We start from the raw sequence: 72,089 nt of genomic DNA on the forward strand, positions 1-72,089 counted from the left end.
AACATAACAAAATGTGTAGAAAGTCAAGGGATGTGAATACTTTCTGAATGCACTGCATACCTGCATATATTTCAGAAGGGGATACAGGCCGGTAGGAGAAACAGTGGGAAGAGTGGATGCAGGGATTGAACCCTGGTCTCCGATGGGGAGATCTGTATATGTGATGTGTCATAAAGGTTCAAATCCACCACGGTTCTGCACGAATGGAGGCCCTCTTCACTGTTTCTGTGGCGTTTGTGATGTCATCCCATCCACTATTCTTTCTTTGACTCGTGTTTCCACAGGTTGGCTTCCAGAAGGGTGGCATCCAGCTTCTCAGTTCCCTGGGCAAGAGGATGGTGCTGGCTGGCGTGCTGCTTTCCTCTGCCCTCGCCCTGTTCGGATGTACCTTCACTCTAGGCATGCGCTACAACAAAGGTGAGAGGCCTGTGGTTACACGCATGCATGCATTCAGTTGACCATGAATTGTTCCTAGCTAGACTCAGTAACATTGGTCTCAGTGAAGGGGCAGTAAATTGGTTTAGGAACTATCTTTCTGACAGAACACAATGTGTATATAGTGACAATCACAAGTCTAGCTTTCTTGAGATTAATATAGGTGTGCATCAGGGTTCAATTTTAGCTCCTGTGTTGTTCTCAATTTTTATTAATGATTTGGGAAATGGGATGCAACCAGCAAAGTTACATCTATATGCAGATGATACAGTCATATATTCATGTGCTCCTTCTTTGGTTCAGGCTGTTGAAGAGATCCAGACTGCTTTTCAGTCACTGCAGGCCTCCCTTCATGGTCTCACACTGGCCTTGAATGTACATAAAACTAAATTCATGACCTTTTAAGAGAGCTAGAACTCTGCCATAGAACATTAGCATTGTCACATCTGGTGGCTTATCCATTGAAAAAGTGTCATCCTACAAATACCTAGGTATTTGGTTGGATGACAAGTTGTCCTTTAAAGTTCATGGGGATAATCTTGTGACAACTTAAATTGAGATTGGGTTTTTATTTTTGTAATAAGGCTTGCTTTCTGCTTATGGCTTGAAAAAAGCTTGTTCAGACACTTTTCTCTCTGTAATTGATTATGGTGACTTGTTGTATATCAATGAAACCTCCTCCGTCTTACAGAGACAGGACTCTGTTTATCATGCATCCTTGCGCTTTATTACAAATGTCAAGTCACTCACCCACAATTGCACATTGTACCAAATGGTAGGTTGGACCTCACTTTATATGTGCAGAAATATACATTTTGTATGTGTTCATTTACAAAGCCCTTTTGGGTAAACTCCCTCTTTACCTCTGTAGTCTGGTCTCCTTCACCACCAGCAGTTACCATACCAGGTCTGCTAGGTGGTTGCTACTTAAAGTCCCCAGGACATTCACAGTATTAGGCAAGACTGCCTTCTCTTCTTGTGCACCAGAGGCATGGAATAGTCTACAACCCATGCTTCATCTAGACGTTAGTGCCACTGAATGAATTTAAAATATTGATGGGAGACTCTGTTACAGACGAGTGTAAATGCTTTTTTTTAGGCTGGATCATGTTGTTGTATTGTTGTATGTTTTGATTATGTAATGTATTGATTGTTGTTGCCTTGGCCAGGTCTCCCTTGAAAAAGAGACTCTGGGTCTCAATGGGCTTTTTCCTGGTTAAACAAAATACAAATATAATGGGATCATACAAAAGTCTTGTGACAATCCATTATAACCACACCATTAAGCATTATATTCGCAGGCTTTAAGTAGAGCGTTACAGAATGCTGTTTTTCTACCTTCACACAAGACCAAGCACAGAGCCCGTGTCTGACCAAGGCCTGTTTCACGGTGGCCAGTAAGATCGTAGAGGGCCTGGACCGCAGCGCTGACCCCTGCCAGGACTTCTACCAGTACGCCTGCGGGGGTTGGGTCCGCAAGAACCCTCTCCCCGACGGACGCTCTGGTTGGAGCACCTTCAACAGCGTCTGGGACCAGAACCAGGCTGTCCTCAAACACCTGCTGGGTGAGTTGGAACCAAAGACATGTACACGCACACACGCAAGCATACACATTAAATGTTATTTGCAGAATGTGTAGGTAGACCTTACCCTGAAATGCTCACTTACAAGCCCTTAACCAACAATGCACTTTTAAGAAAATATTTACTAAATATACTAAAGTAAACAACTTATTTGTTTAACTATTTAGGTGGGGGTGTTAATTGAAATAGTCAGAGTGGCCATTTGATACATTTTTCAGTGTTAGCAGTTGATGTTAACACAGACCACAAAGCAAATCAGGGGGAGGAAATAGGTTTATTCATAGAGAACAAATCATGAGGGGAGGTAAATGTTCATGCTCCCCTGTCCTCAGTGATTCTCTCTCCACGGAACAAAGGGACAGGATCTAGTTTTATAACCCAACCCTAGCCTGTGGTTAACCAATTTAGAATTCCTTGAAATAAAACTGGGCCAATGGCCAAATAACAAGTATCCTATTTCAGGTTCAATGTATAAACAACGGACTGAAATTCTCTGACCCATTGATATGACAGAAAAACCACTATTTCCATTGATTGTTAGTTCTCTATTGACCTCTCATCCTCTGCACTGTGTATTTAATAAAGAAATATTCTTACAGCAGTTTCATGTCTTGAGGGTAGAAGCTGGAGCCTTTTGGACCTAGACTTGGCGTTCCGGTACCACTTGCTGTGCGGTAGCAGAGAAAACAGTCTGACTTGGGTGACTGGAGTCTCTGACAATTTTATGGGCTTTCCTCTGACACTGCCTATTATATATGTCCTGGATGGTAGGAAGCTTGGACCCAGTGATGTACTGAGCCGTTCGCACTACCCTCTGTAGCGCCTTACGGTCAGATGCCGAGCAGTTGCCACATCAGGTGCAGTGATGCAACTGGTCAGGATGCTCTCGATATTGCAGCTGTAGTACTGTTGAGGATCTGAGGACCCATGCCAAATCTTTTCACTTTCCTGAGGGGGAAAAGGCGTTGTCGTGCCCTCTTCACGACTTTCTTGGTGTGTTTGGACCATGATAGTTTGATGTGGACACCAAGGAACTTAACTCTCGAAACATGCACGCACACACACGCGTACACACAGGCATGCATACTGTCAACATTCTGTAAACATAGACACTTGTCATATACCATTTCTCCTGCTTTTCTTGCTACCCAGTCTCCAAATAAAACACCAACCCATGGCTTGACTGCAGTGACAGAATTACGCCATAGCTTGACGTTTTAATTACGCCATGAGGTGCCGTGTCTTAGCTGTCATTCAAACTCTGCAAAAGGGAATTTTAAAACGTAAGTTTAGCCATTACTCCCGAATGCTCAGGGTTTGAGAAAGGCGTAAAGCAGTTTTGATGCACCTGTACTGATCTCGCCTTCTGGATGATAGCGAGGTGAACAGGCAGTGGCTCGGGTGGTTGACGATATTTCTGACCTTCCTGTGAAATCGTGGGGTGTAGGTGTCCTGGAGGGCAGGTATTTTGCTCCCGGTGATGCGTTGGGCAGACCGCACCACCCTCTGGAGAGCCCTGCGGTTGTGGGCGGTGCAGTTGCCGTACCAGGCGGTGATACAGTCCGACAGGATGCTCTCAATTGTGCATCTGTAAAAGTTTGAGGGCGTTAGGGGCCAAGATGGATTTCTTCAGCCTCCTGCGGTTAAAGAGGTCGCTGTTGAGCCTTCACCACACTGTCTGTGTGGGTGGACCATTTCAGATTTTCAGATTTTCATTCAGCCACAATAGTATTAGTGTTTTGGTGCTGATGTTGGGCAATTAGGCCTGGTTCGCAGTTGATGTTCCAATTTCATCCCAAAGGTGTTCGATGGAGTTGAGGTCAGGGCTCTGTGCAGGCCAGTCAAGTTCTTCCACACCGATCTCGACAAACCATTTCTGTATGGACCTCGCTTTGTGCACAGGAAAAGGCCTTCCCCAAACTGTTACCACCAAGTTGGAAGCACAGAATCGTTTAGACTGTCATTGTACTGTATGCTGTTGTGTTAACCATGAAAAACGGCCCCAGACCCTTTATTCCTCCTCCGCCAAACTTTACAGTTGGCACTATGCATTGGGGAAGGTAGTGTTCTCCTGGCATCTGCCAAACCCAGATTAGTCTGTCGGACTGCCAGATGGTGAAGTGTGATTCATCACTTCCACTGCTCCAGAGTCCAATGACGGTGAGCTTTACACTTCTCCAGCCGACACTTGGCATTGTGCATGGTGATCTTAGGCTTGTGTGTGGCTGCTTGTGTGCAGCTGCCATGGAAACCCCTTTCATGAAGCTCCCGACGAGTGTTCTTGTGCTGACGTTGCTTGGCTGTGTGCTCGATTTTTAATACACCTGTCAGCAACAAGCAAGAATCCACTAAATTGAAGGGGTGTCCACATACTTTTGTATATAGTGTGTGTGTATATATGCATCAGCCTACTAATTATACAGATAGGCCGTATTAAAATCAAATTCTCTAGCCTATAGCTTACTTGTAACTTTATAGGCCACATGCTGCACCAGAATCACATGTTCTCTTAGCTTTAGCATGGTTTGAATGAGGTGTGTAATTTACCCATTTACTGTAGCTAGCTACATCTATGGGCTTTTGTATTTCTGTCGTGTGTAATGCGCAGTAGCCTACTGGCTCTATCTGATTCAGTGTGGTTAGGTTAAATGCGGAAGACACATTTCAGTTGCATACATTGTTGGACAACTGACTAGGTATCTCCCTTTCCTTTATATCATATATGTCTTGAATAAAGACACAATCATTTGGGCTTTGATTACAAAATGTATTTTTAATGTAGGGCTCAATGTATTTAATGTATGGCTCATCAGGCTCGGGTAGCATCAGTTTCGAATTTTCGGTCATCGCTCCTAATCAAAACCTACTCCTCTTTTCTCTCCTCCTTCAGAGAACGTCACTTTCAACTCCAGCAGCGCGGCGGAGAGGAAGACGCAGTTCTACTATCTGTCCTGTCTCAATGAGCAGCACATTGAGGAGCTGGGAGCCACGCCCCTTATTGACCTCATCACAAAGGTCAGTTTTGCTTCAGACCCCGCCCCCTTCACACGTGCACGCAAATACACTCGGTTACGTCCTAATGATCTCCGCTTTCTGCCAAAGTGTGTACCCTTCACGGATTTGAAAGGAAATGGTAAATAGAAACTCCCTCTTTTATGCCTACACCAATCCAGTGCACACTTCATGAGAAAGGAGATATTCTTGGGAGACAACCACGCACTCCATGACTCAATGTCATTAACACATTATGCTCGTGACCACATGGGTTTGAATCTAGGAGTCCCTCCTACTTTGTCACAAACCCTCTTATTGCATCCCTTCTATACCAGGGGTGGGCAATTCCAGTCCTCGAGGGCCTGATTGGTGTCACAGTTTTGACCCAGCGCCAGCTAACACACCTAACTCCAATATTCACCTGATCTTCACTTTAGAATGCCATTTGATTAATCAGCTGTGTTTGTTAGGGATGGAGAAAAAGTGGCCACCAATCAGGCCCTCGGACTGGAGTTGCCCACCCATGATGTTAGCTTAGCTGACACCCATCTCTTTTCGAAACAATATTTAATTTCTCCCTTATGCTCACCAGAGATGTCATACATTGTAAACAAGTCTAGCTGTTAGATCGGTAACTTTTATGTTTGCTTTGTCAGTGTAACCTGGTATTTAGACTGGTTTATGGAATGAGTAGCTGTGGATGTGTTCCGTGTTATGTTTGGATTAGAGGTCGACCGATTATGATTTTTCAACGCCGATACCGATTATTGGAGGACCAAAAAAAGCCGATACCAATTAATCGGCCGATTTTTGTAATTTTTTTTAAACATTTTATTTATTTGTAATAATGACAATTACAACAATACTGAATGAACACTTATTTTAACTTAATAAAATACATCAAAATCAATTTTAGCCTCAAATAAATAATGAAACATGTTTAATTTGGTTTATATAATGCAAAAACAAAGTAAAAGAAGAAAGTAAAAGTGCAATATGTGCCATGTAAGAAAGCTAACGTTTCAGTTCCTTGCTCAGAACATGAGAACATATGAAAGCTGGTGGTTCCTTTTAACGTGAGTCTTCAATATTCCCAGGTTTTAGGTTATAGTTATTATAGGACTATTTCTCTCTATACCATTAGTATTTCATATACCTTTGACTATTGGATGTTCTTATAGGCACTTTAGTATTGCCAGTGTAACAGTATAGCTTCCGTCCCTCTCCTCACTCCTACCTGGGCTCGAACCAGGAACACAATGACAACAGCCACCCTCGAAGCATTGTTACCCATGCAGAGCAAGGGGAACATCTACTCCAAGTCTCAGAGCGAGTGATGTTTGAAACGCTATTACCAAGCACCCCGCTAACTAGCTAGCCATTTCACATTGGTTACACCAGCCTAATCTCGGGAGTTGATAGGCTTGAAGTCATAAACGGCGCAATGCTAGAAGCATTGCGAAGAGCTGCTGGCAAAACGCACGAAAGTGCTGTTTGAATGAATGCTTACGAGCCTGCTAGTGCCTACCATCGCTCAGTCAGACTGCTCTATCAAATCTTAGACTTAATTCTAACATAATAACACACAGAAATACGAGCCTTAGGTCATTAATGGGCGGCAGGGTAGCCTAGTGGTTAGAGCGTTGGACTAGTAACCGGAAGGTTGCAAGTTCAAACCCCCAAGCTGACAAGGTACAAATCTGTCGTTCTGCCCCTGAACAGGCAGTTAACCCACTGTTCCTAGGCTGTCATTGAAAATAAGAATTTGTTCTTAACTGACTTGCCTGGTTAAATAAAGGTAAAATTAAAAAAATTTATATGGTCGAATCCGGAAACTATCATCTCAAACAAAACATTTAGTCTTTCAGTGAAATACGAAACCGTTCCGTGTTTTATCTAACGGTGGCATCCATAAGTCTAAATATTCCTGTTAGATTGCACAACCTTCAATGTTATGTCATAATAACTGGCAAATTAGTTCGCAACGAGCCAGGCGGCCCAAACTGTTGCATATACCCTGACTCTGGTTGCAATGAACGCAAGAGAAGTGACACAATTTCACCTGGCTAATATTGCCTGCTAACCTGAATTTCTTTTAACTAAATATACAGTTTTAAAATATACATACTTCTGTGTATTGATTTTAAGAAAGGCGTTGATGTTTATGGTTAGGTACAGTCGTGCAACAATTGTGCTTTTTTCGCAAATGCGCTTTTGTTAGATCATCCCCTGTTTGGCGAAGTTGGCTGTCTTTGTTCAGAAGAAATTCTAATATTGGACTGCACCCCAACATTTTAAAATCCAAATAAGGAGGATGAAGTTGGGCACAAGACATGGGAACATGATAGCTTTGAAGTTGTATTTAGAACATTGTGAATACAAGTCATATCAGAGATGATGCCTGCTTATTCATGTAACACACTAAAACATTGTTATACTAGCATACATAGCATAGCATATGAATGGGATTATGCTGTTGCTACAGTAATTACTACTGGTAGAACTAACAACTGAGGGAATAGGACTACCTATGTAAAATGCATGAAAAATGAGTAAAAAATGGATAAAATGCAAGACCTAAAACTATTGATGCAGATAATTAAGTACTTTGAACCTTTTGGCTTTCCGTAATGCAGTACCATTACCGAATTGCAGTGATCAGCACAATATCCTTGCTCTTGTCATCAAGAAACATTGACACTTTGTATCGACACAGTCAAAGAACATGGCGAAACCCGCAGCCGCCAAACATTGCAACATAAAGCACATGCACAACCCAGGCGAGTTTCAAACACCACTGTGGAACAGAAGCAAACAATTAGAACTAGCAGAACACAGACATGCATGCTACAGCATTAGCATATCACCAAGAACACCAGCTCCTAGCAGCTCCTAACGAGCACCCAACAGCAGTGGAGGCAGCAGAGAATAAGTGAGGAAGACTGATCAGCTAAATATAGACGACCATATTAAGGCAGGAGTGTTTGTAGAATATGATTGGTGCGACGTCAGCTGATGCATCGCTGAAGCCAGTACTCGGGATCCCTGTATGAACTAGCTCTGCACTTGATTTACAGGCAAAGCCATGTATTTAGAGTTGGGCCCGTGTGGTTTCTGCATTACAATATGATGCATTTTACAGTACATAACACTTCAATGTTCTATGGCAGCCACGTTAGCTCCCCATTAACATTACATGGGGAATAGTTAAACAGTGCAATGTAACCGAATGTCTAGAATTAGAACAATATTCAAAAAGTTACACTAAATATATGGCTCTGGTTACAGGTACTAATAGTTACTGGCTACCTGGTTTATTGGTGAAAGGAGTAGATTGTGTAGTTTATCCTTGATCATTCAATTCCGTTGCAGAAGAGGGAGGAGGAGAGTGGATGGTCCTCTCTTGTCGTAGCTAGCTGTGCTCTGTAGCGATTAGCGAAGCTACCATGACCCTGGCTTTTTTGTTTTGTTTACTCATGAAGTGTGGGCTGTGCCATAGACTGTATGGGCTGTGCACACAGAGGAAGGTGGAGATGTGCATGCCCGATTTTAATCAATATTTGTAAGTAGCCATATGTTGTTTGGAGGGTGGAACTAAACGAGCATTTCCACACTGGACAGGAATAGTGGCGGCAACTCCTTTATTGTGCGAATAATGGAAGCCATTAATCGGAAGACAATGCTCTGACTATACTGTAGAGAAATCAATGCTCCGAGGAGAATTTGTCCCTAGGTACAGCTCAGTGGAGGCTGGTGGGAGGGAGCTATAGGAGGACAGGATCATTGTAATAGCTGGAATGGAATAAATGGAACGGAGTCAAACGATGTTCCCATATGTTTGATGTATTTTGATCCCGTTCCATTTATTCTAGTCCAGACATTACAATGAGCCCATCCTCCTATAGCTCCTCCCACCAGCCTCCACTGGTACAGATCTAGGAATCGGTTCCCCTCGCCTTAGTGGGGGAAAATGCAAAACTGACCAAAGGTAATAGATTTATCTGTGCCTCTGAACTGGTTGTCCCTCTGTTTGGTCTGTGTGTGTTCAGACAGGGGGCTGGAGCATCACTGGGCCCTGGGAGAAGGACAACTTCATGGAGGTGCTGAAGACCGTGTCGGGCCCCTACCGCGCCCAGCCCTTCTTCACAGTCAGAGTCCGTGTGGACCCCAAGAATTCCAATAGCAACGTCATCCAGGTCAGTTGCTCTTGCTTTGGGTCTATTTTAAATGAAAAGACATGGGCTAGCACACACACACACACAAACACATAGGCATGCATGCGTAAGGCTGTTACAATGACCGTATTACTGCCACACCGGCAGTCACAAGTCATAACTATAGTCAAATTCCAAATAGGCTTCTCCAAGCTCTGATGCTGCTGGTGGTCATTAGTAGCTTACCAAACTTGCATTCTATTGTAGCTCTAATCAGTCTGACATCAATGAAAATCTCATCGAAAATCACTTCATGACCTCATGTTACGCTACATTTCTATTGGCTATGCAATTGCCTGAGAAAACAGAGTGATGGCCTTTTAAAAGGAGGATCCCATCAGCCTTCTATAGGCTAGGCCTACTATATTTATTTCTCATCTTTCCTAATATTAAGCACATTGTTTATTTTTACAACAGGAGTGTAGCCTATCTGGCTGGCATGAAAATGAACCATGGGGAAAGCATCCTCCATTTGTATTTTTTCCCCCTCTCCCTGTTTCGAGACAGGTGCATTCTAAATCAAAACAAATTTCAGACATATATGTTATTTAGTAAATGTAAAGACCAGATTAAATCAAGAATAGTCTGATGGGTGACAATATTATCCCATCTCCTATTTTATTTTACCTTTATTTAACAAGGCAAATCAGTTAAGAACAAATTCTTATTTTCAATGACGGCCTAGGAACAGTGGGTTAACTGCCTTGTTCAGGGGCAGAACGACAGATTTGTACCTTGTCAGCTTGGGGATTTGAACTTGCAACCTTTCGGTTACTAGTCCAACGTTCTAACCACTAGGCTACCCCGCCGCCCCTATGAATATATTATCTCTTGTGAATGATGCCCAGCTTTAAGGCAAGAAAATTACTTTTTTTTGTGACTTTTTCAGATCATAGTCGCACACCTCATGGAGCCAACCAATAGGCCTATATGTTTCTATATGGTTTGTATCACAACTGACGTGGCCAAATAACTTCTTAAAATGAAGCACATTAATCCACTTTACAACAGGTGTAGAGCCTACCTGGCCTACATATGCAGTGCGTGAGTTTCAAGTTTGAGGAAGATAATTTTCACCATAAAAATACACCTTTATAATAAAAGCATAACATGCATAATCGCATCTGTGGTCACTTTTGAGAATGGTGTTGTCCTGCTAATGGAACATTTGCGCTTATAGCATGTGTGCATTGCTGCGCTTCTAATTTGAAGAAATGGCCTAATCGTTTAGCTTAATGTCGATAAACTTTCTGATCTGTTGCGTCACTCATTACTTTAAAATGTTTTTTTTTTATATGCTAATGGTTGTATTAATTTGGGATCTATTGCATCCCACAACTGTCCCAGACTGTTTGGAATATTTATTTCACGCACAGAATAGGTCAACCTTTGTACTATGGGGGATAGTAGATTGACATATGCTTTTGCTGTTCGTTTGGCCTGCTCATCTTGTTGGCTGACATGAAGTAAATGTGTACAGTTCTTCCAATATCTTCAATATGCACCTTGAAATTGGTTTTAAGGGCACGCGCAGTTGCATCCCCGGTGTATTGGTCTTCACTTGTAGCCTGTTAGAAAGACCTGTCATATGATGGAGAGCAATATGAGTGAGAGGTGCTTCGGAGCGCCCAGCCGGGAGAAGGGAATTATCATTATTATATTCAGCCCAAGGGCACAATGGCCACTTTCCCGCAAAAGGCATGGATTTTTTTAGTGGGCATTGCAGCCACATAAAGGGGATGCCGCTGGGAAATGTGATTATTATCAAGTGCTTTTAAATTTGTGAATGAGAGTGATAAAGTGTGACAGCCTTTGAAAAAACAAAGCAGAGCTCATGCCTTTCATGCGACTTTCTTCAAATCATAATTAGTCGGATCATGCAGCCTTATAATGTATTAAAAATCAGAACATATACTCTGTTGGAATTGCAGCTAAAGTTACATTGTTATAGACCTACATCCATCCTGCCCTACCTTTCTAAAATCTTCAAAAGCCAAGTTAACAGATCACCGACCATTTTGAATCCCACCGTTACCTTTTCCACTATGCAATCTGGTTTCGGAGCTGGTCATGGGTGCACCTCAACCATTCTCAAGGTCCTAAATGATTTCATAACCGCCATCGATAAAAGAAAGTACTGTGCAGCCGTCTTCATCAACTTGGCCAAGGCTTTTGACTCCGTCAATCACTGCATTCTTATCGGCAGACTCAAATGACTGCCTCGCCTGGTTCACCAACTACTTCTCAGATAGAGTTCAGTGTGTCAAATCGGAGAGCCTGTTGTCCGGACCTCTGGCAGTCTCTATGGGGGTGCCGCAGGGTTCAATTCTCGGTCCGGCTCTTTTCTCTGTATAGATCAATGATGTTGATGTTGCTCTTGCTGCTGGTGATTCTCTGATCCACCTCTATGCAGACGACGCCATTCTATATACATCTGGCCGTTCTTTGGAGACTGTGTTAACAAACCTCCGAACGGGCTTTAATGCCATACAACACTTCTTCCTTGGCCTCCAAATGCTTTAAAAAGCTAGTAAAACTGAATGTATGCTTTTCAACCGCTCGATGCCCGCACCCGACTGCCCGAGTAGCATCACTACTCTGGACGGTTCTGACTTAGAATATGTGGACAACTACAAATACCTAGGTGTCTGGTTAGACTGTAAACTCTCCTTCGACTTACATTAAGCATCTCCAGTCCAAAATGAAATCTAGAATCAGCTTCCTATTTCGCAACAAAGCCTCCTTCACTCATGCTGCCAAACATACCCTCGTAAAACTGACTATCCTACCGATCATTGACTTCGGTGATGTCATTTACAAAATAGCCTCCAACACTCTACTCAGCAAATTGGATGCAGTCTATCACAGTGCCATCTGTTTTGTCACCAAAGCTCCATATACTACCTGCCACTGCGACCTGTACGCTCTCGTTGGCTGTGCCTCGCTGGCTCCGGGTCATCTATAAGTCTTTGCTAGGTAAAGCCCTGCCTTATCTCAGCTCACTGGTCACCATGGCAACACCCACCCGTAGCACGCGCTTCAGCAAGTATATCTCGCTGGTCATCCCCAAAGCCAACACTTCCATTGGTCGCCTTTCCTTCCAGTTCTCTGCTGCCTATGACTGGAACGAAATGCAAAAATCACTGAAGCTGGAGACTTATAACTAACTTTAAGCATCAGCTGTCTGAGCTGCTTACCGATCACTGTACCTGTACACAGCCAATCTGTAAATAGCACTACCCAACTACCTCATCCCCATATTGTTATTTATCTTCTTGCTCTTATGCACCCCAGTATCTTTACTTGCACATCATCATCTGCAAATCTATCACTCCAGTGTTAATGCTAAATTGTAATTATTTCACCTCTATGGCGTGTTTATTGACTTCCTAATCTTCTACATTTGCACACGCTATACATAGATTTTTCTATTGTGTTATTGACTCTACGTTTGTTTGTAACTCTGTTGTTTTTGTTGCACTGGTTTGCTTTATCTTGGCCAGGTCGCAGTCTAAATGAGAACTTGTTCTCAACTGGCTTACCTGGTTAAATAAAGGTGAAATTAAGTAAAAAAGTGATTTGTGTTGAACGATTTGTTAATCGCTCAACACAGAATAGCCACATGTGCGCACTCCCTCATAATTTTTGAGAAAATACCCTTTTTATGTTATTCAGCTATGTTCAATTATATTCTTCATACTATAAAATTCTAAGCAAATCTTGCCAGCTACATGAACTCGTGTAGCCCACAGCCAGATCAGGGCCTAACATAAGGACAACTCAGAGTATGCTGTTCTGTTCTTCTGAAATAGACTACATTTTGTTTATATCATGTTTCTTTAGACCTGTCTAAAATAAATATATAATGGATTTATTGTGATTGAGCAGGCTATATTATATAGATTTATGAGACTTTGAAATGTAGATGTTCCAAAGTCCTGCATTAGTGACTTGTAGGCTGTGTGTGGAAGCCAGAAGATGCTGAATGTGTTTGTTCATTAATGGTCAATTACCTTGAGACCGGAAGTTAATTGCTTGACGGTCACCGGCTGCAGACGCGGTTATCTGAGCTAGCCACCTGTAAGCCTATATGTATGTGTACTTGATTTACTCTCTGGGCCCGCGGGGTGTGGCACATGTTTCCAGGCTATACAGTGTGGGTCCATACTTGCAAACTTGTGCTTAGACTGGAGGTTTAGACCTTTGGTCTAAAGTGGCTAGCTCCTAGGTTTTCTCATAGGAAATCCTGGCACAAATAGCCACCCTGCTACCACGAGTCATTTTATGTCCAGTAACAAAATAACAAATCAACCTATCAGAGATGTTAAACGGTAGAGCCACCATTAAGTCACATTTAACAGGTCAACTTGGCCAACTTCAAGGTTGACTTTGTTACCCTTGGTCTGTAACAAGAGGGTAAGTGTGCCAATATACATGTAGCTGCCAAAATAAAGGAACTCTTTTTTTTATAAAGCCCTTCTTACATCAGCTGATGTTACAAAGTGCTGTACAGAAACCCAGCCTAAAACCCCAAACAGCAAGCAATGCAGGTGTAGAAGCACGGTGGCTAGGAAAAAGTTCCTAGAAAGCCCGGAACCTAGGAAGAATCCAAGAGAGGAACCAGGCTCTGAGGGGTGGCCAGTCTTCTTCTGTCTGTGCTGGGTGGAGATTAACAGATCATGGCCAAAATGTTCAAATGTTCATAGATGACCAGCAGGGTCAAATAATAATAATCACAGTGGTTGTAGAGGGTGCAACAGGTCAGCATCTCCAGAAGTAAATGTCAGTTGGCTTTTCATAGCTGATCATTCAGAGTATCTCTACAGATCCTGCTGTCTCTAGAGAGTTGAAAACAGCAGGTCTGGGACAGGTAGCACGTCCGGTGAACATGTCAGGGTTCCATAGTCGCAGGCAGAACAGTAGCACGACCAGGTGGACTGGGGACAGCAAGGAGTCATCAGGCCAGGAGAGCGAGAGAGATTCACACAGGAGAAATACTCCAGATATAACAGACTGATCCTAGCCCCCCGACACAAACTACTGCAGCATAAATACTGGAGGCTGAGAGGGGAGGGGTCGGGAGACACTGTGGCCCCGTCTGACGATACCCCCGGACTGGGCCAAACAGGCACAATGTAACCCCACCCACGTTGCCAAAGCACAGCCCCTAGACCACTAGAGGGATATCTTCAACCACCAACTTATCATCCTGAGACAAGGCCGAGTATAGCCCACAAACATCTCCCCCATGGCACAAACCCAAGGGGGGGGGGGGGGGGGGGCGCCAAACCGGACAGGAAGATCATGTCAGTGACTCAACCCACTCAAGTGATGCACCCCTCCTAGGGCCGGCATGGAATTTCATGAATTTATCACTGCTGAAGTGAAAGCCATCCTTTCTTGGGGAATGCTGCTTTTTAGTTAGCTTGTGACAGTATCAAAAATACATTTTGGATTGTTCTTATTTTCCTCAATTAAGTTGAAAAAATAGGATGATCGAGCAGCAGTGAGGGCACTTCGCTACTGCACGTTACTGTCTTTCCAAGCTAGTCAGGAGACTTCCGTTCCAATTTTCTGGAAGCTTGCTTCAAAGCTCGGGTATTTTCTATATACCAGGGAGCTAGTTTCTTATGACAAATGTTTTTTTGTTTTTAGGGTTGCGGCTGCATCTAGGATATTACGTAAGGTTAAATTGAGTTCCTCAGTTAGGTGGTTAACTGATTTTTGTACTCTGATGTCCTTGGGTAGGTGGAGGGGGTCTGGAAGGGCATCTAGGAATCTTTGGGTTGTCTGAGAATTTATAGCATGGCTTTTTGATGATCCAGATTATTTGTTGCGATTGCAAAAGTAATGAAATGGTGGTCTGATAGTCCACGATTATGAGGAAAAACATTAAGATCCACAACATTTATTCCACGGGACAAAACTAGGTCCAGAGTATGACTGTGGCAGTGAGTAGTTCCAGAGACATATTGGACAAAACTCACCGAGTCGATTATGACTCCGAAAGCCTTTTGGAGTGGGTTTGTGGACTTTTCCATGTGAATATTAAAGTCACCAAAAATATGAATATTATCTGCCATGACTACAATGTCCGATAGGAACGCTGTATATGGCCCAGGAGGCCTGTAAACAGTAACTATAAAAAGTGATTGAATAGGCTGCATAGATTTCATGACTAGAAGCTCAAAAGATGAAAACGCAGTCGTTTTTGTGTGTAAATATACATTTGCTATCGTAAATGTTAGCAACACCTCCGCCTTTGCGGGATGCGCGGGGGGATATGGTCACTAGTGTGACCAGGAGGTGAGGCCTCATTTAACACAGTAAATTCATCAGGCTTAAGCCATGTTTCAGTTAGGCCAATCGCATCATGATCAGTTCATTGACTATAACTGCCTTGGAAGTGAGGGCTCTAACATTAAGTAGCCCTATTTTGAGATGTGAGAGATCACAATCTCTTTCAATAATGACAGGAATGGAGGAATTCTTTATTCCAGTGAGATAGCTAAGGCGAACACCGCCATGTTTAGTTTTGCCCAACCTAGAACGAGGCACAGACACGGTCTCAATGGGGATAGCTGAGCTGACTACACTGACTGTGCTAGTGGCAGACCTCTAAGCTGGCAGGCTTGCTATCTCATTGTGGAGCTAGGGGAGTTAGAGCCCTGTCTATGTTCGTAGATAAGATGAGAGCACCCCTCCAGCTGGGATGGAGTCCGTCACTCCTCAGCAGGCCAGGCTTGATCCTGTTTGTGGGTGAGTCCCAGAAAGAGAGCCAATTATTCACAAATTCTATCTTTTGGAAGCGGTAGAAAACAATTTTCAACCAGCGATTGAGTTGTGAGACTGCTGTAGAGCTCATCACTGCCCCTAACTGGGAGGGGGCCAGACACAATTACTCGATGCCGACACATATTTCTAGCTGATTTACACGCTGAATCTATGTTGCACTTGGTGACCTATGACCGTTTCTTCCTAACATTGTTGGTGCCAACGTGGATAAAAATATCCCTATACTCTTGCCCGTTTTAGCCAGCACCATCTTCAGATTAGCCTTAACGTCGGTAGCCCTGCCCCCTGGTAAACAGTGTATGATTGCTGGATGATTCATTTTAAGTCTAATACTGAGGGTAATGGTGTCGCCAGTGACTAGAGTTTTTTGAATTTGTCAGAGAACACTTATGGGATATTCTTGAGCGGTGCCTGAGACGGCATTCTCCACCACCTACAAAACACCAAGTTATGGAATTTCTCTTGTAAGAATGGTGTCGCGTCCCCCAATAGAGTTCCAGACACATGTAGAATCTATACCACGGCGCATTGAAGCTGTTCTGGCAGCTCTTGGTGGCCAAACGCTAGTGCTGAGCGATTAACCAACATTTTTGTTATTGTTCGGTTTTTAAACAACTAATTGACCGACATTTGTTTAAATTATTTAAATTTCATTTAATTCCTTTTTCTTCTGTGAGCTCAATGCACATTTTCTTGCTGTAGTTTCTCCATAGATAAATCAGGTCAAGCCTGAACTGTGCGATGTAGTAGGAATTTGTAGTTTCCAACAGGCCAATATTCTACATAGTTTAAATGTGGTAATTAACAACAATGACCATAATCTATTGCGTGTCTAATTGTCTGGAGACGGAGAGAAGAGAATGCACGATCAAGAAGGATAAAGAAGAGTTGCTTTGCAAGGTCTCTCTACCTGAAAACCCATGATCTACAGTGCCTTCAGAAAGTACTCACACCCCTGGACTTCTTCCACATTTTGTTGTTACAGCCTGAATTGAAAATATATAAAATGTAGATTTTATTTTTGTCAGTGGCCTACACACAATACCCTAGAATGTCAAAGTGGAATTATGTTTTTTAAAATGTTGACAAATGAATAGAACATGTCAAGCTGAACTGTCTTGAGTCAATAAGTGTTAATCCCTTCGTTATGGCAAGCCTAAATACGTTTCCTTAACTTCTTGAGAATACTTGACACGCAGACGTCCCAAGTATGCCCCTGGAAATGCAAATGCGCTACGCTAAATGCTAAATGTACTCGTTACAACTCAATCTTTGATCAAAATTCACAAGCAGGGTATTGAATTAAAGCTACACTCGTTGTGAACCTAGCCAGCAAGTCAGATTTATAAAATGCTTTTCGGCGAAAGCATCAGAAGCTATTATCTGATAGCATGCACCCCCCAAAATGCCAGCTCGACACGTAAACAACAGATTTTGCGATAGCCGGCGCTACCCAAAACGCAGAAATAAAATATAAAACATTCATTACCTTAGACGAGCTTCTTTCTTGGCACTCCTATATGCCCCATAAACATCACTATTGGGTCTTTTTTTCGTTTAAATCGGTCCATATATACCCAAAATAGCTTTGTATGGAAGTTGTGTCATTCAGAAAAAATCATCGTTTTTAAACGCTGCGTAATTTTTTAAAATTAAAAAAGTCGACGATAAACTTTCACAAAACACTTCGAAATCCTTTTGTAATCCAACTTTAGGTATTAGTAAACGTTTATAATCTATCAAAATGATTACAGGGCGATGTCTCTTCAATAGGTCTTCACTTCAAAAACAATGCCATCTGATCTCTCCCTCAACTGCATCCGGGTGAAGACTGGGAAAATGGAGGTCAGACAGAAGGATTTTCCAACAATTAATTCAATTGAAAATTAGGACAATGGCGCCATCGTGCGGAATTTGTATGAATTGCAGGCAGATTCCCATTAAATTCTGTTCTCTTTTAACAACTGGTGGAAGTGACTTATGGAAATTATTTTTTGCTTTCAGAGAGCAGTTTTTCTTGCGTTTTTCAATGAAACACACGATCTGTTATAGTCACAGCCGTGATTTAACCAGTTTTATAAACTTCAGAGTGTTTTCTATCCACACATACTAATCATATGCATATACTATATTCCTGGCATGAGTAGCAGGACGCTGAAAAGTTGCGCGATTTTTAACAGAATTTTCAAAAAAGGAGGGGGTAGAAGTAAGAGGTTTTAACTTAAATTTACTTAACCAGTCGCATAAGTTGCATGGACTCATCTCTCATCTCTGTACCCCACACATAGAATTATCTTTAAGGTCCCTCAGCCGATCAGTACATTTTAAACAGATTCAACCACAAAGACCTGGGAGGTTTTCCAATGCCTTGCAAAGAAGGGCACCTATTAGTAGATGGGTAAAAAGCAGACATTGAATATCCATTTGAGCATGGTGAAGTTATAAATTACACTTTTGGGATGGTGTATCAATACACTCAGTCACTACAAAGATACAGGCATTATTCCTTACTCAGTTGCCGGTGAGGAAGGAAACGGCTCAGGGATTTCACCACGAGGCCAATGGTGACTTTAAAACAGAGAACTCTAGATGGTTCAACATTGTATTTTACTCCACAATACTAACCTAATTGAGAGTGAAAAGAAGGAAGCCTGTACAAAACATGCGTCCTGTTTGCAACAAGGCACTAAAGTAATACTTTAAAAATGTCCTGAAAACAAAGTGTTATGTTTGGGGCAAATACAACACATTACTGAATACCACTCCATATTCTCAAATATAGTGGTGGCTACATCCATGTTATGGGTTTTCTTGTAATCGTTAAGGATTGGGGAGTTTTTCCTGATAAAAAATAAACGGGATGGAGCTAAGCACAGACAAAACCCTAGAGGAATACTAATCTAATCAAGATAAACTTTGCAAAAAAGAAACTTCCTCTCACTGTCAACTGTGTTTATTTTCAGCAAACTTAACATGTGTAAATATTTGTATGAACATAAGATTCAACAACTGAGACATACACTGAACAAGTTCCACAGATATGTGATTAACAGAAATTGAATAATTTGTCCCTGAACAAAGGGGGGGTCAAAATCAAAAGTAACAGTCAGTATCTGGTGTGGCCACCAGTTGCATTAAGTACTGCAGTACATCTCCTCCTCATGGACTGCACCAGATTTGCCAGTTCTTGCTGTGAGATGTTACCCCACTCTTCCACCAAGGCACCTGCAAGTTCCCGGACATTTCTCGGGGGAATGGCCCTAGCCCTCACCCTCTGATCCAACAGCTCCCAAACGTGTTCAATGGGATTGAGATCCGGGCTCTTCGCTGGCCATGGCAGAACAATGACATTCCTGTCTTGCAGGAAATCACGAACAGAACGAGCAGTATGGCTGGTGGCATTGTCATGCTGGAGGGTCATGTCAGGATGAGCCTGCAGGAAGGGTACCGCGTGAGGTAGGAGGATGTTTCAACCCGTTGCCTGCAATGACAACAAGCTCAGACCGATGATGCTGTGACACACCGCCGCAGACCATGATGGACCCTCCACCTCCAAATCGATCCCCCTCCAGAGCACAGGCCTCGGTGTAACGGTCATTCCTTCGATGATAAATGCAAATCCGACCATCACCCCTGGTGGGAAAAAACTGCGACTTGTCAGAGAAGGGCACTTTTTGCCAGTCCTGTCTGGTCCAGTGACGGTGGGTTTGTGCCTTTAGGCGACGTTGTTGCCAGTGATGTCTAGTGAGGACCTGCCTTACAACAGGCCTACCTACAATCCCTCAGTCCGGCCTCTCTCATTCTATTGCAGACAGTCTGAGCACTGATGGAGGGATTGTGCGTTCTTGGTGGAACTCGGACCGTTGTTGTTGCCATCCTGTACCTGTCCCGCAGTTGTGATGTTCAGATGTACCGATCCTGTGCAGGTGTTACACGTGATCTGCCACTGCGAGGACGATCAGCTGTCCGTCCTGTCTCCCTGTAGCGCTGTCTTAGGCGTCTCACAGTACGGACATTGCAATTTATTGCCCTGGCCACATCCTCAGTCCTCATGCCTCCTTGCAGCATGCCTAAGGCACGTTCAAGCAGATGAGCAGGGACCCTGGGCCCTCATTTTGTGTTTTACCGAGTCAGTAGAATGCCCTCTTTAGTGTCCTAAGTTTTCATAACTGTGACCTTAATTGCCTACCATCTGTAAGCTGTTAGGGTCTTAACGACGGTTACACAGGTGCATGTTTATTAATTGTTTATGGTTCAGTGAACAAGCATGGGAAATCGTTCTTAAACCCTTTCCAAAGAAGTTCTCTGAAGTTATTTGGATTTTTACAAATGATCTTTGAAAGACAGGGTCCTGAAAAAGGGATGTTTCTATTTGTTTTATTTTTCATGAATGTTAGAATTTTTCTTCCACTTTGACAGAATATTTTATGTAGAACATTGACCAAAATTGACAAATAATTTTTAATCCTACTTTGTAACACAACAAAATGTGGAATAAGTCCAGGGGTATGAACACTTTCTGAAGGCGCTAAGTGATTGATAGTTGGCATTCAGCTTTCATAAAAGTATGCCTTATTCTCTGAAGAACTATTAAAATAGTGATTTTGTCAGTCAGCATAGGCAGCAGCTCTATAGTGATGAGATGATGACTTGGAATGAAATAATGTAGTGCCTTCAGAAAGTATTCACACCCCTTGACATTTTTTCACATTTTGTTGTAGGCCTACATTTAGGTATAATGTAGCCTATGCAGTAGTGCACAGAGATAGACGCACGTATGCTCGCCCTCACGCGCAACACAGTGTCATTTTGTGGTGCTGGGAACCCAAATAATGCATAGTACCTTTTTAATGTCTAAAACAATTCTCAAAAACAGACCTCTAAAAGTTCTAGAACCCAACGCCCTATTTAAGACGACACTTTGTTGGTGTTTCCTCTATTTTGGACCTTACTTGTATATTGCATCATGCATCCTTGAGTTGCCTAGCCTACTAGCGTTACACACATTTCAAAAGATGCATTTTCTCATGTGACCAAAATCATGGCTTTTGCCTATCCGTTCCCGACACATCCATGTGCTTTCACAGGAATAAAGATGTAGGAGGATTATACAACGAGAAGTTTATATTTTAACATTTTAAATGGCTGTAATTTCCCCCTTACTGCTATAACTGACTGGTGTGATCCACTAAGGTGGTAAGCCTGGAGATGACGAGGTACAAGAACTGTGAGTTTGAATCCCACTTGGGGCAAAGCTTTTCTTTGTGAACAAAATGCCCCACTGCTGGTCCTCGAGTCAAATAACGCATATGTAACGAAGAAGATGATTATAAAAATGCATATAAAATGCTGTAGGCCTACATTTAGGTATAATGTAGCCTGTGCATGTGCACAGAGACACATGCACGCTCGCACAACACACTGTCACTTTGTGGTGCTGGGAATAACAGTCTGGTAACACTTTAATGAAGCCAGTTCCTTATGTAAGAACAAAACCATATATTGACCATAACGTCAACCAAATCAGCAGTTCAGAGGTATGTGCAGGAGTATTTTTTTTTAATAAGGTGTTATGTTTCCCCTGAGGTCGGGATTCATTTGTTTGAGAATAAATATCCAATGGCTTTTAACAGGTGCCAAATGTGAAAGTGAATGGACTCTGCACACTTCAATTCATTCTCCCTTATGATTAGTGTGTTGGCTCACCTGTTGATGTATTTCGGCCAGGTGGGCCAATCAGGGTTGTTCCTCCCCCCGTGGGACTATGACGGCAACACAGCCAATGAAAAGGTGAGTAAAGTTTGGGTGCCTAGAGAGGTGGGTGGTGGCCAGTAAGGGTTGGGTCTTTGCCTATCCATGGCTGTCAAAATTAGGTACTGTAACAAATTAGATTGCAAACGTGATCAATCATATCGCGTGACACAATGCACACAAACGCTGTCAGGGTGGAATAGTCCATTATTATGAACCAGTCTGTGGGTGGTTAATGACACTTGTTTCTACTTGTATGAGGAAAAACGTGGATTATATCCCCTCCCATGCGCTGAAGGCATATCTGGATTACATGGTGGAGCTGGGCCTGCTGTTGGGAGGGGATAAGAACTCCACGCAGAGCCAGATGCAGCAGATCCTGGACTTTGAGACAACGCTCGCCAACATCACCATATCGCAGGACAAATGCTGCGACAAGGAGAAGATCTACCACAAGATCACCATCGCCGAGCTGCAGGTGTGTGTGCATCTGTCAGGTGGGGGTTACAGAGAGAGAGAGGGAGAGAACATGTGAGCTTCCATGTGTGTGGGAGAGCGAGAAGGAGGTACATAAAGTGAGGTGGATTTGAGAGGACACATGCCATCGGATCAGACTGGAAAACCTTTACTCTTTAATCAATTATAGTCTGTTCTCACTTTTCCTCTTGTCTCCATTTGTCAAAACATGCATGGGTTTTTCACACATCCCATCCCCGACCAAATCACCACCACCATCTGAAACCTGTGGCCTCTTCACAACCTTTGTCTGTTTTTTTCCTCCTCTGAGGACTATTCTTCTCTGCTTCTCCTGCGGTCCTCTTCTTTGTTTATGAACACTGTCTAGGTCGCCAAGGTGCCTCTTGCCAAGAGCTGTTGCTAGACCTGTTGGGGAGGTTTATGACCCTCATAAATACCTTTCCCCTATTTTCTCTCTCAACTCTACATTTGACTCTTGGAAAGCCCTTTGTTAACATAGAGAGAGTCTGGTAACATCAAAAGGTTGGGAACGGAACCATATTTTGGTAATCCAACCAGTTGAAAATATCTGTTGGTACTTAAAGAATATGTCAGATCAGTTGTCGCCTGAGACATTATTACTGATGATAGGATGACATAAACTGTATCTTGGAAAGGCTACACATTCTAGTTATCAGATTCACATGGACATTGTTGTGCAATTTAAATGTTTAAATATGAAACTATTTGTGAAAAGATTAAATGTAATTTTAGCTTCTAAATGAGAGAATTGTTTTCATAAAGTAAACTCTGCTCACTCAGTGTCCCCGCCCAAGTGAACAGACATTGGTTGTGAACTATGAAACACGCCCTTCTCTCCACTACAAAAGCCCATTGACGAAAGTCAACCTGGTGTTTCCGATGACGTGAGGACTTTTGACCATATGTTTAAAAGGGCTAATATCAACTACAGAACTAAGCCAACCTCGGCGTGAGCTCTGGTTGCGACTGGTTGAATGACTACAACCTAATTAGCATTGTGTTCCCGGTGACGTGAGGACTGATGTCCATACGTTTAGAAGGGCGAATTTCAATGTGGAGGTGACGATCGACACGCTGGAAGGATGAATTTCAACTATACCAGCCAGAATATAGCATGAGCTTATAGTAATGGCAACTTGGTATGAACTTTGAACTCTTATTCACTAAAGAAGTGATACATCCTAGATGTCGAGCTAGCAGCAGCAAACACAGAAGCAGCTGTAAACGTGGGCTAGGAAAGGACGGACAATCTCTTCAGAAAGACAGGGTACTACAACATATCCGTTCTACCGCACGACGACGGTACTACAACATATACTTTCTACCACAAGACATATTCTTCAAAGGACAAGAGAGATCTCTGCTGGGCAACCCTGCCTACGACCAATTTATCGAAGCGCAGCTCAGAGTAAATATTTATTGCATTTTCCTTTTCCAAATGGGCGGTTATTTAGAATTCATACGATTCTGTATTTATGATAGCATAGCTTCATAAGGTCCGATGGATTTGGCCTCTCTTTGTTCCTCAGTCTTCCCGCGCTTTCATTCAAACCCAACCCCCTTTCTTTGTGTAACCAGCCGTCATATCGGTTCCGTCCGCCAGGGACATTTTCTTGTATGACATAATTAGTAATCAATGTATGATCCATCCTGTGTATATTTAGTAAATAAATAATTAAACCACATTTTCTATTGCTGATTCAACTTGTTAGCCAGGGTTCGTGAAGATAAGACTGAATAAGGTGACGATAAATAATTGACTGCTATTGATATAAAAGATATTACCAGGTCTTTTAAGAGTTTATTCGGAAGACAACAGATCTATACACATTCTTCCGTGCTGACTTTCTAGTTAATTACATTTACATGATTAGTTAATCAGGTAATATTAATGACAGAGAAATTATTTTATAAAATAGCATGTCATATCACTTAATCCGGCATAGCAAAGACACAACAACAGAGATGGCGAAGGGTAGGAGGAAAAGGAGGATCCTTTGTCAACAGAAAGAACGAATGGACAGGCCGTTTGAGAGTCAGGAATTGAAATTCAGCATTTGTAGGATGGGTTGAATCATTAAAATGGGTGGTAATGGGTAGATTGTGTATACCACTGACATTTTTATGTGTTGTTCCACCTCAAAAAGCACTAGGTGGGTGTGTCAATCCTCTTCCATCTCAGATTGTTCTGAAAATCGTTTATGTTAGAAACCGATAAGATTAGCACTCCTGCAACAATACTTTGTTGAAATATACACTGAACAAAAGTATAAACGCAACATGCAACAATTTCAAATACAGTTCGTATAAGGAAATCAGTCAATTAATTTGGTACTAATCTATGCATTTCACATACACCTTTAGAAAAAGGTAGGGGCATGGATCAGAACACTAGTCAGTATCTGATGTGACCACAATTTTCCCCATGCAGCGCGACACATCTCGAGCATTCCAAACCTGCTCAATGGGTGACATGTCTGGTGAGTATGCAGGCCATGGAAGAACTGCGACATTTTCGTCTTCCAGGAATTGTGTACAGATCCTTGCGACATGGAGCTGTGCATTATCATGCTGAAACATGAGATGATGGTGGTGGATGAATGGCATGATAATGGGCCTCAGGATCTCGTCCCGGTATCTCTGTGCATTCAAATTGCCATCTATAAAATGCAATTGTGTTTGTTGTCTGTAGCTTATGTCTGCCCATACCATAACCCCACCACCACCATAGGGCACTCTGTTCACAACGTTGACATCCGCAAACCGCTCGCCCACACGATGCTATCTGCCTGGTACAGTTGAAACCGGGATTCATCTGTGAAGAGTACACTTCTCCACTGTGCCAGTGGCCATAGAAGGTGAGCATTCGCCCACTGAAGTCTGTTATGATGCCGAACTACAATCGGGTCAAGAGGACGAGCACATAGATGAGCTTCCCTGAGAATGTTTCTGACAGTTTTTGCAGAAATTCTTCATCTGTGCAAACCCACAATGTCATCAGCTGTCCGGGTGGCTGGTCTCTAACGATCCCACAGGTGATTTAAGCCTGATGTGGAGGTCCTGGGCTGGTGTGGTTACACGTGGTCTGTGGTCACGTGGACGTACTAGAAAATTCTCTAAAATTACATTGGACTCGGCTTATGGTAGAGAAATGAACATTACATTCTCTGGCAACAGCTTTGTTGGACATACCAATACATCCATACTCTATACATCCTTAACATTTTACATAAAACAGAAATGCAGTTTTTTAAACCGATTTCATTAACTTCTTATTCTTACAGAGCATAGTATTCAATTTCGCAAACTGGTTATTTAAATCTACCTTTACAAATATTGAATAGGGTGGTTTTTTTCTTATAAAAATAGTTAGGTCGATGTGATATTTAGCAATAATTTAATGAAATTCATCACATACTTTTTGTTAATGGAGAATCTTGGACTATCAAAAACAAAAAGAACACCACAAGCTTGCAGATGGATGTCCTTACCAAGTCCTTTACCCAAGTCAAGCCTAAGATCCACCCAGAACATAGTCACATACACACATTGGAAAGACAAATGCTCAAGTGATTGTGTCCCAAATCGACAAAATTGATATTTCTCAATTTGAGGCATGAAACCTTTAACCCTGGCAATTTGACTGGTACACTCCCCAATGGCTGCCTGGTATCGTGATGCAATCATTTCCATGGTAATGTAGAATGCTCATTCAAAAGATGTCAACTGATGTAGCTCATGCAATGGAATGTCTTTTTTAAAGTCAGTTGTGTTGAATCAACAAATCACAGCACATATTTTAGCACATACTTTACTTCCTGCTTTGCTCTGTGGGAACACTTGCAATGGCAGCTAGTCCATCCATTATGCCATCATTGACTTGGGGGGTTGCCTGTTCTATTCATTCTATTTCTATGGCAGCACTTAGTCAAGAGCGGAGTAGAAGATTATGGTAAACTTTTTTGTTTTGCTATTCGACAGTTATTACAGTGACCCTGGTCATTTGGCTGGCCATTTACTGTCATCCAACCATGGCTGAAGGCAGTTTCCACCATATTCCTCACACCAGTCCATTCCTTTTACACTCCCCCTCATGGATTTAAGCGTGCACGTTAAGGGAAGAGGGTAGGGATTCGGAATTGTTGCCAAAACCACCAAAAAAATCTACGTTCAGACTGTTTCACACTGCTTAAAAAAACTATGTTGAGCTGTCTAATCATATAAAATTACTAGAGAGGCTATATCATGAAACCCACAAAGTTAGAAAATGGTAGCTATTGTGTCCGGGAGAAATCCAAACCATTTTAATTGGAATTGAATGGCAGAGGATTAGGGGACGCATTTCCTGCTTTTACTTATGCAGGAAAATAAAAGTAAGGCATGTGATATGTTTAATAAAATTAATATCAACCTAAAACATTGTCATATACAGTGCCGATTTTAGAATGTAATTCTTGGTGGGCCAAAAAAATGAATAAATGTGGGATGCAAGCCAGCAAAGCCACTACACAACACTTAACAATACATTAATTGCACTATAACGGTGACAAACAGTGCCCACAAACAGTTAGTGTCTACATAAAGCTGTCCCAACAGCTGAGTCCCAACACCCCCTACACCTGGCTATCAGCGGAGCCTTGTGTGGCAGTCAAACATTTAATTCAGACTCATTTACCTCCTTTAAAAAAACATGGCTGATATGGCTGACTTGCTTAAACAAATGTTGTTTCTACTGACAATTGAGATGTACAAACTACGGCATAAGGGGACAGCAAGCGGATAAGAGGCAATCTGTAATTTCAATTAAGACAATGAGCGAGCTAGGACGGACGTAGTCAATAAAACTATTTGTTCAGCACTTTTGAAATGTACAGCGACAGAATTCAGAACATGGGCTGTTCTTACAGGATTCTCCCTGTACACCAAGTCAGAACGGTAGGATGAATAAAGGGGTCAAATAAGCAGACAATGAAAGCTCTTTACAAAATTAGATGATTACATTTCTCAAAACTGGTTATAGGCTACATGTGCACCACCAAGTCAGAACAGTAGGTGAAATTCAGAGGTGTAAATAAACCATTTTAGGGTGAGGCACATGGGCTACTAACAGCTTACAGTACAACATACACTTAGTATTACATCATGTATGCAGCGGCATACAGTACATTTTTGAACTCACCTTGTTATGCTGTGCTCACTTGAACAGGAAGGTGGCACGGCAATCCTTTGTGGGCAGATTTTGTCATGAAACTGTCATCAAAGTCTGCCATTCTCTGGATTGATAGTGCTTACAAGAAACCCGAGTTCCAGATTTACAATTTCGAGTTGGATGAAGGTTCAAACGTATTTTTCGTACCTCGTTTGCCCCTTCGTGTTCTCAGTAGTTTTGAACTCACTAAAGTCAGTTTTCACAGTTGCGAGTTAAGTTGTTATGAGCGTGGCACGGATCATGCTTCATTGACAGCATGGCCAATGTTGAATGTTTATAATTTTAAACTAGGAAAAGAGACCCTTAGACTTGGGACCACACAGCGACTCCACTGAATAGCAGTCTGATTGCTTTTCAATGCTTGCAGTTAGCCACTGATTCCTTCCAAACCACTCGTTTTTGAATTTGCGATTTCCAACTTGTTGTGTAATGTTTATGTCCAATGGCCGTTGAACACTGATACGTTTGTGTAATTTCTCTTAATTATTTCTCTTCATATGACAAGGATTAAAAAGGATTTGCCAGTAGATTGTCGATGATGACTGCTAGCTAAGATTTTGACAGTATCAGTCCAATCAAAGCTACTGTAGATATAACATGATTTGACGTAATTGTATTTGTGGCCAATGACCTTGAGCCTTCTTGGATGGGCACTTCTAATGTAACTCAATGGCAGCACCCAAGTGGCTTGAATTTTCGAGCTCTACCTTTAGCCTTGGTGGTGACGTACTGTCCCAATGAGTGACAGAACACTGAGCCAATCACGGCGCAATGCTCTGGATTTTCTGCTGGCTTGCCCCACCACAGAAAGCACTGAGCTAGGCTGAACCACCTGCATTCTGGAGCTGGCTTACTCACGGAAACAAAGAGAGGCTGTGTTTGTATGCAGCTTTATTAACTCCCTTATTCTTTATTTTTTTTTTACATCGTTTGCAAACTGATATGTGACACGTATTAATGCAAATCAGACAAGCCCTCCCAAGTTTTTTTATTTTTATTAAATTCAATGCAAAAATGTGGGGCAGCCCAACCTTCCCTGAATGACAGGTCTCCACTGGTCATATAATTATAAATAGTTTATGCATCTTGTATACCAATTTGCTGTATAAATAGCCTCTAAAATAATATGTAAACATGCCATAAATGTATGGATTGACTGCATCGTTTGACTGGAATATTGGTCTATTGGTAGTTAATTTGATAAATTAATGGAATAATTTCTCTAAAACTGCCTGGCTTGCTAGCTAAAAAACATACAATGCAGATAGTTTAAAACAATGAATTTGAATATTATCTTAACACAGCACTGGCAAACCATGATTGACAAACTGCCTTACCAAAATGGCTGACCTTAAGGTTAATGTCCATTCTAGTATTCTAATTCCTAATTCTGTCTGCCACCTGTTGTGCTTATCCAACAATATGCCTCATGAATTGGATCGATTGACACAATTTTGTGTGTGAAATCATGAAGCTATGTGGGACACAGACTCGACGTGAGGACACTTTTGGATTCTGAACATGTCTGAAAATGTAGTTTTTGTGGTCAACTTTCCTTTTCACAAAAGTGACCTCTGACCTTTAACCTCTCTCGCCATCAGCTGCTGGCTCCGGCGGTGGACTGGCTGGACTACCTGTCCTTGGTCCTGTTCCCTCTGGACCTGAATGACACGGAGCCCGTGGTGCTCTATGCCAAGGAGTTCCTGCAGCAGGTGTCTGACCTGATCAACAAGACTGATCGCAGGTAAGGACCTGGACGGGAGCCAACCTAGTCGTCCTTATCCCCCTGCAGCCAAAGATGCCGTAACAGGTCACGTGGTTATGAAGTACTACAGGGCCTTCCATAGATGCAGGAAATAGGGATGCTGAAGGTGCTGCAGCACCCCCTGATAAGTAAAAATATATTTTTTTAAAACATAAAGATATATTTCAAAAATGATTTAACTCTTGTCTGAACAGACATAGAAATAAAATAATTCAAAATTCTACACCAGCGAGCATACTTTAGCCGCAGAGGATCAATAGCTGTGGAAGGCCACAATCTGGGCAGCATGCAGGCCAAACAGCTTGTTGCCTTGTGGCCATAGACATATAATCCATAGAAGGATTTTGGAACCTCGAACCCTGGCAATTTGACCAATGAACTGATGGGTACACTATCAATGGCTGCCGGTCACACATATACAGTGCCTTGCGAAAGTATTCGGCCCCCTTGAACTTTGCGACCTTTTGCCACATTTCAGGCTTCAATTATTGGATATTTCAAACTTTTTTAACAAATCAAAAACTGAAAAATTGGGCGTGCAAAATTATTCGGCAATCGGGGGACAAGGGCCTTGGTCAAGGAGGTGACCAATAAGCCGATGGTCACTTTGACAGAGCTCCAGTGTTCATCTAAATTGGAGTTGCTTACCAAGGAGACATTGGATGTTTGCTGAGTTACAGTTTTGACTTAAATCTATTTGAAAATCTCTGCCAAGACTTGAAAATGGCTTTCTAGCAATTATCAACAAACAACTTGACTGAGCTTGAAAAATGTTAATAAGAATAATGGGCAAATATTGTACAGTCCAGGTGTGGAAAGAGAGACTAACCCAAAAAGACTCACAGCTGTAATCACTGCCAAAGGTGTTTCTACATGTTCTTTCTCAGGGGGGGGGGGGGTGAATCTAACAAGATATTGTTTTATTTTTAATACATTTTTATTAAATGTTAGATCTTTTCTTCCACTTCAACAGACGATTTTGTGTAGATTGTTGACCAAAAATGACAAATCTATTTTAATCCCATTTTTTAAAAACCACATTTTTAAGGTTGTGATACTTTCTGAAAGCACAGTACAACCAATACACAATCTGACCATAATGTAATGGAAAAATGTCATAATAACATCCTTGCAACCAGTTTTGCACTGTGGGAAAACAGTCATTGGATTGTCCTCCTGTTTCCTCTTCCTCCTCATCTCTCCCCGTCTCTTCTGTCTCTCAGCCTGCTCAACAACTACATGATCTGGAACCTGGTGCAGAAGGGAGCGTCCAGTCTGGACCAGCGCTTTGAGAACGCCCAGGACAAGCTGCTAGAGAGCCTGTATGGAACCAAGAAGGTGTGTTTTTTTATTTTTTAGATGAATCCTAAATGGCACCCTAATCCCTATGTAGTGCACTACCCTAGACTAGGGCCCTTAGAGCCTGGTTAAAAGTAGTGCACTACCCTAGACTAGGGCCCTTAGAGCCTGGTTAAAAGTAGTGCACTACCCTAGACTAGGGCCCTTAGAGCCTGGTTAAAAGTAGTGCACTACCCTAGACTAGGGCCCTTAGAGCCTGGTTAAAAGTAGTGCACTACCCTAGACTAGGGCCCTTAGAGCCTGGTTAAAAGTAGTGCACTACCCTAGACTAGGGCCCTTAGAGCCTGGTTAAAAGTAGTGCACTACCCTAGACTAGGGCCCTTAGAGCCTGGTTAAAAGTAGTGCACTACCCTAGACTAGGGCCCTTAGAGCCTGGTTAAAAGTAGTGCACTACCCTAGGGCCCTTAGAGCCTGGTTAAAAGTAGTGCACTACCCTAGACTAGGGCCCTTAGAGCCTGGTTAAAAGTAGTGCACTACCCTAGACTAGGGCCCTTAGAGCCTGGTTAAAAGTAGTGCACTACCCTAGGGCCCTTAGAGCCTGGTTAAAAGTAGTGCACTACCCTAGGGCCCTTAGAGCCTGGTTAAAAGTAGTGCACTACCCTAGACTAGGGCCCTTAGAGCCTGGTTAAAAGTAGTGCACTACCCTAGACTAGGGCCCTTAGAGCCTGGTTAAAAGTAGTGCACTACCCTAGACTAGGGCCCTTAGAGCCTGGTTAAAAGTAGTGCACTACCCTAGACTAGGGCCCTTAGAGCCTGGTTAAAAGTAGTGCACTACCCTAGACTAGGGCCCTTAGAGCCTGGTTAAAAGTAGTGCACTACCCTAGACTAGGGCCCTTAGAGCCTGGTTAAAAGTAGTGCACTACCCTAGACTAGGGCCCTTAGAGCCTGGTTAAAAGTAGTGCACTACCCTAGACTAGGGCCCTTAGAGCCTGGTTAAAAGTAGTGCACTACCCTAGACTAGGGCCCTTAGAGCCTGGTTAAAAGTAGTGCACTACCCTAGACTAGGGCCCTTAGAGCCTGGTTAAAAGTAGTGCACTACCCTAGACTAGGGCCCTTAGAGCCTGGTTAAAAGTAGTGCACTACCCTAGACTAGGGCCCTTAGAGCCTGGTTAAAAGTAGTGCACTACCCTAGACTAGGGCCCTTAGAGCCTGGTTAAAAGTAGTGCACTACCCTAGACTAGGGCCCTTAGAGCCTGGTTAAAAGTAGTGCACTACCCTAGACTAGGGCCCTTAGAGCCTGGTTAAAAGTAGTGCACTACCCTAGACTAGGGCCCTTAGAGCCTGGTTAAAAGTAGTGCACTACCCTAGACTAGGGCCCTTAGAGCCTGGTTAAAAGTAGTGCACTACCCTAGACTAGGGCCCTTAGAGCCTGGTTAAAAGTAGTGCACTACCCTAGACTAGGGCCCTTAGAGCCTGGTTAAAAGTAGTGCACTACCCTAGACTAGGGCCCTTAGAGCCTGGTTAAAAGTAGTGCACTACCCTAGACTAGGGCCCTTAGAGCCTGGTTAAAAGTAGTGCACTACCCTAGACTAGGGCCCTTAGAGCCTGGTTAAAAGTAGTGCACTACCCTAGACTAGGGCCCTTAGAGCCTGGTTAAAAGTAGTGCACTACCCTAGACTAGGGCCCTTAGAGCCTGGTTAAAAGTAGTGCACTACCCTAGACTAGGGCCCTTAGAGCCTGGTTAAAAGTAGTGCACTACCCTAGACTAGGGCCCTTAGAGCCTGGTTAAAAGTAGTGCACTACCCTAGACTAGGGCCCTTAGAGCCTGGTTAAAAGTAGTGCACTACCCTAGACTAGGGCCCTTAGAGCCTGGTTAAAAGTAGTGCACTACCCTAGACTAGGGCCCTTAGAGCCTGGTTAAAAGTAGTGCACTACCCTAGACTAGGGCCCTTAGAGCCTGGTTAAAAGTAGTGCACTACCCTAGACTAGGGCCCTTAGAGCCTGGTTAAAAGTAGTGCACTACCCTAGACTAGGGCCCTTAGAGCCTGGTTAAAAGTAGTGCACTACCCTAGACTAGGGCCCTTAGAGCCTGGTTAAAAGTAGTGCACTACCCTAGACTAGGGCCCTTAGAGCCTGGTTAAAAGTAGTGCACTACCCTAGACTAGGGCCCTTAGAGCCTGGTTAAAAGTAGTGCACTACCCTAGACTAGGGCCCTTAGAGCCTGGTTAAAAGTAGTGCACTACCCTAGACTAGGGCCCTTAGAGCCTGGTTAAAAGTAGTGCACTACCCTAGACTAGGGCCCTTAGAGCCTGGTTAAAAGTAGTGCACTACCCTAGACTAGGGCCCTTAGAGCCTGGTTAAAAGTAGTGCACTACCCTAGACTAGGGCCCTTAGAGCCTGGTTAAAAGTAGTGCACTACCCTAGACTAGGGCCCTTAGAGCCTGGTTAAAAGTAGTGCACTACCCTAGACTAGGGCCCTTAGAGCCTGGTTAAAAGTAGTGCACTACCCTAGGGCCCTTAGAGCCTGGTTAAAAGTAGTGCACTACCCTAGACTAGGGCCCTTAGAGCCTGGTTAAAAGTAGTGCACTACCCTAGACTAGGGCCCTTAGAGCCTGGTTAAAAGTAGTGCACTACCCTAGACTAGGGCCCTTAGAGCCTGGTTAAAAGTAGTGCACTACCCTAGGGCCCTTAGAGCCTGGTTAAAAGTAGTGCACTACCCTAGGGCCCTTAGAGCCTGGTTAAAAGTAGTGCACTACCCTAGTGCACTACCCTAGGGCCCTTAGAGCCTGGTTAAAAGTAGTGCACTACTAGGGCCCTTAGAGCCTGGTTAAAAGTAGTGCACTACTAGGGCCCTTAGAGCCTGGTTAAAAGTAGTGCACTACCCTAGACTAGGGCCCTTAGAGCCTGGTTAAAAGTAGTGCACTACCCTAGACTAGGGCCCTTAGAGCCTGGTTAAAAGTAGTGCACTACCCTAGACTAGGGCCCTTAGAGCCTGGTTAAAAGTAGTGCACTACCCTAGACTAGGGCCCTTAGAGCCTGGTTAAAAGTAGTGCACTACCCTAGACTAGGGCCCTTAGAGCCTGGTTAAAAGTAGTGCACTACCCTAGACTAGGGCCCTTAGAGCCTGGTTAAAAGTAGTGCACTACCCTAGACTAGGGCCCTTAGAGCCTGGTTAAAAGTAGTGCACTACCCTAGACTAGGGCCCTTAGAGCCTGGTTAAAAGTAGTGCACTACCCTAGACTAGGGCCCTTAGAGCCTGGTTAAAAGTAGTGCACTACCCTAGACTAGGGCCCTTAGAGCCTGGTTAAAAGTAGTGCACTACCCTAGACTAGGGCCCTTAGAGCCTGGTTAAAAGTAGTGCACTACCCTAGACTAGGGCCCTTAGAGCCTGGTTAAAAGTAGTGCACTACCCTAGACTAGGGCCCTTAGAGCCTGGTTAAAAGTAGTGCACTACCCTAGACTAGGGCCCTTAGAGCCTGGTTAAAAGTAGTGCACTACCCTAGACTAGGGCCCTTAGAGCCTGGTTAAAAGTAGTGCACTACCCTAGACTAGGGCCCTTAGAGCCTGGTTAAAAGTAGTGCACTACCCTAGACTAGGGCCCTTAGAGCCTGGTTAAAAGTAGTGCACTACCCACTAGGGCCCCCTGGTTAAAAGTAGTGCACTACCCTAGACTAGGGCCCTTAGAGCCTGGTTAAAAGTAGTGCACTACCCTAGACTAGGGCCCTTAGAGCCTGGTTAAAAGTAGTGCACTACCCTAGACTAGGGCCCTTAGAGCCTGGTTAAAAGTAGTGCACTACCCTAGACTAGGGCCCTTAGAGCCTGGTTAAAAGTAGTGCACTACCCTAGACTAGGGCCCTTAGAGCCTGGTTAAAAGTAGTGCACTACCCTAGACTAGGGCCCTTAGAGCCTGGTTAAAAGTAGTGCACTACCCTAGACTAGGGCCCTTAGAGCCTGGTTAAAAGTAGTGCACTACCCTAGACTAGGGCCCTTAGAGCCTGGTTAAAAGTAGTGCACTACCCTAGACTAGGGCCCTTAGAGCCTGGTTAAAAGTAGTGCACTACCCTAGACTAGGGCCCTTAGAGCCTGGTTAAAAGTAGTGCACTACCCTAGACTAGGGCCCTTAGAGCCTGGTTAAAAGTAGTGCACTACCCTAGACTAGGGCCCTTAGAGCCTGGTTAAAAGTAGTGCACTACCCTAGACTAGGGCCCTTAGAGCCTGGTTAAAAGTAGTGCACTACCCTAGACTAGGGCCCTTAGAGCCTGGTTAAAAGTAGTGCACTACCCTAGACTAGGGCCCTTAGAGCCTGGTTAAAAGTAGTGCACTACCCTAGACTAGGGCCCTTAGAGCCTGGTTAAAAGTAGTGCACTACCCTAGACTAGGGCCCTTAGAGCCTGGTTAAAAGTAGTGCACTACCCTAGACTAGGGCCCTTAGAGCCTGGTTAAAAGTAGTGCACTACCCTAGACTAGGGCCCTTAGAGCCTGGTTAAAAGTAGTGCACTACCCTAGACTAGGGCCCTTAGAGCCTGGTTAAAAGTAGTGCACTACCCTAGACTAGGGCCCTTAGAGCCTGGTTAAAAGTAGTGCACTACCCTAGACTAGGGCCCTTAGAGCCTGGTTAAAAGTAGTGCACTACCCTAGACTAGGGCCCTTAGAGCCTGGTTAAAAGTAGTGCACTACCCTAGACTAGGGCCCTTAGAGCCTGGTTAAAAGTAGTGCACTACCCTAGACTAGGGCCCTTAGAGCCTGGTTAAAAGTAGTGCACTACCCTAGACTAGGGCCCTTAGAGCCTGGTTAAAAGTAGTGCACTACCCTAGACTAGGGCCCTTAGAGCCTGGTTAAAAGTAGTGCACTACCCTAGACTAGGGCCCTTAGAGCCTGGTTAAAAGCAGTGCACTACCCTAGACTAGGGCCCTTAGAGCCTGGTTAAAAGTAGTGCACTAGGGAATAGGGTGTCATTTGGGACGCAGCCATAGTCTTACTTATGCCATTGATTAACCCTGCTTTGTGAAATACCTGGTTAGGTCTGGTTTCCCGGACACATATTAAGCCTAGTCGAGGACTAAAGAGCTATTTCAATGGAGATCCTCTGTTGAGCTGCTTTTTTGTACTGGACAAGGCTTGATCTGTGTCCGGGAGACCAGCACTTGCAATTTGTATGTGAGACTTTTTGGGCTCCTAGCAAGCAATGTGTGCTACCTCCACAAACTTGCAGTACACACACTTTTCACAACCAAAATGATAGAGTAAACAGCTGGTGTGAGACTTGTCTGTGTGTCTCTGCGTGTGTTCGCTCAGTCCCGCACACCTCGATGGCAGACCTGCATTGGGAACACAGATGACACGCTCGGCTTCGCCCTGGGAGCGCTCTTTGTAAAAGCGACGTTTGATAAACACAGCAAAAAGATTGTGAGTTTGATAGGCGTACAACTGCATTTATGTCTATTCAAGCCTGTGGTGTTTTTTAAAAACCAGATGAACGATGTATGACTGCCTCCTAGTGGTTACCATGTGTAGTGAAATGTCATGGGGTCTCACTGTAAACACAGCCATCATAAAATAACCCTATTTGCTAGCACTTTATTATAATAAGCTATTTTAAATTCTTATCAATGTTTATGAATGCCTATAAATGCTTTGTATGATTTTATAAATGCTTATGAATTGTAACATTAATAATGCTGATCGCTTATGCTAATTTCTTATAAATGTTTACAATTAATGAAATACTAATTTAGTAATAGTTCCCTGTCCTGTAGAGGGGAGGGAGATGTATAGAGTGATAAAGAAGAGAAAGAGTGGACTATTAAAAGGAGAGATTGTTATTGGGTAGAGAAAAGAGGGGCAAGTAGAAGAGGGAGACATGGAAGCGGAGAGGCACAGTGTGAGGACTGGCAAGGGGGTTATAGACTGTCACTCACAATTGTTCATATTTATAGTGGTTACATATTTCTATCAAAATGTCCTTATGTTTGAGGGATGGGCTGGTTCGGATTGCCGTGGGTATTTCCTTACATATCAGAGTCTTATTTGTAGAAGAATGATCTATTCCATCTTTCTTCCTTCTTACATTTAATGTATGTCTCTCACCCCACTATCAGGTAGAGGGGATGATCAATGAGATCCGTACTGCGTTCAAAGATGCTCTGGATCACATCAAGTGGATGGACAAACAGACGCGGAAGGCAGCCAAAGACAAGGTCAGGGAGGGATGGATACTGGATAGGCTATGCATGGTTGCCACAGGGTATCATGTGTGTCTGCGTTTCTGCGTGTGTGTAAGAGGACAGGGAGGGATGGATACTGGATAGGCTATGCATGGTTGCCACAGGGTATCATGTGTGTCTGCGTTTCTGCGTGTGTGTAAGAGGACAGGGAGGGAGTATTATAGGGTTACAGGTTATAATACAGTAGTTTGAATAGATAGCCCTCTTTGTTTAGATCTCCAGATAATGGAACTAGGAGGTTTTCCGGCCCCATTCCTCCATCTTGCCCTCTCTCTTATCCACTTTGTCCCCCTGATCTTTAGGCGGACACCATCTACAACATGATTGGATTCCCTGACTTTATCCTGGACCCCAAAGAACTGGATGATGTTTACGACGGGGTGAGTGGGAGCCTTTTTGTTCAGTTGTCATGATTGACGAGTTGAAGGTCAAATAACAAGGGCCCCGTAGATCAGTGAGTAATTATTTCTCTCTCTCTCTGTCTGTCTTTGTTTGTATATCCATCTCTGTCCACAGTATGACGTCTCAGAAGACAACTTTTTCCAGAACACGCTCAACTTCTACAACTTCTCCGCCAGGGTGATGGCCGATCATCTCCGCAAGCCACCCAGCAGTGACCAGTGAGTCTTCATCAGCTACACACATCATCACCACCACCATCACTATACCTCAGTGCATATTTGTACTGTAAATGAACTTGATTCTTGACCTTAACCACGATTGGGTAGGTTACTTTCTAAATGTAATCCGTTAGTTACTAGTTACCTGTCAAGTTGTAATCAGTATTGTTACTTTCAGTTACTTTTGGATTACTTTCCCCTTAAGCTTCATTAGAAGAAGACAAATAGGATCCATCAAACGCATTTGGTGTGTCATCATAATGGTCTCTGACTTTTTGTCAGACCTGCTAAGGTGTAACGAATTTAAATTTGCGCCTTTTTTCAATACTGAATTGAATGTCAGTAGCTAGGTTTCCATCCAATTAGACAGATTTTCATGTGAATATTCTAAAAACCACATGAAAACAATATGCACATTTTCCCACCAGAGATGTTTCCATCAAATTGACTTGTTGCAGGTAAAAGGCGAGATGACGTAGGGCACATGAAAAACTTTTGCAGTTAAATTCCCATATACAATACACACTCACATTTTTAACTCTACTGAAGGGTTTTCTAACAAACATTTTTGCGTTATATAGCGAGTGTGCACACTCTGGGATTGGCACGTGCACTGTAGCCAATAGCTCTGATTACTATTATGGAAAAAAGGCAGGCAAGCATAGATTATCATGTCACCAGAATAAGACCATTGATATTTATTGGAAAGGTGCATCAAGCTCATCTTGAACATTCACCACCCTGTGAAGTTCATCATTTAAAGGTGCGCTATGCAGGAATCGCTCTGCCATTTCCTGGTTTCTAAAACTCTTAATTGTTCGCCTAGTTTCAGTTTGTGACTAGATAAGCTAGTATAGTGTAGAGAATCATTGTACCATCTAAACCACGTTGAAATATATTTTCTATGACCAATTATATTGTTGTTTCAGCTGTTTTGACGCTGGTGTACAAAACATCAAGTAAAAGACACAAAAACAAAATGTAAGAATCGGAAGCATAGAAATGGCCCCCCAAGAACAGATCTACCTCATTTTAGACTTGCTTTCAAGTAGAATGATAGATCTAAAACTCCCATTTCTATGTGAATTTGGTCAAATCGCCCAAAAAGGTACATATTGCTACTTTAATCCTAATAAGTTGTAGTGGGAGGAGTTTACTTCAATATGATGGTTATTATATCAATATTTGCGCATAAAAGCTTTTCCACTGAAATTTGAGTAATTCATTTTACCAACACATAAAGATCCCACCTTGTCTGGTGTATTTGTTCCCCCATCAGGCCTGTCATTTTTTATCCGACATGTACTTTACTACCATAAAAAACTAAACCTTCCTCGAGAGATCTGAAAGGTGTCCTAATGTATTTTTCTCTCTCGCTAACATCCTTTCTAAATGCAAAAGTCATTAAAAAAAGTAATCATCCAGTTTATCAAAAGTATTTGTAATCTGATTACATTTAAAAATATATATATATTGTTTGATATTCTCATGGAGCATATCCAAATAGCACTCTATTCGCTATAAAAAACAAACACATACTATACCACTCCATACATTCCATTCCAGAAATGACTATGAGCTGTCCTCTCAAGAGCCTCAACTGGTCTGCTCTCTTACACTAGTCTCCGCCACCTCCCCCTAGATGGAGTATGACCCCTCCCACAGTCAACGCCTACTACATGCCCAACAAGAATGGAATTGTCTTCCCAGCTGGAATCCTTCAGGCACCCTTTTACGCCCAGCATCACCCCAAGTGAGTGTGTGCATATGAGTGTGTGCATATGAGTGTGTGCATATGAGTGTGTGCACATGAGTGTGTGCACGTGTGCTTGCACTTCTGACCCCATGTGAATTCTCTGCAGAGCACTGAACTTCGGGGGGATCGGAGTGGTGATGGGACACGAACTCACTCATGCCTTTGGTGTCCAGGGTTAGTGTCCACCTTTAACTTACACTTCACAGAACTCATAAACACACCCACTGACCAACACACACCGGCATGTATACATATACTGTACATGATCACCATGTGTGCTTTTTAAAAATATATATATTTGTATTCCTTAATCAGGCAGGGAATACGACAGAGATGGGAACCTTCGGCCATGGTGGCAAAATTCCTCTGTGGACGCATTTAAGAATCGCACGGAATGCATGGTTGAGCAGTACAATGGGTTTACCATCAATGGGACGCATATAAATGGCAAGCAGACTCTGGAAGAGAACATTGCTGACAACGGCGGCCTAAAGGCAGCCTATAATGTGAGCGGGTCTCCCTACTTGATAACACATTACATTTAGTTGCTCACATGTCTGTCTAGTAACTCCGTAATCACTGTAGTGAATCTGAACTGTAGTAATGGACAGTGATGGGCTTGAGTGGTTATTGCCCAAATCCATTGCTATGTAATTCTAAAGCAATTACATAGTTACTGCTATGTAACATGTTACTTATATGTTACCACACAGGACTCTTATTATATTATTACTATACTTCACCTCAGGGCCGGCAGAGTGGTAGTTAATGTTTCTATAGTATCACAATTATTTATATAGCCCTTCTTACATCAGCTGATATCTAAAAGTGCTGTACAGAAACCCAGCCTAAAACCCCAAACAGCAAGCAATGCAGGTGTAGAAGCACGGTGGCTAGGAAGAACTCCCTAGAAAGGCCGAAACCTACATAGGAACCAGGCTATGAGGGGTGGAGATTATAACAGAACATGACCAAGTTCATAGATGACCAGCATGGTCAAATAATAATAATCACAGTAGTTGTCGAGGGTGATAACACATTACAGCACCTCAGGAGTAAATGTCAGTTGGCTTTTCATAGCCGATCATTGAGAGTATATCTACTGCTCCTGCTGTCTCTAGAGAGTTGAAAACAGCAGGTCTGGGACAGGTCCATAGCCGCAGGCAAAACAGTTGAAACTGGAGCAGCAGCACAACCAGGTGGACTGGGGACAGCAAGGAGTCATCATGCCAGGTAGTCCTGAGGCATGGTCCTAGGGCTCATGTCCTCAGAGAGAGAGAAAGAAAGAGAGAGAGAATTAGAGAGAGAGCATACTTAAATTCACACAGGACACCGGATAAGACAGGAGAAGTACTCCAGATATAACAGACTGACCCTAGCCCCCCGGCACATAAGCTGCTGCAGCATAAATACTGGAGGCTGAGACAGGAGGGGTCAGGAGACACTGTGGCCCCATCCGATGATGCCCCCGGACAGGGCCAAACGGGCAGGATATAACCCCACCCACTTTGCCAACGCACAGCCCCCACACCACTAGAGGGATATCTTCAACCACCAACTTACCATCCTGAGACAAGGACAAGTAAGCCCACAAAGATCTCCGCCACGGCACAACCCATGGGGGGGCGCCAAACCCAGACAGGAAGATCACGTCCTTGACTCAACCCACTCAAGTGACGCACCCCTCCTAGGGACGGCATGGAAGAGCATCAGTAAGCCAGTGACTCAGCCCCTGTAATGGGGTTTGAGGCAGAGAATCCCAGTGGAGAGAGGGGAACTGGCCAGGCAGAGACAGCAAGGGCAGTTCGTTGCTCCAGAGCCTTTCTGTTCACCTTCACACTCCTGGGCCAGACTACACTGAATCATATGACCTACTGAAGAGATGAGTCTTCAGTAAAGACTTAAAGATTCTCTCACATGGGTAGGCAGACCATTCCATAAAAATGGAGCTCTATAGGAGAAAGCCCTGCCTCCAGCTGTTTGCTTAGAAATTCTAGGGACAATTAGGAGGCCTGCGTCTTGTGACCGTAGCGTACGTATGTACGGCAGGACCAAATCAGAGAGATAGGTAGGAGCAAGCCCATGTAATGCTTTGTGGGTTAGCAGTAAAACCTTGAAATCAGCCCTTGCCTTAACAAGAAGCCAGTGTAGGGAGGCTAGCACTGGAGTAATATGATCACATTTCTTGGTTCTAGTCAGGATTCTAGCAGCCTAATATAGCACTAACTAAAGTTTATTTAGTGCTTTATCCGGGTAGCCGGAAAGTAGAGCATTGCAGTAGTCTAACCTAGATGTGGATACATTTTTCTGCATCATCTTTGGACAGAAAGTTTCTGATTTTTGCAATGTTAGGTAGATGGAAAAAAGCTGTCCTTGAAACAGTCTTGATATGTTCTTCAAAAGAGAGATCAGGGTCCAGAGTAACGCCGAGGTCCTTCAGTTTTATTTGAGACGACTGTACAACCATCAAGATGAATTGTCAGATTCAACAGAAGATCTCTTTGTTTCTTGGGACCTAGAACAAGCATCTCTGTTTTGTCCGAGTTTAAAAGTAGAAAGTTTGCAGCCATATACTCCGTTATGTCTGAAACACAGGCTTCTAGCGATAGCAATTTTGGGGCATCACCATGTTTCATTGAAATGTACAGCTGTGTGTCATCCGCATAGCAGTGAAAGTTAACATTATGTTTTCAAATGACATCCCCAAGAGGTAAAATATATAGTGAAAACAATAGTGGTCCTAAAACGGAACCTTGAGGAACACCGAAATTAGCAGTTGATTTGTCAGAGGACAAACCATTCACAGAGACAAACTGATATCTTTCTGACAGATAAGATCTAAACCAGGCCAGAACTTGTCCGTGTAGACCAATTTGGGTTTCCAATCTCTCCAAAAGAATGTGGTGATCGATGGTATCAAAAGCAGCACTAAGGTCTAGGAGCACAAGGACAGATGCAGAGCCTTGGTCTGACGCCATTTAAAGGTCATTTACCATCTTCACAAGTGCAGTCTCAGTGCTATGATGGGGTCTAAAACCAGACTGAAGCATTTCGTATACATCGTTTGTCTTCAGGAAGGCAGTGAGTTGCTGCACAACAGCTTTTTCTAAAATTTTTGAGAGGAATGGAAGATTCGATATAGGCCGATTTTTTTTTTTTTTTTGTTTTCTATATTTTCTGGGTCAATGTTTGGCTATTTCAAGAGAGGCTTTATTACTGCCACTTTTAGTGAGTTTGGTACACATCCGGTGGATAGAGAGCCATTTATTATGTTCAACAAAGGAGGGCCAAGCACAGGAAGCAGCTCTTTCAGTAGTTTAGTTGGAATAGGGTCCAGTATGCAGCTTGACGGTTTAGAGGCCATGATTATTTTCATCATTGTATCAAGAGATATAGTACTAAAACACTGGAGTGTCTCTCTTGATCCTAGGTCCTGGCAGAGTTGTGCAGACTCAGGACATCTGAAATTTGGAGGAATACGCAGATTTAAAGAGGAGTCCGTAATTGGCATTTCTAATGATCATGATCCTTTCCTCAAAGAAGTTCATGAATTTATTACTGCTGAAGTGAAAGCCATCCTCTCTTGGGGAATGCTGCTTTTTAGTTAGCTTTGTGACAGTATCAAACATTTAATTTGGATTGTTCTTATTTTCCTCAATTAAGTTGGAAAAATAGAATGATCGAGCAGCAGTGAGTTAATGGTGTTTTCTGTTCTGTTCAGGCGTACCAGTCATGGGTGCAGGAGAACGGTGAGGAGAAGAGGCTGCCGGCGGTCAACCTGACCAATGACCAACTGTTCTTTGTGGGATTCGCCCAGGTGGGTCATGGGACTGTCAACAGAATGCATTACACGCATCCTGTTAGAGTTCAAGTCACATACACTACATGACCAAAAATATGTGGACACCTGTTCGTCGAACATCTCATTCCAAAATCACGGGCATTAATATGGCGTTGGACCCTCCTTTGCTGCTATAACAGCCTCCACTCTTCTGGGACGGCTTTTCACTAGATGTTGGAACACTGCTGCGGGGACTTGCTTCCATTCAGCCACAAGCATTAGTGAGGTCGGCCACTGATGTTGGGCGATTAGGCTTTGCTTGCAGTAGGTGCTCCAATTCATATCAATGGTGTTTGAAGGGGTTGAGCAGGTCAGTCAAGTTCTTCCACACTGATCTCGACAAACCATTTCTGTATGGACCTCGCTTTGCATGGGAGCGTTGTCATGCTGAAACAGGATCTTCCCCAAACTGTTGCCACAAAGTTGGAAGCACAGAATTGTCTAGAATGTCATTGTCTGCTGTATCATTAAGATTTCCCTTCACTGGAACTAAGGGGCATAGCCAGAACCATGAAAAACAGTCCCAGACCATTATTATTCCTCCACCAAACTTTACAGTTGGCACTATGCATTCAGGTATGTAGAGTTCTCTTGGCATCTACCAAACCCAGATTAGTCCGTCAAATTGCCAGATGGTGCTCCATAGTCCAATGGCAGCGAGCTTTATACCACTCCAGCCAACGCTTGGCATTGCGCATGGTGATCTTAAACTTGTGTGTGGCTGCTCGTCCACTGAAACCCATTTTCATGAAGCGCCAGACGAACAATTCTTGTGCTGACATTGATCCAGAGACGGTTTGGAACTCTGTGGTAAAGACAGACTATTTGTACCCACTTCAGCACTCGGCGGTCACGTTCTGTGAGCTTGTGTGGCCTACCTATTCGCGGCTCAGCCGTTGTTCCTCCTAGACGTTTCCACTTCACAATAACAGCACCTTCAGTTGACTGGGGCAGCTCTAGCAGGGTAGAAATTTCACAAACTGACTTGTTGGAAAGGTGGCATCCTATGACAGTCACTGAGCTCTTCAGCAAGGCCATTCTACTGCCAATGTTTGTCTATTGAGATTGCATAGCTGTGTGCTCGAGTTTATACACCTGTCAGCAATAGGTGTGGCTGAAATAGTCTAATCCGTTCATTAGAAGGCGTGTCCACATACGTGTATGCATGCATATACATGTATATAATGTACTTGCAAGGATTTTGCCTGACCACATCATAGGTTGTAAAAGTTTTTCCTAGTCAGGTCCTGCTCAGGATGAATTTCTGGCCCTGCTTCATGGAATAAGACACGGGGGTGAATGTGTTCTGGGGTGGTAGTAAGAGTGGACTATTACAACTACTGTTTGAGAGAAGTGTCAACCAAACTGAGTCCAAGTGAATGAATTACACACAACAGTTGGAAGTCCAGAGAGGAGAACACTAGCTACGGTCTGACTTATTGGGGGACCCTCTCTTCTCTCAGGTGTGGTGTTCCGTGCGAACCCCAGAGCGTGCCCACCAGGGACTCATGACAGACCGCCACAGCCCCCCAAAGTACCGCGTCATCGGCACCCTCTCCAACTCGCCAGCCTTTGCAGAGCACTTCCAGTGCCCCACTGGCTCCCCGATGAACCCTGGTCACCGCTGCACAGTGTGGTAGGGCCTGGCAAAACCACAGGGGGGCGCTGTCTGTGGAGTCTGCATGGAGAACCAAGAGGAGGAGTTGATCTCTGCATTGGACCTTTTTTTCTATTTTTATTCTTTGTACATAATGGACTACTAGTGGTGAGTAGAGCAGCACAGACTCCAGGTTAGCTAGAGGGAGGCGTGTTGAGAGAAAAGTTGTCGTCTGCTGATGCATGTGTAATTCCAGTGTTAGGGGATGGTATTTTTCCTCCTTTTCCACGCCCCAGTCTCCCACACCGGTGGTGCACAAAGACACGTTTTATTTAGTGTTTGCTGGACTTAGTAGGGGGCCGGGGAGGAGGAGCCATTAGGGGATGTCTGTCCACACCCCTTTCTCTATGCTTCCGGGTCATAGCTGTCCTCACTGTGTGCCCTGTTTACAGTTGAAACCGGAGCCCTCTTTTGACTGAGGGATCTCCCTGAAACCACTATAACCTCACAGGAAGTGGTCATCACCCTCTGACCTCGCAGGAAGTGCAGGAACTTCACTCTGACATCGCATGATGGAGGTTCAGGTGCCTTTGTGACCTCACAGGAAAGTATCGTCCCGGCCCTATGCAGTATATGTGTGGCTCTGGTAAATAGTAGTTCCCTGTGTGGGGTGTCATTTAAATAGGGTGTAATTTGAGATGGAGCCATATAGACTCGCTTCTCCTTTTTCTGTTGCATCACAAAGTGCACTGGCTTCAGTGACATCACAATGAATCCCCCAGCAGTGGTGGGGGATCCTAATACTTTAAAATGGCCTCCCCTCCTATTTACCATGTTCTACTACTGGACAGATGAAAGCGCTATGAAGCCTACTGATAACCCTTGCCAACATATTGCTTTTAGTTATCCCATTTCTTAAAGATTGTTGGCGAGCATTTTGAGTACATAGGAAAGGGTACTTAGAAAAGCCACTTAACAGTGTTGACCCAACCATGAGCAGGGTGCCAATGCCCCTAGACGCCGATCTTGGTTCAGTTTTGTATTTTCAGCACTAATGGTTAAGGTTACGATTGGGGGAGGGTTTGCTGATCGTATATTTGTACTTAAGGGAAACTTCATCCAGGAGCATCCAACCACAAGATCGGCAGAACTCCCTCTGGGACCTATAGTGTGCTGGACAATCTGGGACTCTGGTTGTAGGGACCATCACCACTTGCTTATCTGTGTGTTATAGTTGTTATTGGCATTTTCTGAAGTTGACAAAGTTGAAATGAGATGCACATCTTTAAATCTGCCTTTTGTCAAATATTTTTTTGTTTGTCCCTTGTGTCCAGTTGATTCTTTGTTTCTCTGTATGCTAAGGGAGTGTATTTCAATGTGTGTGTGTGTGTGTGTGTGTGTGCATGAGCATCCTTTAGAAGCTTGTTTGATATTTACTGTGTTTAATCTGTCAGCTTCATTACGAAAGGATAGTTTGTGTATGAGTGTGTGCGCGTGAGCGAGTATGTATGTATGCATGTATGTTTGTGTCTGTGTGTGCAGATTGCTTTGATACACTATCCCTACTTACTTTGAGCTATCAACAATGTCGAGTCTGCTGCAGTGATTTTACCTCGCATTCCCCCCCAAAATACTCATTTGAAATGAATGGATATGTTGAAGGGATATGTTCTTAAATAACTTCTTGTTTGTACACACTCCACTCCGAAGTACTGCAGACTGTCTTTTCACGAGGCTGGGTGTGTACAGGATTCCTAATCGGGTTACTGCTGGACTCTCGTTCAATTCAACATTGTTACTGTTTTATCTCCCGTTAGGATCTTTATGTACTAGTCCCACATAGTGCTTTCCACTCCTGTCTGCACCTTGCACATTTGTTTCACTACAAGACATGGAGATGTGTCATGACTCATGACCATAGGAGTCCTGCACCTCACCACACTGTACCCCATACAGGACCATCCCATTGTCTTCCGACAGGTGGCACCACTCAAACTCAACACTAGTCCTTCAATGCAGATGGAGTTGCGCCATCTAACGTAAGACGAGGATCAGGGTCAGTTGCTATTGGCTGCTTTTATATTTCAATGCTGCAATCCGATAACCTCCTGTGCCAGTCTGCAGAGCCATAGAAAGAGAACGTTTCGGAAAAATCAGCGGTTCAATTTCACAACAATAACGAACACCATGATTGCATCCATCTAGTTCATTATAACGGTCTCGTTCGGCACATTTTGTGAAATCAAATATCTAACAGAGTTATAAATGTGTTGTGTACAATAGACATAGCTAACTATCTGAGCGTTGTGCCCATAGAAATGCAGTGAGCTCCAAAACAGTGAAATAGTTTTGGTTGTTTTGGCTCTGTACTTCAGCACTTTGGATTTGAACACAATGACTGTGACACAATGACTGTGACACAATGACTGTGCCTTACGTGCAGTCTGTCAGCTTTAATTTGAGGGTGTTTTCATCCATGTCGGATGAACCGTTTAGAAATTACAACACTTTTTGTACGTAGTCCCTCAATTTTAGGAGACCAAAGGTATTGGGACAAATTCTCTTGTGTATTAAAGTAGAAAAAAATGAAGTATTTGGTCTCTCATTCATAGCATACGATGACTACATCAAGCTTGTGACTCTAAAAACTTGTTGGATGCATTTGCTCTTTTTTGTGTGTTTCAGATTATTTTGTGCTCAATAGAAATTAATGGAAATTTGTGCGTCTAACTTTCTCACAAATCATTCAGGACTATCTGTATTCTGTAATCATGGTAGCACCCACATTGTTTAGAAACATATTATATTCTTATTTACAGTAAAAGTGACTCCAAAATGACACAAAATACATTATTTACCGTAAATTTATATTGGCCACAAAATAATCTGAAATGCAACCAAAATAAACAGCAAATGCATCCATCAAGCTTTTAGAGTCACAAGCTTGATGTAGTCAATGTGTGCTGTGAATATGGGACCAAATACTTCTCCCAATACTTTTGGTCTCCTAAAATTGGGGTACAATAAGTGCTGTAATTTCTAAACGGTTCACCCGATATGGTTGACAATACCCTCAAATTAAAGCTGAGGGTCTGCACTTTAACCTCATTAAACCCAAAGTGCTGGCATAGAGCCAAAACAACAAAGTAGGTGTCACTGTCCCAATACTTTTGGAGCTCGCTGTAGATAGAGGACTCGTCTTTGTATCTGTGCCATTATCGTGTCTGTGACAGCTTTGGAAGCATCTCCATTTTGAAGTGGTCACTTTTCTTCTTCACGATTGGCTGATGACCCAGTTGGACATGACTCCGACAGGGTCACTAGGAAGGATCACCAATGAAGTTGGAAGCCCCACCCAGTTGACTACATTAAAATGGTGGAAGCCCTCAATGGTGCTACCCATGCTAATATGGCCATTTGACCAGAAGTGTGAAAAGGGTATGACAGTCTGGCGAAGAGAGCGATATAATTTATCTTACTTACTTAGTCCTTTTCATTCCTATGTGGAACATGCTTCATCAAGGAAAGTCCACCTCTACAAGCTACTGGCTTAGCGGACCACATTTCTGGGAGATAATTGAAAAGTCAGCATAACTTAACTTTAGAGACTTTTAAGGCACATTGTTGAGCTCTGATTAGTAGACAACCAGGGTTGTGTTCATTGGGGCATGCAACAGAAAACGTTTAATAAAATGTTTTACAACTGAAAATGAGCATTTCTTATTGACACGTCAAAAAACAACAACGCCCTCCTTGTTTTTTTGTCCATTTTGTTCCATTTGGTGCCTAATGAACACTGTCCTATCAGTCAGCACCTGCCTAGCAACCTGCTACCACCTCTCCCCATCTCTGTGAGCAACAAATAAGGCAGTCTGCTAACCTTTCAAGCGATCTCTGTAGGAAAAAACCTCTAAGGACAGGGAGCGTACATGCATACAGCTGGCGGTCACTTTTGTGCCTTAAGTATGTCATTGTCAGTGTGCAGTGTTCTAGATGCCAGACTCCTATTCGCCTGTGGCTGTGGCGCAGACTGGCCTCAGCTCCTCATGTCACTGTACTCCAGCCAGGGTTGGGGTAGATTCCATTTCAATTACGTTGAATCAGGAAATAGACTGAAATTCAACATTTTCAAAATGACCCCATCCATTCTGCACTATTTATTTTGGTTGGGTTTTTTAGTTCTTTTGATAAAGGCAAATGGTAAATGGTATCTGGTATAGGGAGACCCTGCCCCATCTATAGTGCAACATTCTGCTGTAGTGCAAAACATTTTTTTACTGAAATAAAGGAGACCATATTAAAAAAGTGGTAATTTTATGTCTCCGTAAATGTTTAACAGAAGTATCTAATCTTACCCTAACTCATTCATTACCAGTATATCATATTTATTATACATGCTTACATCAAGTAGTAAGGCATACCTGCAGAGACAACATTTTTTTGGGGGGGGAATATCAATTTGTCTGGATTGACTGAATTTATATGGTTTTTCCCCGAAGTTGGTCAGCAAAGGCAATATATTCCACAACATCTCCTTCACCACCGTCATCTTGCTTGTCTAGATTGGGAACATACACAACTAGGGTGCAGTAGAGTAATGTAGTTAGTATATTGATGAGATTTAGGAATCATGCCTAGCCATCAGCATTGGGGTCAATTGCATTTTAATCCAGGAAGTAAACTGAAATTCTATTTTTTTCATTGCCACACAGTACACCAAGTCATTCTGGAAGTTCTCACTTGTCAAAACAGTATAGAAATCTGAAGTTATATTGTCTGTAAAAGTCAATGTTTTCTCTACTCCACTCACCATCCAAAGTGATTGAACTGAACCTTCCTTGACCCATCCATCAGACTTCTGAACTTTCTTGATAAGCTACATTTATTGATTTCTTTTCTTTTCTTGACGTACAGTATATGTAACGGGGGTCAGTGTGCTGCTAACACCTTTGCTTCCTCCACTGTCCAACTGCCCCATACTGGGCTCGAACCAGTGATCCTCTGCTTCGCAACAAGTGACCGCCCTCCTTGACAAACTGATTGGATGGCTCCTTTAGAATTTGTGGTGCAAATCCCATTCAAGTCATGGGACTGATATGAGCACTTTTTGCACATGTTCAAATAATATAAAATGTTAGTAAACCAAAGCATGGATTGCTGTCATACCTTGTCCAGACTGCTTACAGGGTAAGGAAACCTATGTAACTGTGTAAGTTGGGTCAACTGTCCCTTTTAACTCGGTTACACTCCCCCCTTCTAAGCTACCCCAGACGTTGAGATGAGCCCAACTGCCAATCCGGGTCACAGTACCACTAACGGGGGTCAGTGTGCTGCTAACAGCTTGTGTCCGACTGCCCCGAACCAGTGATCCTCTGCTTCACAAACAAACGTGACCCCACCCTCCTTGACAACATGCCAATTGATTTTACCACACCAAAGGTAGCGACTGGATGGCTCCAACAGCTAGCTGTGAAGTGAGAATATGGCACGTTCTGAAATAAAACTCAAGTCAATTTATATCTGTAAAAACAAGAATGATCAACTTGACCAATACAAATTTCTGTATCCCCTCCCCCCAAAATATATCATTTTGAAAAGATAAACTCTTGCATCTGGTGTGCATGCATCTTGTGTGCTGTGTGTGCATGCATCTGGTGTGCTGTAACGGTTTTCTTGGTGAGAAGGAGAGTCGGACCAAAATGCAGCGTGTATATTGCGATCCATGTTTATTCAACAAACGAAACACGAATCTAAATACAAACACTACAAAACAATAAACGTAACGAAAACCGAAACAGCCTATACTAGTGTAAACTAACACAGAATAATGACATCAAGACACTAAGGACAATCACCCACGACAACCTCAAAGAATATGGCTGCCTAAATATGGTTCCCAATCAGAGACAACGATAAACACCTGCCTCTGATTGAGAACCACTCCAGACAGCCGTAGACCTTGCTAGATAACCCCACTAGCTACAATCCCAATACATACACACCAACACCCCAAGACAAAACACACCACAATACAAAAACCCCATGCCACACCCTGGCCTGACCCAATACATGAAGAAAAACACAAAATACTTAGACCAGGGCGTGACATGTGCTGTGTGTGCATGCATCTGGTGTGCATGCATCTTGTGTGCTGTGTGTGCATGCATCTGGTGTGCTGTGTGTGCATGCATGTAACGGTATGTCTCAGAGGGTGTGGGGTGAAAGTAACTCCAGCTTCACAGCCAACAGCCTTCTCCTTCCCTCGCCCCCCTCCCTTCCTTGTTAATGTTTCTTCTCTCCCTCCCTCATCGCATCTATCCTACCAGGGTTTGTTATTCTGAGTGCTGTATCCTACAGTGCCTCTGGCAGTAGTGACAGTTCGGGCAGTTAATAACAACTACTATGGTAGAGGAGTAGAGTACAGTAGTTGCTGCTGCTGGAGAGACACCACAGGGACCAAGCCTGTTATTCTGGGGAGAACATTAACAGAGTAGGACTGCTGAGGAGATCCTTCACTTCCCATCTATAGTATCTGGACTGAGGAGGGACACCACCTGTGATGATGATCGAGTGAACCTGGTTGTGCACCATGTGAAACTGGATGAACACAAGTGAGCTCTAAAGGAGAGAAAGAAGCAGTAGCTTCATCTGTCCGGTGAAGTCCTCAAAGCATATTGCATGTAACAAACAGTTACATGACCTACAGCATAGTCAAGCAAGTTAAGGTTTCCGACATTTCCGGACTACTAAACAACTACTGCTATGGAACGGAGAGTTACCACAAGTTAAGGTTTCCAACATTTCCGGACGACTAAACAACTACTGCTATAGAACGGAGAGTTTACCACAAGTTAAGGTTTCCAACATTTCCGGACTACTGAACAACTACTGCTATAGAACGGAGAGTTACCACAAGTTAAGGTTTGTTGTGCAAATGGAATAGACAACAGGTGGAAATTATAGGCAATTAGCAAGACACCCCCAATAAAGGAGGGGTTCTGCAGGTGGTGACCACAGACCACTTCTCAGTTCCTATGCTTCCTGGCTGATGTTTTGGTCACTCTTGAATGCTGGCGGTGCTTTCACTCTAGTGGTAGCATGAGACGGAGTCTACAACCCACACAAGTGGCTCAGGTAGTGCAGCTCGTCCAGGATGGCACATCAATGCGAGCTGTGGCAAGAACGTTTGCTGTCTGTCAGCGTAGTGTCCAGAGCATGGAGGCGCTACCAGGAGACAGGCCAGTACATCAGGAGACGTGGAGGAGGCCGTAGGAGGGCAACAACCCAGCAGCAGGACCGCTACCTCCGCCTTTGTGCAAGGAGGAGCAGGAGGAGCACTGCCAGAGCCCTGCAAAATGACCTCCAGCAGGCCACAAATGTGCATGTGTCTGCTCAAATGGTCAGAAACAGACTCCATGAGGGTGGTAATGAGGGCCCGACGTCCACAGGTGGGGGTTGTGCTTACAGCCCAACACCGTGCAGGACGTTTGGCATTTGCCAGAGAACACCAACATTGGCAAATTCGCCACTGTGCTCTTCACAGATGAAAGCAGGTTCACACTGAGCACATGTGACAGACGTGACAGTCTGGAGACGCCGTGGAGAACGTTCTGCTGCCTGCAACATCCTCCAGCATGACCGGTTTGGCGGTGGGTCAGTCATGGTGTGGGGTGGCATTTCTTTGGGGGGCCGCACAGCCCTCCATGTGCTCGCCAGAGGTAGCCTGACTGCCATTAGGTACCGAGATGAGATCCCCAGACCCCTTGTGAGACCATATGCTGGTGCGGTTGGCCCTGGGCGTTGTAGGGAGGTCATACAGGCACGTGGAGGCCACACACACTACTGAGCCTCATTTTGACTTGTTTTAAGGACATTACATCAAAGTTGGATCAGCCTGTAGTGTGGTTTTCCACTTTAATTTTGAGTGTGACTCCAAATCCAGACCTCCATAGGTTGATACATTTGATTTCCATGGATAATTTTTGTGTGATTTTGTTGTCAGCACATTCAACTATGTAAAGAAAAAAGTATTTAATAAGAATATTTCATTCATTCAGATCTAGGATGTGTTATTTTAGTGTTCCCTTTATTTTTTTGAGCAGTGTATATTTTATATTTGAGATTCTTCAACGTAGCCACCCTTTACCATGACAGCTTTTTACACTCTTCGCATTCTCTCAACCAGCTTCACGAGGTAGTCACCTGGAATACATTTAACAGCTGTGCCCTGTTAAATGTTAATTTGTGGAATTTCTTTCCTTCTTAATGCGTTTGAGCCAACCAGTTGCGTTGTGACAAGGTACGGGTGGTATACAGAAGATGGCCCTATTTGGTAAAAGACCAAGTCCATATTATGGCAAGAACAGCTCAAATAAGCAAAGAGAAATTACAGTCCATCATTACTTTAAGACATGAAGGTCAGTCAATACAGAACATTTCAAGAACTTTCTACAAGCGTAGTTGCAAAAACCATCAAGCGCTTTGATGAAACTGGCTCTCATGAGGACCACCACAGGATAGGAAGATCCAGAGTTACTTCTGCTGCAGAGGATAAGTTCATTAGAGTTACCAGCCTCAGAAATTGCAGCCCAAATAAATGCTTCACCGAGTAACAGACACATCTCAACATCAACTGTTCAGAGGAGACTGTGTGAATCAGGCCTTCATGGTCAAATTTCTGCCACTAAAGGACACCAATAATAAGAAGAGACTTGATTAGGCCAAAAAACACGAGCAATAGACATTAGACTGGTGGAAATCTGTCCTTTGGTCTGATGAGTCCAAATTTTATATTTTTGGGTCTAACCGCTGTGTCTTTGTGAGACACAGAGTAGGTGCCTGGATGATCTCTGCATGTGTGGTTCCCATCGTGAAGCATGGAGGAAGATGTGTGATGGTATGGGGGTTATTTTCTGGTGACACTGTCAGTGATTTATTTAGAATTCAAGGCACACTTAACCAGCATGGCCACCATAGCATTCTGCAGCGATACGCCATCTCATCTGGTTTGCGCTTAGTGGGACTATCATTTGTTTTTCAACAGGACAATGACCAAACACACCTCCAGGCTGTGTAAGGGCTATTTGACCAAGAAGGAGAGTGATGGAGTGCTGCATCAGATGGCCTGTCCTCCACGATCACCCGATCCCAACCCAATTGAGATGATTTGGGATGAGTTGGACTGCAGAGGGAAGGAAAAGCAGCCAAGAAGTGCTCAGCATACAGTTGAAGTCGGAAGTTTACATACACCTTAGCCAAAAACATTTAAACTCAGTTTTTCACAGTTCCTGACATTTAATCCGAGCCAAAATTCCCTGTCTTAGGTCAGTTAGGATCACCACTTTATTTTAAGAACGTGAAATGTCAGGATAATAGTAGAGATAATGATTTATTTCAGCTTTTATTTCTTTCATCACATTCCCAGCGCGTCAGAAGTTTACATACACTCAGTTAGTATTTGGTAGCATTGCCTTTAAATTGTTTAACTTGGGTCAAACATTTCGGGTAGCCTTCCACAAGCTTCCCACAATAAGTTGGGTGAATTTTGGCCCATTCCTCCTGACAGAGCTGGTGTAACTGAGTCAGGTTTGTAGGCCTCCTTGCTCGCACACGCTTTTTCAGTTCTACCCACACATTTTCTATAGGATTGAGGTCAGGGCTTTGTGATGGCCACTCCAATACCTTGACTTGGTTGTCCTTAAACCATTTTGCCACAAATTTGGAAGGATGCTTGGGGTCATTGTCCATTTGGAAGACCCATTTGCGACCAAGCTTTAACTTCCTGACTGATGTCTTGAAATGTTGCTTCAATATATCCACATAATTGTCCTGCCCAATGATGCCATCTATTTTGTGAAGTGCACCAGTACCTCGTCCAGCAAAGAACCCCTACAAGATGATGCTGCCACCCCCGTGCTTCACGGTTGGGATGGTGTTCTTCGGCTTGCAAGCATCCTCCTTTTTCCTCCAAACATAACGATGGTCATTATGGCCAAACAGTTTTATTTTTGTTTCATCAGACCAGAGGACATTTCTCCAAAAAGTACAATCTTTGTCCCCATGTGCAGTTGAAAACTGTAGTCTGGCTTTTTTATGGCAGTTTTGGTTCAGTGACTTCTTCCTTGCTGAGTGGCCTTTCAGGTTATATGTCGATATAGGACTCGTTTTTACTGTGGATATAGATATTTTGTCTCTGTATCCTCCAGCATCTTCACAAGGTCCTTTGCTGTTGTTCTTTTCGCACCAAAGTACGTTCATAACTAGGAGACAGAACACGTCTCCTTCCTGAGCGGTATGACAGGTGCGTGGTCCCATGGTGTTTATACTTGTGTACTAATGTTTGTACAGATGAGCGTGGTACTGTCAGGCGTTTGGAAATTGCTATCAAGGATGAACCAGACTTGGGAAGGTCTCCAATATTTTGTCTGAAGTCTTGGCTGATTTATTTTGATTTTCCCATGATGTCAAGCAAAGAGGCACTGAGTTTGAAAGTAGGCCTTGAAATATATCCACAGGTACACCTCCAATTGACTCAAATGTTGTCAATTAGCCAATCAGAACTTTCTAAATTCATGACATTATTTTCTGGAATTTTCCAAGCTGTTTAAAGGCACAGTCAACTTAGTGTATGTAAACTTCTGACCCACTGAAATTGTGATACAGTGAATTATGAGTGAAATAATCTGTCTGTAAACAATTGTTGGAAAAATAACTTGTCATGCACAAAGTAGATGTCCTAACCGACTTGCCAAAACTATAGTTTGTCAACAAGAAATTTGTAGAGTGGTTGACAAACGAGTTCTAATGACGAAGTGTGTGTAAACTTCCGACTTCAACTGTATGTGGGAGTGTGCAAAACTTTTATCAATGCAAAGGGTGGCTACTTTGAAGAATCAAAAATATATTTTGACTGGTACTGTATATTCAGTGCCATATTCCTGTAAAGGTTAGAGAGGATCTTATGTCTAATGTTTTTGAGTTGTTGGTTCACCTGCCTCATCTAAAGCTTCTTCTTTTGGGGTGCTTCTGTAGGCCACCAAGTGCTAATAGTCAGTATCTGGATAATAAACAAAGCAAAAAAAGAAACGTCACTTTTTCAGGACCCTGCCTTTCAAAGATAATTCGTAAATATCCCAATAACTTCACAGATCTTCATTGTGAAGGGTTTTAACACTGTTTCCCAATGCTTGTTCAATTTTTTTATTTCCCCGTTATTTAACAAGGCAAGTCAGTTAAGAACAAATTCTTTTTTTCAATGACGGCCTAGGAACAGTGGGTTAACTGCCTTGTCCAGGGGCAGAACGACAGATTTTTTACCTTGTCAACTCGGGGATTCGATCTTGCAACCTTTCAGTTACTAGTCCAGTTGCTAGTCCAACGCTCTACCCACTTGGCTACCTGCACGCTATTCATCCAAGCTACTCAATACTGCCCCCCAGCCATAAGAAGTTAAACACTTTCCCATGCTTGTTCAATAAACCATAAACAATTAATGAACATGCACCTGTGGAACAGTCGTTAAGACACTAACAGCTTACAGACGGTAGGCAATTAAGGTCACAGTTATGAAAACCTAGGACACTAAAGAGGACTTTCTACTGACTCTGAAAAACACCAAAAGAAATGTGCCCAGGGTCCCTGCTCATCTGCGTGAACATGCCTTAGGCATGCTGCAAGGAGGCATGAGGACTGACGATGTGGCCAGGGCAATAAATTACAATGTTCATACTGTGAGACGCCTAAGACAGCGCTATAGGGAGACAGGACGGACAGCTGATTGTCCTCGCAGTGGCAGACCACGTGTAACAGCACCTGCACAGGATCGGTACATCCGAACATCACACCTGCGAGACAGGTACAGGATGGCAACAACAACTGCCTGAGTTACACCAGGAATGCACAATCCCTCCATCAGGGTTCAGACTATCCACAATCGGCTGAGAGAGCCTGGACTGAGGGCTTGTAGGCCTGTTGTAAGTAAGGTCCTCACCAGACATCACTGGCAACAACGTCGCCTTTGAGCACAAACCCACCATGGCTGGACCAGACAGGACTGGCAAAAAGTGCTCTTTGTTGACGAGTCGCGGTTTTGTCTCACCAGGGGTGATGGTCAGATTTGCGTTTATCGTCGAAGGAATGAGCGTTACCCTGAGGCCTGTACTCTGGAGGGGATCGATTTGGAGGTGGAGGGTCCATTATGGTCTGGGGCGGTGAGTCACAGTGTTACGGATACAGTTATCCTGTGTGTGTATCCTGTGTGTGTGTGTTTCTTTTCTCTCATTCTCCCCTCACAGGTGAACATCATCACTCCCCAATCAGTCAACAATCAATCATCAATCAGACACACCTCCTCCTGTTTCCTACCCTATCACAGTTCCTTCCCCATGGTTTAAAAACCCCATCATTTGTTTGCTCTAGAGCTCAATCTCTTTGTAAATGCCATGTTTGTAGATCTCTGTTCTTCGCTCGCTCTCTGTGTATTAATTAACCTCTCTTTTGTTTGAGCACCTCCAAATCACTTTGTCATCTCCTGTGAGTATTGTTTTTGCTTATGGTGTTTGCTGGTGGGAAAAGGGGGAAACCAAGACAAGTCGCCCATGGGTATACACTACCCGTAGGTAAACTTTGTTAAAAACACTAGTTAGAACTGGGCGGACCACCCACTGTATTTTTGGTTAGTTAGCTGTTGTTAAAGTAGGCTAGTCTAGCTTAGGGGTGTTTTGAATACTTATTGTTTCTTTCCTTGGGTCCAGCTCAGCCCCTTTTCCTGCTCCCCCCATTACCGTGTGTTTATCAAATAAACCTTGAGTTTGACGGTAGATTTCAGTTGTCCTGGTTATTACGTTCACAATTTTACTTTGTCACAGTTATAATTTGCGTGAGTTATGTTACGCGTCTCATTACCATCCCCCCTAGACTGTCGGGCCAAAAGGGATTCGTAACACACAGCATCATTGGACTGAGCTTGATTGCAGGCAATCTCAACGCTGTCCGTTACATATGGTACCCTTCCTGCAGGCTCATCCTGGCATGACCCTCCAGCATGACAATTTATTTTTATTTTATTTTTATTTTACCTTTATTTAACTAGGCAAGTCAGTTAAGAACAAATTCTTATTTTCAATGACGGCCTAGGAACAGTGGGTTAACTGCCTGTTCAGGAGCAGAACGACAGATTTGTACCATGTCAGCTCGGGGATATGAATTTGCAACCTTTCGGTTACTAGGCCAACGCTCTAACCACTAGGCTACCCTGCCGCCCCGCCATATTGCTCTTTCTGTGTGTGATTTCCTGCAAGACAGGAATGTCAGTGTTCTGCCATGGCCAGCGAAGAGCCCGGATCTCAATGCCATTGAGCATGTCTAGGACCTGTTGGATCGGAGGGTGATGGCTAGGGCCATTCCCCCCCAGAAATGTCCGGGAACTTGCAGGTGCCTTGGTGGAAGATTGGGGTAACATCTCACAGCAAGAACTGACAAATCTGGTGCAGTCCATGAAGAGGAGATTCACTGCAGTACTTAATGCAGCTGGTGGCCACACCAGATACTGACTGTTACTTTTGATTTTGACCCCCCCCCCCCCCCCCTTTGTTCAGGGACACATTATTCCGTTCTGTTGGTCACATGTCTGTGGAACTTGTTCAGTTTTTTTCTCAGTTGTTGAATCTTGTTATGTTCATAGAAATATTTACACATGTTAAGTTTGCTGAAAATAAACGCAGTTGACAGTGAGAGGATGTTTCGTTTGTGTGAAATGCTTGATTGTGTGTGATTTTAACGTAGATGTCTATATTCTAGGTGCCCCGAATATAGACTGTAGCTGTTTTTCATCAAGCTGTCCACTCAAGAGGAAGCTGACTGTAATCAATGCCTGTAATCTGTGTAAGGTTATCAATCAACGTAACAGTGTTTACAAACAGTAGAGGAACTACATCATTCAAGTGTATTGATCATGTCTTTACTAATGCTGCAGAACTTTGTTCTGAAGCTGTATCAACACCCATTGGATATAGTGACCATAATATAGTGGCTATATCCATAAAAGCAAAGGTTCCAAGGGCTGGGCCTAAAATAGTGTAGAGATCATACAGAAGGTTTTCCTGTGATACCTTGAAGAGATAAAAAAATATATGGCACTGCATTTATGAAATTGTTTCTTCCAGTTATCAATAAGCATTGTTAAGAATGTTATTTTCTGAGGATTATTCCCTATTGGAATTTGGCATCTAGGTACCCTCTGTAAGGCCAGAGGTCACCATAAAGCAGGTCTCAGTAACTGGTATCTGGGCCCCTGAGCCATAAAATTGGACATGGGTGTCCCTTAAGCGATTTAAGATGTTTCAAATGTATAATCTATCCTACCCCAAGGTCGCCACCTTGATTTAATGCTTTGGCACCTGGCACGGAAGGGTGAAACAGCGAACATACAAAGAGTATTTAGCTCAGCCCTCCCGTCGATCTGGCCGTGAGAGTACATGGCCAGATCATTCTTCAAGATGTTCAAACGTTCATAGATGACCAGCGGGGTCAAATAATAATCATAGTGTTTAAAGGGGGTGCAACAGTTCACCATATAAGGCTCAGGGCCAGACCCAGATGCAGACACGGGAGGCAGATGGTTTGAGTGTTTGATATGTATTAGTTCCAAAAGGGGTAGGCAAGGGAATGGTCATGGACAGGAAAAATGTCAAAACCAGATCAGAGTCCAGGAGGTACAGAGTGGCAGGCAGGCTCGAGGTCAGGGCAGGCAGACTGGTCAGGCAGGCGGGTACAGAGTCCAGAAAACAGGCAAGGGTCAAAACCGGGAGGACTAGCAAAAGAGAGAATAGCAAAAGCAGGAGCACAGAAAAAACACGCTGGTTGACTTAAACCAGACAAGACGAACTGACACAGAGAGACAGGAAACACAGGGATAAATACACTGGGGAAAATAAGCGACACCTGGAGAGGGTGGAGACAATCACAAGGACAGGTGAAACAGATCAGGGCGTGACACACCACCCCAGGAGCAAATGTCAGTTGTCTTTCCATAGCCGAGCATTCTGAGGTAAAGACAGCAGGTGCAGTAGAGAGGGAGGGTCAACAGCAGGACGGGGATAAGGTAGGAGGTCGGGTGACAGGGTTCCATAGCCGCAGGAAGAACAGCAGAAACTGGATCAGCAGCACGACCAGGTGGGATGGGGACAGCCAGGAGTCGTCAGGCCAGGGAGTCTTGAGGCATGATCCTAGGGCTCAGGTCCTCTGGCAGGAGAGAGAGAGATTGAGAGAGAGAGATGGGAGAATTATAGGGAGCATACTTAAGATCACACAGGACACCAGATAAGACAGGAGAAATACACCAGATAGGACAGACTGACACCAGCCCTCCGGCACACATACTATTGCAGGATAGACACTGGGGACAGAGTATAGCCCACGAAGATCTCCCCCACCACACAGGCCTAAGGGGGTGCACGACCAGACTGGAAAATAACGCCACTCAAGTCGAGTATAGCAGAAAAAGCCTGGCAAGACATGATGCAGCCCTCCTAGGGACGACATGGGAGAACACTAGCAAGCCAGTGACTCAACCCCTATAATAGGGTCAGAGGCAGAGAATCCCAGTGGAGAGAGGGGAATGGCAAGGCAAAGACACCAAGGGTAGTGTACACCCCTGGGCCAGACTACCCTCAATCATAGGGCCTACTGAAGAGTTGTCTTCAGTAAAGACTTAAACGTTGAGACTGAGTCTGTCTCTTACATGGATCGGCAGGCCATTCCATAAAAATTAAGCTCTATAGGAGATAGCTCTGCCTCCCGGTGTTTGCTTAGAAATTCTACTAACAATTAGCAGGCCTGTATCTTGTGGCTGTATAGTACGTGCAAGTATATAGCGCAGGACCAAATCAGAGAGATAATGAGTAAACAGATGATGAATTTGATATAGTTGCACCACCTCACATGTATAGTTAACATAAGTACAGTCACTTGTATCTGTGTGTGATTCCACCAATTTGGTAGAGAACTGAAGTGAATCTGATAACTGTGTGTCTCCTTTTTGGGTTGCATGCGCTGCATGATGGTCTGTTGGGTGTAGTGTACTGCAATACAATCACATTTGCTGAGGTGAAGGATTAAATTGAAGCCTTCGCAGGAGGAAACCATCTGTATGTTGAAAATCATCTCTGTTCATTCATGAGCAGAGTGAGGATGACGGACTTCGGTGAAGCCCTGTATTAGGTTTAGATTAAGGGTGAATGTTAGAGTTAGTTAGGGCTGGGTTTAGGGTAAGGGTGAAGTTTAGGGTTAGGATAGGGATTAAGGTTAGGGCTAGGATTAGTAGAGAGTTAGTTGAAATGTTCATGATAGTCTGTAGAGCATCTTCAGATGGACAATCCAAATGAAGTGTTACTGTTATATTAGACAACAAGACTGGAAGGGAATCCAGTTCCAAGAGGAGATGTAACTGAGGTGGCAAAACCCAATGGGGCCTGTTTTTACTTATTTCATTTAACCTTTATTTAACTAGGCAAGCCAGGAGGCTGGGATTAAAATATATATAAAACACACATCACAACGAGAGACAACACAACACTACATAAAGAGAGACCTAAGACAACAACAGCAAGGCAGCAACACATGACAACACAGCTTGGTAGCAACACAACATGACAACAACATGGTAGTAACACAACATGGCAGCAGCACAACATGGTAGCAGAACAAAACATGGTACAAACATTATTGGGCACAGACAACAGCACAAAGGGAAAGAAGGTAGAGACAACAAAACATCACCAAAGCAGCCACAACTGTCAGTAAGAGGGTCCATGATTGAATCTTTGAATGAAGAGATTGAGATAAAACTGTCCAGTTTGAGTGTTTGTTGCAGCTCGTTCCAGTCGCTAGCTACAGCGAACTGAAAAGAGGAGCGACCCAGGGATGTGTGTGCTTTGGGGACCTTTAACAGAATGTGACTGGCAGAACGGGTGTTGTATGTGGAGGATGAGTGGTATAGTAGATATCTCAGATAGGGGGGAGTGAGGCCTAAGAGGTTTTTATAAATAAGCATCAGCCAGTGGGTCTTGCGACGGATATACAGAGATGACCAGTTTACAGAGGAGTATAGAGTGCAGTGATGTGTCCTATAAGGAGCATTGGTGGCAAATCTGATGGCCGAATGGTAAAGAACATTTGCCACTCGAGAGCACCCTTACCTGCCGATCTATTAATTACGTCTCGATAATCTAGCATGGGTAGGATGGTCATCTAAATCAGGCTTAGTTTGGCAGTCGTTCAGGAGACATAATGTTACAGAACATTCAGAAACAAATGTATTGTTGCCTGGAGTGGTCGGGCCACACAATCGTGAGAGAACAGGGAGTACAGGAGCGGACTAAGAACGCACCCCTGAGGGGCCCCGGTGTTGAGGTTCAGCGCGGCGGATGTGTTGTTGCCTACCCTCGCCACCTGGGGTTGGCCCGTCAAAAAGTCCAGGATTCAGTTGCAGAGGAAGGTGTTCAGTCCCAGTGTTCAGTCCCGGTCCTAAGTTTAGTGATGAGCTTGGAGGGGACCATGGTGTTGAACTCTGAGTTGTAGTCAAGGAACAGCATTCTCTCTGTCCAGGTCGGGAAAGGGCAGTGTGGAGTGCAATGGAGATTGCATCATCTGTGGATCTGTTGGGGCGGTATGCGAATTGGAGTGGGTCCAGGATGTCTGGGATGATGGTGTTGACGTGAGCCATGACCAGCCTTTCAAAGCATTTCATGGCTACAGATGTGAGTGGTACAGGGCGATAGTCATTTAGACAGGTTACCTTGGCGTCGTCCGGAACAGCTGGTGCTTTCATCCATAGTTCAGTGTTTCTAGCCTTGAAGCGAGCATAGAAGGCATTTAGCTCTCCTGGTAGTCTCGCACCACTGGGCAGCTCGAGGCTGGGTTTCCCTTTGTAATCCGTGATAGTTTGCAAGCCCTGCCCCATCTGATGAGCGTTAGATCCGGTGTAGAAGGATTCAATCTTAGTCCTGTATTGGCACTTTGCCTGTTTGATGGTTCGTCAGAGGGTGAAGCGAGATTTCTTAAGCGTCCGGATTAGTGTCCCGCTCCTTGAAAGCGGCAGCTCTTGGGGACAACGTCGTCAATGCACTTTTTAATGAAGCCGGTGACTGATGTGGTGCCACTTCTCAATGCCATCGGATGAATCCAGTACTAGCGAAACAGACCTGTAGTTTAGCAGCCACTCCCGTATTGAATACATCACTGGGAATTCCTGTTTGAGTTTTTGCTTGTATGCAGTAATTAGGAGGATAGAGTTATGGTAAGATTTGTCAAATGTAGGGTGAGAGAGAATTTTGTATCTGTGTGTGGGGTAAAGGTGATAAAACATTTTTGCCTCTAGTTGCACCAGTGACATGCTAGTATAAATGAGGTAAGATGGATTTCAGTTTTCCGGCATTAAAATAACCGGCTACCAGGAGCGCGTCCTTTGGGTGAGCATTTTCTTGCTTGCCTATGGCCCCATACAGCTCGTCGAGTGCGATCTTAGTGCCAGCATCGGTTTGTGGTGGTAAGTAGACATCTAAGAAAAATATAGAAAACTTTCTTGGTAAATAGTATGGTCTACAGTTTATCATTAGGTATTCTAATTCAGGCGAGCAAGAACCTTGAGGCTTCCCTTATGTTAGAGATTGCGCGCCAGCTGTTGTTGACAAAGACGCAGACCACCCCCCCTGAGTTTACCCGACGCTGCCTTTCTGTCCTGCCAATGTATAGAGCAACCAGATAGATTTATATTTTCCATGTCCTTGTTCAGCCACGACACGGAGAAACAGGATATTACAGTTCTTCATATCACGTTGATAGGATAGTCTCGAACGGAGCTCATCCAGTTTATTCTCCAGTGATTGCACGTTTGCCAATAGAACAAAGGGTAGAGGCAGTTTATCCACTCGCCGACGTAGTCTCATCAGATATCCTGCACGCTGGTCTCTATATAAGCCGCCTCTTCCTTCTTCAAGTGTTGGGGATTTGGGCCTGGTCCGGGATGATTAGTATATCATTCGCCTCCAACTCATTGAAGTAGAAATCCTCATTCAAATCGAGGTTAGTGATCACTGTTCTGATGTCCAGAAGCTCTCTTCAGTCAGAGGAAATGGTGGCGGAAACATTATGTACAAGAAAAGTTGAGATCAGTGCACAAAAACAGACAAAATAGCACAATTGGTCAGGAACCCATAAAACGTCTGCTTTTCCCTCCAGCACCAACTCAATGTAGTCAAGCGGGTCGAGAGCTTCAAGTTCCTCTGTGTCCACATCACCAAAGACCTATCATGGTCCAAACACAATCGTGAAAAGGGCACGACAACACCTCTTTCCCCTCAGGAGGCTGACAAGATTTGGCATGGGCCCTCAGATCCTCAGAAAGTTCTATAGCTGCACCATTTGAGAGCATCACTGTTTGGTATGGCAACTGCTTGGCATCCGACCATAAGACGCTACAGATGGGAGTGCCTATGGCCCAGTACATCACTGGGGCCGAGCTCCCTGCCATCCAGGACTTCTATACCAGGCGGTGTCAGAGGAATGCCCGAAAATTTGTCAAAGGCTCCAACCCAAGTCATATACTGTTGTCTCTGCTATCGCACGGCAAGCAGTACCAGAGTGCCAAGTCTGGGACCAAAAAGCTCCTGAACAGCTTCTACCCCCAAGCCATAAGACTGCTGAACAATTAATTAAATGGTTTCCCTTATTTGCATTGACCCCCTTTTTATTTGCACAGATTCTCTAGCACAGGCTCTGTGCACACTCACTGGACTCTATCAACCGACCAACACATATTACACCCACACTCCAACACACTACATACGACTACATATCCTCACACACACTTTCACTCTACACATACTGCTGCTGCTAATCTGTTTATTATATCATGATTGCCTAGTCACGTTTACCCCTACCTACAGCACATGTACATAATTACCTCAACTTCCTCGTACCCCTGCACATTGACTCAGTACCGGTTGTCCTTGTATATAGTCTCGTTATTTTGTTACTATTTTTTTTTTGTCATACTTTTTAACTGTGCTTTGTTGCGAAAGGGCTCGCAAATAAGCTTTTCACAGCAAAGTCTACACCTCTTGTATTTGGTGACCAATATAATTTGACTTTCAAAACTTGCAATGAGTTCCTAGCCCAAGGGAGGGTATTTTCTTGCTCCCTACGTAACAAATCAAACCCAATTTTATTGGTCACATTCACATGATTAGCAGATGTTAATACGAGTGTAGCGAAATGCTTGTGCTTCTAGTTCTGACCGTGCAGTAATATCTAACAAGTAATCTAACAATTTCACAACAACTACCTTATATACACAAGTGTAAAAGGAATGAATAAGAATATGTACTGTACATATAAATATATGGATGAGAGATGGCCGAACGGCAGAGGCAAGATGCAGTAGATGGTATACAGTACCGTATATACATATGAGATGAGTAATGTAGGGTATGTAAACATTGTATAAAGTGACTAGTGATACATTTATTACATCCAATTTTTTATTATTAAAGTGGCTAGAGATTTGAGTCAGTATGTTGGCAGCAGCCACTCAATGTAGTGATGGCTGTTTAACATTCTGATGCCTTGAGATAGAAGCTGTTTTTCAGTCTCTTGCTCCCAGCTTTGATGCACCTGTACTGACCTCGCCTTCTGGATGATAGCGGGGTGAACAGGCAGTGGCTCGGGTGGTTGTTGTCCTTGATGATCTTTTTGGCCTTCCTGTGACATCGGGTGCTGTAGGTGTCCTGGAGGGCAGGTAGTTTGCCCCCGGTGATGCGTTGTGCAGACCTCACTGCCCTCTGGAGAGCCTTACGGTTGTGGGTGGAGCAGTTGCAGTACCAGGTGGTGATACAGCCTGACAGGATGCTCTCGATTGTGCATCTGTAAAAGTTTGTGTGTTTTTGTTGACAAGCCAAATTTCTTCAGCCTCCTGAGGTTGAAGAGGCGCTGTTGCGCCTTCATCACCACACTGTCTGTGTGGATGGGCCATTTCAGTTTGTCTGTGATGTGTACGCCGATGAACTTAACTTACTACCCTCTCCACTATTGTCCCGTCGATGTGGATAGGGGGGTGCTCCCTCTGCTGTTCCTGAAGTCCACGATCATCTCCTTTGTTTTGTTGACATTGTGTGAGGTTATTTTCCTGACACCACACTCCGAGGGCCCTCACCTCCTCCCTGTAGGCCGTCTCGTTGTTGGTAATCAAGCCTACCACTGTAGTGTCGTCTGCAAACTTGATGATTGACTGCGAATCTTATAAGTGTTTGATGTCATCGGGGAGAACTTAACTTATTTTCTACAAAACTTAAACATTGGTATTGTGCTAGAGATAATGAAATGTTGAAAAGTGGAGGAGTTTCCCTTTAACTCAATTTGTATTTAAAGAAATGTATTGTGTTGCACCATAGAGAATATAAAGGACTGATATGATTGGCTGCCATGTGGAATAGAGAAGCATGTCTGTTTCTATACATTAATATGCAAAGTTCTGAACGTTTCACCAGACTGAATACATCCAATAACACCATCTGGTACAGTCTCCATAGACGGGTTGGTTGATTAGCAACAAAACCAACGTGTGCGAAACTATGGGGCAAACCGGACAGGGTTGGCTTAGATTGTTGACATGTAAACCATATTTCGTCTCCAATGTTTATTGAAAACATAAGTACATTTTCACAGTGAGCATTTCTCTCAAATACATTGTTGCAGTTGTTGGTTAGCTAACTAGCAGATTTGAGCCATATTAGCATAGGCATGACATCAGTCAAAACAAGACATGGTATAAAGAACAAGATAAAATAGCCACCTACAATTCCCCACATGGCAGCTTCTTGTCATTGTTGCTAGACTTCTGCCCCATTAAATTGTGTGCATCGTTTGTGACGTTGTCAGCTATCCCGTCTATTCCTTCCTACTGTGAACACACAAGGTAAATAAATGCAAGGCATTCCATGTGAAAACAGATTTCAATAGACACGTTCAAATACTCTTTATTCAAAGGTTTTTCACCCAGGGTAAAGCTAGTCTGGGAATCTGGTCATTTCAAGTCTTGACACTTACAAGTTATAAGATACCCATTGACTCTTGAAGAATATATAGCCTCATGAGCCTATCCCAAAATATAAGGTTTCATTCACTGGTTAAAAAAAACAAGGACGTAAACCCCTCAAAATATGTTTAAAATTATCGTGTGGATGTCATGGACTGTCAGTGAGTCAGTCCATGTATCTAGAGCGTGATTCATGAATTTGAGAAATGTTATTTTCCTAATCTCATCCCTCAGCTATATAGCAAAACAAGTGGAGGGGGGTGGCCATTTTGTTGTGTTCTGTTCCCAGAATGTAGCTTTAACAATGGTAACTATCGTGTCTAAGTCCTTCCACAAAGTCCTACATGACCAGTCTCCTGTCAGCAGTTCCTGTTCCTCCTCAGAGGTACTTGTAGACAGCCTTGTCCGCTAAGGTCTGGACCTCCATCTTGACGGGACACTTGTAGAAGTGGGAGAGCAGCGTCTCTGTGTAGCCAATTAGGAAGTATAACTTCTGAGGAGGGAGTTTCTGCAACATCAGGGCACACACCACCAGCATGTTCCCTCGCCGCTTTATCACAACTTCATTGGCTAGGCAGTTATGGAAGGTGCCGAAGATGAAACGCCGCACAAACATATCCTCTACTGTACGATCGGATGCTCCTCCCTCTCCCTGTAAGTTGCCTAGTAGATAAAGAGGGACGAATAGAGGATGGAGGGAGAAGAGACAAACATTAGGAATACTTGAACAATTATGAAGTACTTAGCTGCATAATTAACTGATGAGTTGAAGGCTAGCCCCTAGGACAGCATATTTGCTAATACGGTTGGTGTTGTCTTTACATATAAGATCAGATAACTCCGTGTGTAGGATTTTTTTTTTTAACTCACCAGTGTGCTGGGAAAGCCAACCTTTGCGGTGGCCTATGTGGTGGGGGTGGAGGGCTTGCTCGTAGGTCAGTGGTCGGTCTCCTTTCCCCACTCGGATACGGGCTGCCCGATTCTAAGACAAAAGAAAGGCACAGATGTTTAGTTGAAAGCAGCCTTGTCAGCAGCAAGTGAGTGACTAGGTAATGTCCAATGTGGAGGACGGAAATGCTGTAACGTTAGTCTTCGAATAAAAGATACCTTGCAGCATATTGCAGTGACATGAAGTGTTCGTGTTCCAGAGTTGACGCATATCGAAGTTCCGACTCTGGCAAGCGCGATCTGTGAGGCAAAGACATGAATGCAAAGACACCGAGAAACAGACAAGTAACATTGACAGCTAACGTTAGCTACATCGGCTAGCCAGCCAGAAACACACTTTCTCCAAGCCCACACACGTATCTAAACAAAAACGGTTCATAATTCAAATGTAACAATACTTTAAAGTATAATGTTGTCAAATTATGGACTAAATGTAAACATGCTTCTCACCGATAATTTCACACCCCGACAGCTCAAAGACGCAGCCATTTTGACTAACGAAAGTGTTTGTGGGAAGGGCCAATGGCCTGGGCATGGCTAGAAGGGGTACAGCTTTTGTCAAATTAACGTCAGATTTGACTTTGCCTAGCAGTTTATGATAATTAGGTTAGGTTAAGGGTTAGCCAAAATGCTAAACGTTTCAAATTTGGACAAAAGTGGGAATCCATCAAGCCCAGTGACCAGTGGCGATTTCATCATGTAAATCTTGGTGGGGCAAAAAAAAAATTAAGTAGAGGGATGCATGCCAGCAAACCACTACGCAACACAAAACTAAACAATGCATTAATTGCATTATAACGGTGACAAACGGTGCCCACAAACTGTTTGGGTCTACATGAAGCTGTGCCAGCAGCAGTCCCAACATCTTACCACTGCTACACCAGACTATGAGTAGAGCCTTGTCTGGCAGCGAAACAGTTCATCCAGCCTCATTTACTGCCTTAAAAAAATTTAAACCGCTGTTATGGCTTACACAAATGTGGTTTCTAATGGCAATTGATATGTACAAACTATTGCATTAGGAGACAACAAGCGGATAATATGCAATTTCAATTAAGACAATGAGCGAGCTAGGACGTAAGTAGTCAATATATATATATATATATATATATATATATATATATATATATATATATATATATATATATATATATATATATATATATACTTTTTTAAAACCTTTATTTAACTAGGCAAGTCAGTTAAGAACAAATTCTTATTTTCAGTGACGGCCTAGGAACAGTGGGTTAACTGCCTGTTCAGGGGCAGAACGACAGATTTGTACCTTGTCAGCTCGGGGGTTTGAACTTGCAACCTTCCGGTTACTAGTCCAACACTCTAACCACTAACCACTAGGCTACCCTGCCGCCCCAATATAACTATTTGTTCAGCACTTTTGAAATGTACAGCGACAGAATTCAGAACATGGGCCGTTCTTACAGTGTTCTCCCTGTACACCAAATCAGAACCATAGGATATATAATGGGGGCATATAAGCAGACAATGAAGGCTCTTACAAAATGTGATGATTACATTTCTCTAAAACAAGTTATAGGCTACATGTGCACCACCAAATCAGAACAGTAGATGAAATTAAGAGGGGTAAATAGACCAAATTATTAGGGTGAGGCACATGGGCTACTAACAGCTTACTACATAACATAGTGTTACTTTCTTAGCTACAGTATACATATCTCCCTGGCATATTACATCATTTATGCAGCAGCATACAATACATTTTTGGACTGACCTTGTTGTGCTGTGCTCACTTGAACAGGAAGGTGGCGCGGCGGTCCTTCGTGGGCAAATTTTGTCATCAAAGACTGATATTCTCTGGATTTATGGTGCTTTCAGGACAACTGGGAACTCTGAAAAAAACAAGGTTGAATCATGATGACGTCATTGAGCTTCAGGTCGTAGCTCTAGAAAGAGGCCAGAGTTCCCGACTTACAATTCCGAGTTGGATGACCGTTCAAAACATATTTCCCAGTTGGAGCTCTTTTTCTCCCGGAATTCCCAGTTGTCTTGAACTCACTGAAGTCAAGTTTTCGCAGTTCCGAGTTAACAGTTGTTTTGCGCATGGCACAAATCATGCTTCATTGACAGCATGGCCAATGTTGAATGTTTATCATTTTAACTTGGAACAGAGACACTTAATCCCAAATGTGGGACCACACAGCCACTCCATTGAATAGCAGGCTAGTGATTGCTTTGCAATGCTTGCAGTTAGCCACTCGTTGTTGAATTTGCGATTTCCAACTTGCTGTGTAATGTTTATGTCAAATGGCCAATGAGCACTGACACATTTTATCTATAATTTCTCTTAATTATTTCTCTTCATATGACAAGGATTAAAAGTAGATTGTCGACTTGATTCATGATGACGGCTAGCTAAGATTTTGAAAGTATCAGTCCAATCAAAGCTACTGTAGATATAAAATGACGTCAAATTACGTTATATGTGGCCAATGGCCTTGAGCCTTCTTGGATGGACATTTCTAATATAACTCTATGGCAGCACCTAAGTGGCTTGAATTTTCGAGGTCTACCCTTAGACTTGGTGGTGACGTACTGTCCCCAAGTGACAGAACACTGAGCTAATCATGGCGCAACTAGAGAACTTTACCAACACCTACGCTCTATATTTTCCATAAGCTGCCCCACCACCATAGAAAGCACTGAGCAAGGCTGAAACACCTGCATCTTTGAGCTGCATTACTTAAGAAAGCAAAAAATAGATAATGTTTGTATGCTGCTTTATTAACTATATTATGATATTTTTTTACATTGTTTGCAAAATTATACGTGATATGTATTAATGCCAAAATGACATGCAAAACAGGTAATCCCCCTCAAAAAAAATATTTTTTTTAGCTAAAAATGTGGGGCTGAAAACCGGTGGGGCTCTGCCCTGAATAGAGCCTAACCCTAACCCATACACGGCCATCGCTAGTTACCACAAACACAAAGTCATAAACCCCATTTCTACAATTTATATTTTTAAAATGTGATTTTAAAACTAACCTTAACCACACTGCTAACCTTATGCCTAACCCTAAACCTAAATTAATAATAACTGACTTTGTCAGTTTGACTTTGTGGCTGTAGTAACTAGTGGAAACATTTATACTCACCAATGTTCTCATATATTATTCATATTATTTTAACTGTACCATTTTATCAACAGTCTTATATAAACACCAATTCTATTTGTTAATGATATATATGATTGTATTATATGAAATCATTTTGATAACATTTTGAAATAGGAACCTTGATTTGCGCATGGTGTTCCCTGCGGACAATTTTCAGTTCCTACATAGAAATTACAATAAAGGTAACACATTCTTAGTCAGCGAACAACTTTAAACGTTTGCGATACATTTAATTTGATTGAAATATAACAGTTTGTGACATATTAAAAAAAGTTCAAATCTACAATGCCGTCGTCTATGGAAATGATAGAGTTGTATGACAACGCTCTACTTGGAATCTTGCAGCATGTTGGAAACATCCATAATTTCCTTGAGGTCTACTTCGGTTTTCTGTACCCAAGACAGACTTTTACCGCCTGCTGTCAACCCCCAATGACCGTATGGGCTTCTCTCCAGGGGTGGCCGAGAAGATGGTCCTAAACGTAATGTAGTAAACTACAGTAGCTAGCTAAACATTTTACACGTTTCTGTGTTAGCCATGGAGGCTAGCCTGTTTTCTCCCTATAATTCTGTTCCCCTGTTTAGTTTTAAAGGTAGACTCAGTAAGATTGTCATCAAACAACAGACATCAACCTAATCGGCCAAGACTGCCATCATTGGCACTGCCCCTTGCATTTAAGCTCATATGTCAGTCTTGGCTGTGTTGGTTACTAGTTAGACAAGGAGCCGATATTCTATGATGTAATTTTTTTAATTCGATTTTTGTATTTATTTAACCTTTATTTAACTAAGCAAGTCAGTTAAGAACAAATTATTCTTTACAATGATGGCCTACCCCAGCCAAACCCTAACGAAGCTGCGCAACCCTATGGGACTCCCAATCAAGGCCAGTTGTGATACCGCCTGGAATCGAACTGTAGTGTGACGCCTCTAGCACTGAGATGCAGTGCCTTAGACGGCTGCGCCACTCGGGAGCCCATCTTGCAACATACATCAGCAGTGACCTAATTGGCCAAGACTCTCATCATTGTTACTTCCCCTTGCATTTAAGCTCATATGGAAAATATTGGTAGTCTTAGCTGAGTTGGTTACGAATAGCATGCCTATGCCCAGTACCCTGCCCTGAACATTTGTCACTGTTACTAGCTGACTTCCACCCGGTACTCAACCCTGCACCTTAGAGACTGTGTTGAACAATGTTTACTTTAGTTATGTTAACACAGTTTTACCTACTTCGTGTGTGTATATATATATATATATATATATATATATATATATATATATTACACACACACACATAGAGTACACTATTCTA

General features: G+C 43.4%; 2 protein-coding genes and 1 pseudogene across 2 annotated transcripts; 2 read left to right on the plus strand and 1 right to left on the minus strand.

The window, feature by feature from the left end:
• Positions 1-290: 290 nt before the first annotated feature.
• LOC139388089 (endothelin-converting enzyme 2-like) lies at positions 291-44,624 on the plus strand. Its single transcript, XM_071134647.1, has 17 exons — positions 291-417; positions 1,785-2,000; positions 4,909-5,033; positions 9,062-9,208; positions 21,749-21,820; positions 22,071-22,250; positions 29,081-29,223; positions 30,468-30,582; positions 35,839-35,949; positions 36,642-36,740; positions 37,070-37,147; positions 37,284-37,387; positions 39,030-39,140; positions 39,250-39,317; positions 39,459-39,649; positions 42,865-42,960; positions 44,448-44,624. Exons 1-17 carry the CDS (start codon positions 336-338, stop codon positions 44,622-44,624), a joined length of 2,115 nt encoding a protein of 704 aa, XP_070990748.1. The 5' UTR covers positions 291-335.
• Positions 44,625-66,237: 21,613 nt separating this feature from the next.
• Positions 66,238-68,137, minus strand: LOC139388101 (mitochondrial ribosomal protein S24). Its single transcript, XM_071134671.1, has 4 exons — positions 68,070-68,137; positions 67,779-67,859; positions 67,542-67,653; positions 66,238-67,334 (listed from the first exon to the last, which is right to left on the minus strand). The coding sequence occupies exons 1-4, from the start codon at positions 68,106-68,108 to the stop codon at positions 67,051-67,053; spliced, it is 516 nt and encodes a 171-aa protein (XP_070990772.1). The 5' UTR covers positions 68,109-68,137; the 3' UTR covers positions 66,238-67,050.
• A 2,851-nt stretch (positions 68,138-70,988) lies between these two features.
• The window catches only part of LOC139388327 (nudC domain-containing protein 3-like), a 12,278-nt pseudogene continuing 11,177 nt past the window's right edge, over positions 70,989-72,089 (plus strand).

This window comes from Oncorhynchus clarkii, chromosome 29, assembly GCF_045791955.1.
Source record: "Oncorhynchus clarkii lewisi isolate Uvic-CL-2024 chromosome 29, UVic_Ocla_1.0, whole genome shotgun sequence".
Classification (NCBI taxonomy): domain Eukaryota; kingdom Metazoa; phylum Chordata; class Actinopteri; order Salmoniformes; family Salmonidae; genus Oncorhynchus; species Oncorhynchus clarkii.

Coding starts and splice junctions, on each gene's coding strand:
- LOC139388089 (XM_071134647.1), top strand. CDS start 336: ATGGTGCTGGCTGGCGTGCTGCTTTCCTCTGCCCTCGCCCTGTTCGGA. Junction 418..1,784: donor AGGCATGCGCTACAACAAAG/GTGAGAGGCCTG, acceptor CCTTCACACAAG/ACCAAGCACAGAGCCCGTGT. Junction 21,821..22,070: donor CCAATGAAAAGGTGAGTAAA/GTTTGGGTGCCT, acceptor CATGCGCTGAAG/GCATATCTGGATTACATGGT.
- LOC139388101 (XM_071134671.1), bottom strand. CDS start 68,108: ATGGCTGCGTCTTTGAGCTGTCGGGGTGTGAAATTATCG. Junction 67,860..68,069: donor GTCGGGGTGTGAAATTATCG/GTGAGAAGCATG, acceptor TTTGCCTCACAG/ATCGCGCTTGCCAGAGTCGG. Junction 67,654..67,778: donor TCACTGCAATATGCTGCAAG/GTATCTTTTATT, acceptor CTTTTGTCTTAG/AATCGGGCAGCCCGTATCCG.